Here is a 72,089-nt window from a genome sequence, read left to right on the forward strand (position 1 = left end):
ACTTTCATCAAGAGGCTTTTTAATTCCTCTTCCCTTTCTGCCATAAGGGTGGTGTCATCTGCATATCTGAGGTTATTGATATTTCTCCCAGCAATCTTGATTCCAGCTTGTGCTTCTTCCAGCCCAGCATTTCTCATGATGCACTCTGCATACGAGTTAAATAAGCAGGGTGACGGTATACAGCCTTGACGTACTCCTTTTCCTATTTGGAACCAGTCTGTGGTTCCATGTCCAGTTCTAACTGTTGCTTCTTGACCTGCATATAGGTTTCTCAAGAGGCAGGTCAGGTGGTCTGGTATTCCCATCTCTTGAAGAATTTTCCACAGTTTATTGTGATCCACACAGTCAAAGGCTTTGGCATAGTCAATAAAGCAGAAATAGATGTTTTTCTGGAACTCTCTTGCTTTTTCAATGATCCAGCGGATGTTGGCAATCTGGTTCCTCTCCCTTTTCTAAAACCAGCTTGAACATCAGGAAGTTCACAGTTCACATATTGCTGAAGCCTGGCTTGGAGAATTTTGAGCATTATTTACTAGCGTGTGAGATGAGTGCAATTGTGCGGTAGTTTGAGCATTCTTTGGCATTGCCTTTCTTTGGGAATGGAATGAAAACTAACCTTTTCCAGTCCTGTGGCCACTGCTGAGTTTTCCAAATTTGCTGGCATATTGAGTGCAGCACTTTCACAGTATCATCTTTCAGGATTTGAAATAGCTCAACTGGAATTCCATCACCTCCACTAGCTTTGTTCATAGTGATGCTTTCTAAGGCCCACTTGATTTCAACCTAGACAGCATATTAAAAAGCAGAGACATTACTTTGCCAACAAAGGTCCATCTAGTCAAGGCTATGGTTTTCCCAGTAGTCATGTATGGATGTGAGAGTTGGACTGTGAAGAAAGCTGAGTGCTGAAGAATTGATGCTTTTGAACTATGGTGTTGGAGAAGACTCTTGAGAGTCCCTTGGACTGCAAGGAGATCCAACCAGTCCATTCTAAAGGAGATCAGTCCAGAGTGTTCTTTGGAAGGACTGATGCTAAAGCTGAAACTCCAGTACTTTGGCCACCTCATGCAAAGAGTTGACTCATTGGAAGACTCTGATGCTGGGAGGGATTGGGAGCAGGAGGAGAAGGGGACGACAGAGGATGAGATGGCTGGATGGCATCACTGACTCGATGGACGTGAGTTTGAGTGAACTCTGGGAGTTGGTGATTGACAGGGCGGCCTGGTGTGCTGCAATTCATGGGGTGGCAAAGAGTCAGACAAGATTGAGCAACTGAACTGAACTGATGCTTAATAATGAATGTCAATATTTTATCTTATAAATAATCTATTTAATGAATATCTGTTAATTTAATTTGGCATAAGTCTAAGGTTGCAAGTTACAATAGAGATTTTGGAAACTACTTTTAAGTAAGCATTTTATAAAATGTAATTATAGTTGAAATAAAATTTGTCAGAATAATAACTCAATTGGTTAAAATAAAATTTATAGTTTATATAATCTTCTACATCTAGTAAGTAGGTCTTCTACATCTAATAAGCTTATTTGATTAGTCAACTCAAGTCGGATAAAAATGTATGACTATTACATTTAAATCTAACAATTAAGAAGACATACTTTTAAGAAATTAAACTTATTGTATAATATCAAACTAGTCTTATTTATCAAAGATTTACCTAAATCAAGTGAACTTGATAAATATTTCTAAATTTCTGGGAGTTTTAGAAGTATTTAATTTCTATAAGCACTCGTTTTTATCTAAGCCAATTCAAATAGACTTTCTTTAAAGGATCTTATAATATTAAGTTGGTAATACCATCTGGTAATACCATCTGTAGAGGCCAGGGGAGGTGGCCGGGAGGAGCAACCCCACATCCAAGGAGCAGTGGCTGAGTGGGCACAGGAGGGCCTAGAGGAGCTATTCCACGTTCAAGGTCAGGAGGGGCCGCAGTGAGGAGATACCCCTCATCCAAGGTAAGGAGCAGAGGCTGTGCTTTGCTGGAGCAGCCGTGAAGAGATAACCCATGTCCAAGGTAACAGAAACCCAAGTAAGATGGTAGGTGTTGCAAGAGGGCATCAGAGGGCAGATACACTGAAACCATAATCACAGAAAACTAGTCAATCTAATCACACTAGGACCACAGCCTTGTCTAACTCAATGAAACTAAGCCATGCCCGTGCGGCAACCCAAGACAGGCAGGTCATGGTGGAGAGGTCTGACAAAATGTGGTCCACTGGAGAAGGGAATGGCAAACCACTTCAGTATTCTTGCCTCAAGAACCCCATGAACAGTCTGAAAAGGCAAAATGATAGGATACTGAAAGAGGAACTCCCCAGGTCAGTAGGTGCCCAATATGCTACTGGAGATCAGTGGAGAAATAACTCCAGAAAGAATGAAGGGATGGAGCCAAAGCAAAAAGAATACCCAGCTGTGGATGTGACTGGTGATAGAAGCAAGGTCTGATGCTGTAAAAAGCAATATTGCATAGGAACCTGGAATGTCAGGTCCATGAATCAAGGCAAATTGGAAGTGGTCAAACTGGAGATGGCAAGAGTGACCGTCGACATTCTAGGAATCAGTGAACTAAAGTGGACTGGAATGGGTGAATTTAACCTAGATGACCATTATATCTACTACTGCAGGCAGGAATCCCTTAGAAGAAATGGAGTAGCCATCATGGTCAACGAAAGAGTCCAAAATGCAGTATTTGGATGCAATCTCAAAAACGACAGAATGATCTCTGTTCGTTTCCAAGGCAAACCATTCAATATCACAGTAATCCAAGTCTATGCCCCAAACAGTAGCGCGGAAGAAGCTGAAGTTAAACAGTTTTATGAAGACCTACAAGACCTTTTAGAACTAACACCCAAAAAAAGATGTCCTTTTCATTATAGGGGACTGGAATGCAAAAGTAGGAAGTCAAGAAACACCTGGAGTAACAGGCAAATTTGGCCTTGGAATACAGAATGAAGCAGGGCAAAGACTAATAGAGTTTTGCCAAGAAAATGCACTGGTCATAGCAAACACCCTCTTCCAACAACACAAGACTCTACACATGGACATCACCAGATGGTTAACACCGAAATCAGATTGATTATATTCTTTGCAGCCAAAGATGGAGAAGCTCTATACAGTCAACAAAAACAAGACCAGGAGCTGACTGTGGCTCAGATCATGAACTCCTTATTGCCAAATTCAGACTTAAATTGAAGAAAGTAGGGAAGACCACTAGACCATTCAGGTATGATGTAAATCAAGTCCCTTATGATTATACAGTGGAAGTGAGAAATAGATTTAAGGGACTAGATCTGATAGAGAGTGCTTGATGAACTATGGATGGGGGTTCATGACATTGTACAGGAGACAGGGATCAAGACCATCCCCATGGAAAAGAAATGCAAAAAAGCAAAATGGCTCTCTGAGGAGGCCTTACAAATAGCTGTGAAAAGAAGAGAAGTGAAAGGCAAAGGAGAAAAGGAAAGATATAAGCATCTGAATGCAGAGTTCCAAAAAATATCAAGAAGAGATAAGAAAGCCTTCCTCAGTGATCAATGCAATGAAATAGAGGAAAACAACAGAATGGGAAAGACTAGAGATCTCTTCAAGAAAATTAGAGATACCAAGGGAACATTTCATGCAAAGATAGGCTTGATAAAGGACAGAAATGGGATGGACCTAACAGAAGCAGAAGATATTAAGAAAAGGTGGCAGGAATACACAGAATAACTGTACAAAAAAGATCTTCATGACCAAGATAATCACGATGGTGTGATCACTGACCTAGAGCCAGACATCATGGAATGTGAAGTCAAGTGGGCCTTAGCAAGCTTCACTATGAACAAAGCTAGTGGAGGTGATGGAATTCCAGTTGAGCTATTTCAAATCCTGAAAGATGATGCTGTGAAAGTGCTGCACTCAATATGTCAGCAAATTTGGAAAACTCAGCAGTGGCCACAGGACTGGAAAAGGTCAGTTTTCATTCCAATCCCAAAGAAAGGCAATGCCAAAGAATGCTCAAACTACCGCACAGTTGCACTCATCTCACATGCTAGTAAATAATGCTCAAAATTCTCCAAGCCAGGCTTCAGCAATATGTGAACTGTGAACTTCCTGATGTTCAAGCTGGTTTTAGAAAAGGGAGAGGAACCAGAGATCAAATTGCGAACATCCACTGGATCATCGAAGAAGCAAGAGAGTTCCAGAAAAACATCTATTTCTGCTTTATTGACTATGCCAAGCCTTTGACTGTGTGGATCACAATAAACTGTGGAAAATTCTTCAAGAGATGGGAATACCAGACCACCTGACCTGCCTCTTGAGAAACCTATATGCAGGTCAGGAAGCAACAGTTAGAACTGGACATGGAACCACAGACTGGTTCCAAATAGGAAAAGGAGTACGTCAAGGCTGTATACCGTCACCCTGCTTATTTAACTTGTATGCAGAGTGCATCATGAGAAACGCTGGGCTGGAAGAAGCACAAACTGGAATCAAGATTGCTGGGAGAAATATCAATAACCTCAGATATGCAGATGACACCACCCTTATGGCAGAAAGGGAAGAGGAATTAAAAAGCCTCTTGATGAAAGTGAAAGTGGAGAGTGAAAAAGTTGGCTTAAAGCTCAACATTCAGAAAACGAAGATCATGGCATCTGGTCCCATCACTTCATGGGAAATAGATGGGGAAACAGGGGAAACAGTGTCAGACTTTATTTTGGGGGGCTCCAAAATCGCTGCAGATGGTGATTGCAGCCATGAAATTAAAAGACGCTTACTCCTTGGAAGAAAAGTTATGACCAACTTAGATAGCATATTGAAAAGCAGAGACATTACTTTGCCACCAAAATCCGTCTAGTCAACGCTATGGTTTTTCCTGTGGTCATGTATGGATGTGAGAGTTGGACTGTGAAGAAAGCTGAGCACCGAAGAATTGATGCTTTTGAACTGTGGTGTTGGAGCAGACTCCTCAGATTCCCTTGGACTGCAAGGAGATCCAACCAGTCCTTTCTGAAGGAGTTCAGCCCTGGAAGTTCTTTGAAAAGAATGATGCTAAAGCTGAAACTCCAGTACTTTGACCACCTCATGCAAAGAGATGACTCATTGGAAAAGACTCTGATGCTGGGAGGGATTGGGGGCAGGAGGAGAAGGGGACAACAGAGGATGAGATGGCTGGATGGCATCACTGACTCGATGGACATGAGTCTGAGTGAACTCCGGGAGTTGGTGATGGACAGGGAGGCCTGGCGTGCTGAAATTCATGGGGTCGCAAAGAGTCGGACACAACTGAGTGACTGAACTGAACTGAACTGAATACCATCTGCAGGGAGGAAAATACCACCACATATACACAACATTCATGCATAAATATACAGACAGATGCAAATAGGAATCCTATGGCTTCCATTCTAAAATTTTAGCTGTGAGTCAGGCATGACAATGATATAAAACTCAGGATTTTATGTAAGAGTTGGTGCTGCTCACTTTATATTTTTATCAGAACTGTATTCATGGCAGATGGAACACGTTAAAGTTACCTGCTCAATATGGGGACTAAAACGCTTTGCCATATTTCTAGAGGGAGACTTTTAAGATTTTATTTTGCCCTGATATATAATCTTGCAGAGGGTGTGGGCTAAATTTGGAGTGAGGGACTGAGGAGACAGTAAACAGCAATCTGGCTATGTTCAAATCCTGTATAAATGGATAAAATATTTGGTTTGTTCCAATTAGTTCTTTTTACTTTTTCAGCCTCAGGTAGCTTTTTGGGTCCGTGGTCTCTTGAGAACCTCTGGTAGGGGAGCAGGGCTTAAAGTTTGAGAGACCACAGGAAAGTGAGAGGCTGGAGTGGGAAGGAAAGGTCTAGTGGGTGAAGGGAGGAATACAGGAGGTAGGAGTTTGAATGGAAACGAATCAAAAGATTTAAAGGAGCCAAAAGGAAAACTTAAGGTGATAGAAGGATGGAGGAGTAAAGGGGAAAGGAAAGGATACATCTCAGATGAGATGGTTTGGGGGAGATATTAAGTTTCCCAAAGAAGCCACTGAATTTCAAATTGTTTTTAGTAAAGTCAGTCCACAGGAAAGGACATGAACAGAATGAATGTCACTATGGTGAAGCATATAGGCTGTGAGAGCTTGAAAAGATGGAATTTCAGCTGGCTGAAAATCTCCCAAGTTCTTAACTGGTGGTTCAGTTCAGTTCAGTTCAGTCACTCAGTCGTGTCCAACTCTTTGCGACCCCATGAATTGCAGCACGCCAGGCCTCCCTGTCCATCACCAACTCCCGGAGTTCACTCAAACTCATGTCCATCGAGTTGGTGATGCCATCCAGCCATCTCATCCTCTGTCATCCCCTTTTCCTGCCCCCAATCCCTCCTAGCATCAGAGTCTTTTTCAATGAGTCAACTCTTAGCATGAGGTGGCCAAAGTACTGGAGTTTCAGCTTTAGCATCAGTCCTTCCAAACAACACCCAGGACTGATCTCCTTTACAATGGACTGATTGGATTTCCTTGCAGTCCAAGGGACTCTCAAGAATCTTCTCCAACACCACAGTTCAAAAGCATCAATTCTTTGGCGCTCAGCTTTCTTCACAGTCCAACTCTCACATCCGTACATGACCACTGGAAAAACCATAGCCTTGACTAGATGGACCTTTGCTGGCAATGTAATGTCTCTGCTTTTTAATATGCTATGTAGGTTGCTCATAACTTTCCTTCCAAGGAGTAAGAGTCTTTTAATTTCATGATTGCAATCACCATCTGCCGTGATTTTGGAGCCCCCCAAAATAAAGTCTGACATTGTTTCCACTGTTTCCCCAGCTATTTCCCATGAAGTGATGGGACCAGATGCCATGATCTTAGCTTTCTGAATGTTGAGCCAACTTTTTCACTCTCCTCTTTAGTTTTCAAACAAAGAAACCTGCCTTTAACCCGGGTTTCCCGTCTTATAAGCAGAGAAGTCTGAGACTCTAACCTGATTTCCTTTGACTGGGATTCTGACTCAGCTTGTAAAGTATATTCAGAATCTTAAGTCAAAATTCATCATTATCAGCTTCGAGAGACATTTTTTTTTTTTTTTTTTGAGCACTGGATCAGGAGTTGGACTCACCAATGTTTTCCAAATCAGTAAGTCAGGAGTGAAGACAAAGACTTCAAAGCTGTGCACCTGGGGTCCTGAGTGAGGTCCTGAGTCAAATGATGTGTCTGATTCTTTCCAAGTTGTGACACTAGATAATTGTCAAAGATAAAACTGGGTCCTAGCTAAGATGATAAACAGGTTTTATTGTTTAATACATTATTGAAATAGGGAAGAGTCCAGAGTAAACTGAGTTCAACTATGACTTGAGCAGAGGTGACTGGGTGTTTGAAAGGGAGGATGAGGGAGTAGGGAGTGAGGTAAGCAGGGGATTAAGCAGAGTCAGTGTTCACTGAACCACTGTTTACTATACCCAAGACATGGAAGCAACCTAAATGTCCATTGACAGATGAATGGATAAAGATGTGGTACATATATACAATAGAATACTACTCAGCCATTAAAAAGAATGAAATGATGACATCTGCAGCAGCATGGATGGACCTAGAGATTATCAACTAAGTGAAGTAAGCCAGACAAAGGCAAATATCATGATATCACTTACATGTGGAATCTAAAAAAATGATACAAATGAGCCTATTTACAAATAGAAACAGGCTCATAGACTTAGAGAATGAGCTTTTGGTTACCAATGAGGAAAGATGAGGGTGGGGATAGATTGGGAGTTTGGGACTGAAATATATACGCTGCTATTTTTAAAATAGATAACCAACAAGGACCTACTGAATAGCACTGGGAACTGAGTTCAGTATTCTATAGTAACCTAAATATGAAAAGAATTTGAAAAAGAATAGATACGTGCATGTTGTTGTTGTTTGTTTAGTTATGTGTATGTTTAGTTACTGAGTTGTGTCTGATTCTTGGGACCTCATGGACTGTAGCCCACCAGGCTTCTTTGTCTATGGGATTTCCCAGGCAAGAATACTGGAGTGGGTTGCCATTTCCTTTTCTAGGGAATCTTCCTGACCCAGGGATTAAACCTGCTTCTCCTGCATTGGCAGACAGTTCTTTACCACTGAGCCACCAGGGAAGCCCAGATACATGTATATGTAAAACTGAATCACCGCTGTATACTTGAAATGAACACAACATTGTTAATCAACTATACTCCAATATAAAATAAAAATTTAAATAAAGAAAAATGGAAATTTACAAGAATTTCCACTTGTGGAAACTGGCTCCTACCCTTCTATACAGACTAGGAGACCAGGATACTATCTTCAAGTGTTGACTGGCAGTAAACTGTTTTTTTAGCCTTGAGTTTTTTCAGGCAGGAGCTGTAACAGGGGCTAGGTCATCCCAGGGACACAGCCTTGAGTTGTTAGAAATGATGCTCAAGTTTGTTCAAGGCTCTTAGGTTGGGTGTTAGATGGAATCATTTGGTGCTGGGAGACTACAAGGTTGAAGACTAGTTAAGAATAGGGCTCAGAAGAACCTGAGTTTGGTCAAGGAGTCTGTCAGAATTTCATATGAATAAGAGAAAAAGTTAATGCTCATGTAGTGTGGTAGTCAGATTTGGAATATTAGTGCTAATGAACATCTTGCCCCCCTAAATCCCAATTGCTTTTCTAAATAAATATGGAAAGCAAAACAGCCAAACACAGAAGTCATAGATATAACTGCAGGCCACAGGAGCTGTTAGTCAAGCCCAGGATGGTGTCAGAGTCAAACCACTGCAGACCTAGGCAAGTGGAAGCTTAGGGACCTTGTCTCCTGGGGCCATCCTTCTGAACTTTCTCACCTTAGGACAGTGATTAGCATCAGGTTGTAGGGCTTAAATCAAGCCAGACTGATGCACTGTGCCTAGCAATACAGACATGGTTCTTGAAGAACTTCAAGAAGAGGAGACAGGACTTGTTTTGAAAGATGGACTGAGTTCAGGGGACCAGAGGAATCAGAGGATCTAGGAACACTTTGGTGAGTGGCAGAGGTGAAGGTTGGTTCTCTATGGGTCCCAAAGGGAGTAGGAAATATAAAGCCAAGAACTGAGAAGGCTATGGGAGTGGGTTGGGTTAAGAGATTGTTATCTAGAAACAAAATGGTCAGCTCAGGGGACTGTTGAAGGAGAGGTCAAAAATGCATCCCTTAGGAGGAAAGGAGAGAGAGAGAGAGAGCCAGAGAGAAGCCTGTTACACACACGCACACCCCCACACTCTTCACACATAAAGGTATTTGTGTGTGTGTATGTGTGTGTGTGTGTGTGTGTGTGTGTGTGTGTGTAGTAAAAAAAGGGATGGGGTGGGAGAGAGATTGATTTTGTAAACTTCTATGTGGTTTATTCTCTCTTTATTTGGCCAATAAACTGAGTCGCTCACAGGTAAAACCTAACTTTATACCCCAGATGTGGTTGGAACTAAGAAGTTCCTTTGTATATTGAAGTAATTCAGGCTCATGTTTAAAGATTAAAATTGAACAAACAAACAAAAAAACAATACTTTAACCTCCCTCCCTTCTTCATCCTTTCCCTAGTCATCCCAGTCTTGTTGCCAGAAGGAGAACTCAGTGACTTTGGGGTTTGGTTTGCCTGTAATTACTTCCTTATGTGTAAATTTTATCACCAGTCCCTGTCTATTGACCCTCTGGTCAGAGGGCTCATGATTAAGTCATTTATACTACCCTCTACCTCCTCACCACTCTTCCCCCATGACTGTTACAGGTTCATTTTCTCCCATATATATGTACATCTACATTTTTGAACAATCATTTTTCAACTAAGGAAGTGAAAGAAGATCTTCAGGAATGAAGGAGATCAGAGAAATTATTCTATCAAAGGACATTTATGGAAATAAAATACTGGAGGGTATTTCAAGCAAAATGAACCCAAGGAAAGATAAAGTAGATGAGATATGTAACATAAGGAAGAGTGGTGTGCAGCAAAATTGCCAAAAGTAATGAGTGTTATTTTAACTGTGGCTAATGTAGTGATTTTTAATGTAATTTTTAAAAAATAGTTCTTAACATAGAAGACGGACAAAATGTATTTAAAAACGAAACTTCCAGATTATTTCAATTAACCTTGGGAGTTTGGAGGGGGATGAGTAGAAAGAAAGGGAAGAGAAGTAAAAACATGTTCAATATTTTGTCTCCTTGAGAAGTGACCAGCACTTCTAGACACACTGAGGAAAAAAAAAATACTCTCGTACATTTTTAAGAGTAATTACAAATAGAAATAGGTTACAGAACTTTAAAACCACTAGAGGGAGCACAAAGAAAGAAAATTGTACAACCCGACTGTTAGGAAACAAATATGCAAGAAGAAATTGTTTCATAGGAACATAAAATAACAAGACAAAAGTAAAAGTCAAAGCAAATCAGTAAGCACAATAAATGTGACAAATTAAGTTCTCCTATTAAAATAAAGAGATTTTTGTCATGTGGGAAATATTTTACCCATTGTTTGTGTTCTAACTTTATTTATAGTATCATTCATCTTCAGTTCAGTTCAGTTCAGTCGCTCAGTCGTGTCCAACTCTTTGCGACCCCATAAATCACAGCACGCCAGGCCTCCCTGTCCATCACTAGCTCCCGGAGTTCACTCAGACTCACGTCCAGCAAGTCAGTGATGAATCCAGCCATCTCATCCTCTGTCGTCCCCTTCTCCTCCTGCCCCCAATCCCTCCCAGCATCAGAGGCTTTTCCAATGAGTCAACTCTTTGCATGAGGTGGCCAAAGGACGGAGTTTCAGCTTTAGCATCATTCCTTCCAAAGAAATCCCAGGGCTGATCTCCTTTAGAATGGACTGGTTGGATCTCCTTGCAGTCCAAGGGACTCTCAAGAGTCTTCTCCAACATCACAGTTCAAAAGCATCAATTCTTCAGTGCTTAGCTTTCTTCACAGTCCAACTATCACATCCATACATGACCACAGGAAAAACCATAGCCTTGACTAGACGGACTTTTGTTGGCAAAGTAATGTCTCTGCTTTTCAATATGCTATCTAGGTTGGTCATAACTTTCTTTCCAAGGAATAAGCATCTTTTACTTTCATGGCTGCAGTCACGATCTGCAGTGATTTTGGAGCCCCAAAAAATAAAGTCTGACACTGTTTCCACTGTTTCCCCATCTATTTCCCATGAATTGATGGGACCCAGATAATCATTCATCTTAGAGAGATATAAAATTTTAATATAGATAAACCTACTAATGATTTATTTTATAGTTTCTGGGGGTCTGTTTCATGTTTTGAATATAAATATGATTTTAAAAGCATAAATATTTACATAGAAAGGAAAATGTATTTCTTGTGGATAATAAAGTTGTCTACCTATAAAACCCAAGAGAACCCACTGAAAAATTATTTGAACTAATCAGAGGGCTTTAAAGGGTGATCAGATGGAAGATATAATCAAGAAGACAGTGATTCTTCCTCATACACTAACAATAAGGAATGAGACTTAAAAAAAAATCTCTTTCACAATAGCCACACAATCCATGAAATAAAGTCTAGGAGAAAAAAAATCTTAACTATATACCTGAAGAAGAAAACTAAAAGACTATATTGAAGAACAAAAAGTGGACAATATTCTTGGATGGGAGATTAACATAAAGATGTCAGTTACTCCAATCCAAATCTCAAGATGTTTACTTTGAAAATTAGTGGAGATGATTCTAAAGTTCATATGGAGAAGCAAATATAAAAATACATCTCAGATACTATAGAAAAGGACGTATAATCAGAAGTGAGATGTCCTTCAGATATAAAAATGTTATTAAAACAGTGAGTTTCTGACATAAAAAGAGATTAAGTAGGTCAATAGAGGAGCTTCCTTGGTAACTCAGCTGGTAAAGAATCCACCTGTAATGCAGGCGACTCTAGTTTGATTCCTGGTTTGGGAAGATCCGCTGGAGAAAGGATAGGCTACCCACTCCAGTGTTCTTGGGCTTCCCTGGTGGCTCAGATGGTGAAGAATCTGCCCGCAATGCAGGCTAGTCCATGGTGTTGCAAAGAGTGGGCCATGACTGAGCAGACTAAGCAAAGTACAGCACAGGTCAATAGAATAGAACTGAGGCTCTAGCAACAGACCCAATATTGTATGGAAATACAGTAATTAATAAAGATGTCACTTCAATCATGGGAAAAACTGTGATTTTTTTCTAATAAGTGATATGCCATTTGCTTCCCACTGAAGATTTTATGTTCTTAACCACATACTCGTGATGATTATAAATGAAACAAAACCTATAGAATTATTAGAAAATACTAGAAATATTTGTATCATGTGTTTGTCATTTAAAATTACATTTTATAATCAAAGCATGAAGCAGACCCCAGAAGTAATAAGATATTAATATACTTATCTACATTAACTTTTACAGCCATGAAAAGGAACAAAATTGGGTCATTTGTTGGGATATGGATGAACTTGTTGCTGCTGCTGCTAAGTCGCTTCAGTCGTGTCCGACTCTGTGCGACCCCATAGACGGCAGCCCACCAGGCTCCCCCGTCCCTGGGATTCTCCAGGCAAGAACACTGGAGTGGGTTGCCATTTTCTTCTCCAATGCCTGAAAGTAAAGACTGTCATATGGAATGAAGTAAGTTAAAGAGAAAAACAAATATCTCATATTAACACATATATGTGGAATCTAGAAAAATGATACAGATGAATCTATCAGCAACACAGAAGTAGAGACATAGACATAAGGAACAAACGTATGGATACGAAGAGGGGAAAGGAGGAATGGGATGAATTGGGAGGGTGGAATTGACATGTATATAATGCTATGCATGGAATACATAACTACTGAGAGCCTGTTCCTGCTGGGAACTGTACTCGATGCTCTGTGGTGACCTAGATGGGAGGGAAACCCAGAAGGCAGGGGGCAGTGTTTAGCTACTCAGTTGTGTCTGACTCTTGCAACCCCATAGACTGTAACTGGCCAGGCTCCTCTGTCCATGGGATTCTCCAGGCAAGAATACTGGAGTGGGTTGCCATTCCCTTCTCCAAGGGAGGGGATGTGTGTATACATATGACTGATTCGCTTTTCTATACAACAGAGACTAGCACAATGTTGTGAAGCAATTATATCCCAGTAAATAAAAAATAAAAAAGACCAAGCCAGATGAAAAAAAAATTTTTTTACATCTCTAAGATGAAATACATAAAGTTAAAACACAAACAATGGATAAAATAATATCCAAAATATCTAAAGAACACCTCCAAACCAATAAGAAAAAGTAAACAATCCAATATAAATGAGATGCAATACAGCAGACAACTCACAGACCTGAAATACAGTGGAACATAAACATGAACTAGAGATTTAAAAAGGTACACTAAAATAAATGTAGCAAAATGCAAGAGATTTATGACTTCAGTATTTATTAAAAGAGTGCACAGAGAGATGGACCTCATTGTACCTTGCTGCTAAAAGTGCCAATTGGCATAACATTTTTGGAATGTAGTCATCAAAACCTTAACTACATGTTTCCTGTTATCCAGAAATCCCTTTCTGTTCTAAGGGGAATGTTACACATATGCACAAAACATTCAGGACAGCTTTTGTGTGTCTGTTTGTGTGTGAGAGAATGAATTTCTACCCTTCAGAAGCCAAGACAGGTCAGATCAAAAAGGTGCACAGATCAGCAAGAGTGGGATAGTGTGAAGCACCTCACTTGCAGGCTTGAGAGCCAAGTCTGAACAGAGATACTGTGTCCATGACTAGCCCTCAACCTCAGCCAGGGCAGATTCTCAGAACTACACCCAGGATATAGAGTGTGCACCTCCCCAGGCATGTTGTGTCATGGAAACTCTGCCTCCTTATTAGGCTGGTGGAATTGTACATTCTGTGCTTCAGTTCTGGATTGTGCAATGAGGGGCTTGGGCGAAGTGATCTCTAAGATAGTCTGCACCCTACGTACTGTGGAGGAACTTACTTCTCTTTCTAGTCTCTTGGTTCCCTCCTCCATTTTTCCCTCCTGATGTCTGCTCAGGAGTTGGTGTGTTGTCCCAGCTGTGGTTGTTGAGGACAGAGGCCCATATGCAGAGGAAAGGGCTGGCCACCCCAAACCACCATCATCTTCCCTCCCTCCCAGCCAGCTTCTTCCCTCCTCCAACACAATAATGGACAAATATTTTAGAAGTCAATAGAGAAGGTCAACTCTGAATGATATTTCCCCTTTCTCCCACCTCAGGCAGTTACTGAAACCAGCTTGATTCTTAGTTTCACACTTGCGAAGGGACCACCATCTTCCCTCTTGTACCCTGTTCAGGGAACAAACCTGCTCAATTATAGCTGAGGATTTGTGTCCTTACCAGGTTCCAGACATAATGATGTAAGTGTGCAGATGAGTGATGTGAATGTTCTTTTCCAAAGGTCTTTATAATGACACTGTCAATCATACTTAGATGTTTAGAAATTAAACCTGAAATGATAAAGAAGAAGATAGAAAGGCCTCCTAAAAGGATGTTGAATATTTGAGAGAATTTTCCTGGCAGTGTTTTCCAGATGATCCCATTTTATCCTGCCTCCACTGGGGATGGACTAGGGCTCATCATGTCAGTGATGAGCACACGGTGCTGATAAGACCAGGCCAATGGGTCCCTGCTCATTGCGTTCCAGGGTCAGGGCACTTTCAGGGAAAGCTATTTCTAGACTAATAACTTGTCAAAGTATGTATTTTTTAAATTAAAACATGAGTCATTCAAATATGAAATGAACACATTAAGGATTTTATTTGACTCATAATTAATCAATAAAATGGCAAAAGCTGGTCCAAAGACCATTTGAGTAGTTGGATATTTCGAGCCAGCTTAATATAGGAATGTTTTGATAAGATTTTTTTTTTTTTTTGGGCCATGCTGTGTGGCTTGTGGGATCTTAATTACCTGACCAGGGATAGAACCCATGCCCCCTGCATTGAAAGCATAGTGTCTTAACCACTGGACCACCAGGGAAGTCCCTAGAATGCTGGGATAAGATTACTGGCTTACATGCAACAGTGGTTAATGTCCCACAGGGCAATAAGCTGCATGTTTGAGACTATTTTTCTTTTATACTTGACAAATTATTTGCAGTTTTACTAGACAAAAATCTACAAGTTAAACATGCAAATTCACTGAGTCTGAGAGCTTCAAGCAATAATAAACAGTTCAGTTCAGTTCAGTCACTCAGTCGTGTCCGACTCTTTGTGACCCCATGAATCGCAGCACGCCAGGCCTCCCTGTCCGTCACCAACTCCCGGAGTTCACCCAGACTCAAGTCCATTGAGTCAGTGATGCCATCCAGCTGTCTCATCCTCTGTCGTCCCCTTCTCCTCTTGCCCCCAATCCCTCCCAGCATCAGAGTCTTTTCCAGTGAGTCAACTCTTCGCATGAGGTGGTCAAAGTACTGGAGTTTCAGCTTTAGCATCATTCCTTCCAAAGAAATCCCAGGTCTGATCTCCTTCAGAATGGACTGGTTGGATCTCCTTGCAGTCCAAGGGACTCTCAAGAGTCTTCTCCAATACCACAGTTTAAAAGCATCAATTCTTTGGCGCTCAGCCTTCTTCACAGTCCAACTCTCACATCCATACATGACCACAGGAAAAACCATAGCCTTGACTAGACGAACCTTTGTTGGCAAAGTAATGTCTCTGCTTTTGAATATGCTATCTAGGTTGGTCATAACTTTCCTTCTAAGGAGTAAGCGTCTTTTAATTTCAGGGCCGCAGTCACCATCTGCAGTGATTTTGGAGCCCAAAAAAATAAAGTCTGACACTGTTTCCACTGTTTCCCCATCTATTTCCCATGAAGTGATGGGACCGGATGCCATGATCTTCGTTTTCTGAATGTTGAGCTTTAAGCCAACTTTTTCACTCTTCTCTTTCACTTTCATCAACAGTAGTGAAATAAAGTATATATGCTCCAATCAATAATGAATCCTTGGTTGCACAAGTGTTTCCATATAACCCTGAAAGGATATGTTGCCACCTTTTATGCCTTATTTAGAAATTTTAAATATTTAAAAAAATGGTTTCCATCTAACATAACAAACAGATACTATTTGTATGTCCAAGGAGCCAGGAGAGAGTGTGGATGACACAGCAGAATCCACCCCATGCTGGGGAAGGAAGCACTGGTTTGACGCCCATGAGTGTGGAGCATCCTTAAATAACAGCCTAATCACTTTTTTCTATTAAAATCTCTTTATGTAACTCAATCTCTGTCAAATTCTATTTAAAAAAGGATTTGACAGGCTGCTTAAAAAAAAACATAATCGAGGCACACTGGTCAAAGCCTGCCCTCTTTTCCCTTTATGTGAACCCCTTATGTGTTCTCAACAGGGCCTGCATTAGCTGATGGCTTCTTTACAACCAATTCTTACTCTCCATGATTCTGCTCATTATAAGAGGATATTGGCTAATTCTTTACTAGACAGGGATTCCTTTAAGGCTGGAGTGTCCAATGAGGATGCCTTTGGGCCACACTCCTAAAGTCACTCCAGAAATGCCTGTTGACCTTGGAGAATTCAGGGTGGTTGAGTAGTGGAAGGGTGTATGAGGCCCTTGTAGCCCTTTATGCCCCCCAGGACCTAGCTTAAAATGAATGCCTGAGCTGGTAGTGTGTTTCTTCTTCTCTCTCAATGCAAGTGTGCACGTCACCATTTGTGTGACAAAAGCACAATGGTTGGCGCCCTGCCAGCTGACAAGCACAGGACTTTCAGTCTAAGTTTCTTGGAAAACAACAAAAGAAGGTATGTAATAGGAGAGTCAGGGAGCCATGCTATGAGCTGAGGGAAGGTTGCTGAGAAATTAGCAAATCTTTCTGCCTCTGAGCAGTGCAGAGCAAAACCCATCTCCTTTAATAACTGTCTTCTCTTTTGTGGACCAGGTCATGTGATTGGCTAATATCCTTTGTGAAGAAGAATCACTGCTGGTACCCAAGGGTCAAGAAGACTTGGCTGCTGAAGAGCAGGAGCCAGAATTGTAGAGGAAAAAAAATATATAGTTACATAAAGACATTTGCAAATGTGGCCCCATGAGACATTTATACAAGTTTAAACTATATGAGGCAACTTAAAAAATGAGAAGAAGTATGTATACAGAGGTAAGAGGAAATTCATTCATGAAGGCATTGGAAGAAGAAATTTTGAGCAGGAATTTGGGGAAAGAGATTAGCAGAGAGACGAGGTGGGTGGGATGCTGGGAGAAAATGCATGGGGATGGAGGTAACCACCATGGGTGCTTGGCTGGTAGAGATTAGGGGCCAAGAATAAACAGAAAGAAGACTGGAAAAGCTAGAATGAACAGTGAGAGGTAGTGAGAAAGAGGATACAAGTTCCTCCATGGACTCTGAAGATGAGGGAAAGCTTTATATATTTTCAAACTCAGTATAGAAGGGGACTTCCCCTCTCCCCTACATTTACATCTGTTCTCACAAGTTTATCTTAAGCTGTTCTTATTGCCATTTCTTCTGCTGTCTTTCCTTTTTTTTTTTTTTGCAGAAGAATTAACCGATCTACTTGTGAATTTGGCATGACTTTTCGTTCCATCTTCCCATGTCGTATGTGAGAATGGCCTTTATGCTGGGGGTGTTCTCAGGCTCCCCCAGCCATGAATCCTCTCAGACAACCTCATGGTGAGGTTGGTATACACCAAGGAGAATTGGCCAAAGTGACCCAATGGAATAGCTGTAAAGATGAGTTCCTCACTGACCAAAGGCAGCTGAGTTCAGTTCAGTCACTCAGTTGTGTCTGACTCTTTGCAACCCCATGGACTGCAGCATGCCAGGCTTCCCTGTCCATCACCTGGAGCTTGCTCAAACAAATGCAGCTGAGGCTCCTTCCCTTTTCACTTGCAGCTCCCCAGGAGTCCAGAGCTCATCCTCTTTTTAAACACAGGCATGCATGCATTTCTTGAGGCTTTGGAATGAGGTGCCCATGTGCAGCTGGTAGGAGAGGGCACAGGGTCCTGTCCTTGCTGGAGGATGCGCCGGGAAGTGCAGGAAGTGGCAGCTGGGGTCTCCCTCCCACATCCCAGCTGTGCTGTGTCCAGAGGTCACAGAAGTGAACTCTGTATGCTGCCTTTGGATTCCTGCTCTGACATTCTCACCTCTCCCCAGGTGGTGTGCAGGACCTCAGGGAAAGACCAATAAAAATCTCAGGATTAACCTTTCCAAATCGTCCCTCAAACAACCACCATTTTTCTTCCCATCCTGAATCTCTTCAGGTCCTTTGAATGTCCAATTGACTCTTGGCTGCCAACCAGGACAATGTTCCACTTCCTTCTGTAGAATAAAAGGTCCTTTGCAATTTGGTCCCATCTATTTTTCTTTCCAGGACTGCCTTCAACTGGTGATTTTCATACACTCTCATGGCAAGCCCATAACCTATTCCTGCCCCATACATGCTAACAGCCTCCCTCCACTCAGTGTTTTTACCCTTCACTTTGTCTCCATCATTTCCCTGATCCTGTTCTTTATTCAGTGTCAATTTTAGGTTAAATCTGTCCCTGGGCCCTCCTCTGTCTCCCCAACCCTCTGGGACTGGTACCCACCATTTGAGCTCACTACACAGCTCCCTTTGCTGTCCTGGGATGTCTCTATGGGGTGCATGCACCAGCCTGCCTCAATATTGAGCATCACCATCAGGTTGGGGCTCTGAAGTTCACTGTTTTCACTTCCATCCACTAACCCAGAACCCCAGCATCTGCACAGGCCCCTCCCTAAACATCAGGCATTTCTTTCTGGGAGTCCTCCATGTGCTTGAATTCCCCTGTACCACAGCTCTGACTTGTCCCCTAGGAATGATGTCAGGGTAGGGGTAATAGCTGGTTAGGCTGGCACCTTGGTCCATTGTGCTTCATTCCCACTAACACCAAAGTGGCACAGTGGCATATGGCAAAATGGGGTAGGGTGGGATAGTCATTGTTTCTTCTCTTTTTGAGCTTTGCTCCATTAGAGGAGTCCCAGCACAACACCCTGCTGCATTTGCAAGTTGTATGTGAACAGCTCTTGCAGGTTTTACTCATGGCCAAGTTCCAAGATTATTTTTCTTACTGTCCTTAACCCTGTGGAGGTAAGAGTTGAGCACCAGGGTTAAGAGTTGAGCACCAGACCTTTCCTAATCCTCAGTGGATATTCCTGTCCAGTCTCTATATGTTTTGCTATGATGGTGAAGAGAAAGGGGCAGGCATGGCCATCCTGCCTCCCTGGAACCCTAGAGATCCTGGGCAGCCAGCTGGAGCGTCTTCTCCCTGCTCTGAGCTTCTGTAGTTTGCAGTCCCTACAAAACTCCCAGATACCTTTACCCTACTTCTAAGACCTTAGTGGGGGCACTTTCCATGGAAATTCAATCCAGGCAGGATGTGACAGAGACTTCCTCGTTTTGTTCTGTCTATCTTGGTTTTTATAACAAAGGACTGAGCAAGCAGCATGTATCTTAATGTGGAAGGTGAGTGAATAATTCTGTCACAGAAGAGCTGGTCCCCTTCTATTGTGTCAGCTCGTGTCTACAGGACCTTAGCATCCGGAGCCAGAATACTTCGTGATTGTCTCCCTTGCAGGGAACTTGAGATCACCTGTCATTTTGGACCCTTTGCTGCTATCTGCCAGGTATGTGACTCAATCCTGTCTAAACCTCCACCTTTCAGAAATGGGACACAGAAAATGAGGGCTGAGGAGATAGCACAGCATGGGTTGGTACCTTCTTATCAGCTGAACCTGGCTGCAGGATAAGGATGTCAGTGTGACCGAGGGGAGATGTCCGTTCTGGCAGTTCTACCTGAATAGGAAGGATTCAGACACATCCCATTTCCCCCTCAAGCCATATGAAGCCTCATTGAAGATCTCTCCTTGGGGCAATTCATCTCCCTTAGAGACCAGGGGTGTAAATACTCTTGAGGACCTAGTGAAATAAAACCAAAGCAAGCCAGGGAGCATTAACTAACAGTTTGTGGAGGGCAAAGCATTGCCGTGGGTGCTGAAAGAGGAGAGGGTGCAAGAGTGTCCAAGTCCTACCCCTGGGGGCTTAAAGCTCAGGACACAGGGAATGAGACAGGGGCAAAGCACACACAGCCCAAGCCTACAAAACAGCAAAAGCAAAATAAAATAATATTCAAAGAGAAACTCAAGAGTTGAAGGACTGGAAATCAAGAAAACGTAAATGTTATTCAGGAGTTGGACATGCAGGAGGAGAAAACTGGAATGAAGTTGGAGTGTGGCCAGGGAAAAAATGAGAAGGAACACAGAAAGAAGAGGAAAGATAAGCTTGGGTGGAGGGTAGCAGCATTTCAGCCGCATTTCTTTGGCATTGGTGTGCACGACCCTTATATCTCCCTGTGTCTTCAAAGACTCCCTGGAGAGCAGGGAGCATGTTCCCCACCAGCAGAGCTTAACTCTAACCTGGGACTCCCTTTTGGGCCATCCTTCCCCTCCCTGGGTCTTCCATCTTCCTCAAATCTGCAACATGTCCAGTCTCTCACCTTTCCCCAGCAAAACCTCACCATCAGAAAAGGAAGCTAAAATTCATTTCCACTGTGATGTGAATAGCTGAGATCAGAAGGGGTTTCCTCTCAGAGGGGTAAGGATCAGAGTGTTTCAACTGCTGAGGGAGGTTGGAAAAGGCAAACTTCTGGCAGCAAATGGGGAGGAGTATGCTCTTTAGAACAGGAAGGGAGCATTCAGTTCAGTTCAGTTCAGTCGCTCAGTTGTATCCAACTCTTTGCGATCCCATGAATTGCAGCACACCAGACCTCCCTGTCCATCACCAACTCCTGGAGTTCACCCAGACTCATGTCCATCGAGTCAGTGATGCCATCCAGCCGTCTCATCCTCTGTCATCCCCTTCTCCTCCTGCCCCCAATCCCTCCCAGCATCAGAGTCTTTTCCAATGAGTCAACTCTTCGCATGAGGTGGCCAAAGTACTGGAGTTTCAGCTTTAGCATCATTCCTTCCAAAGAAATCCCAGGGCTGCTCTCCTTCAGAATGGACTGGTTGGATCTCCTTGCAGCCCAAGGGACTCTCAAGAGTCTTCTCCAACACCACAGTTCAAAAGCACCAATTCTTCGGTGCTCAGCTTTCTTCACAGTCCAACTCTCACATCCATACATGACCACTGGAAAAGCTATAGCCTTGACTAGACAAACCTTTGTTCGCAAAGTAATGTCTCTGCTTTTCAATATGCTATCTCAGCCCCTCTATTTTCCCTTCAAGAATTCACCAGATGGCTTCCCTCCAATTAAAGGCTTTAAAATCAGCTCCTTCATGTTGGAAGCAAAAGTACTATGGAGCATGATCTCCTGCTGGAGAAGATGCTGTTGACAAGGTCTGAGGGAAACACTCGTTTTAGGCTGTTTTATCACAAGTGGATTTGTTTGTACTCATTTATTGGTTGGTTAGTCTTGCGGCTGTCATCTGGGGACTCAAGCCACTTCTTCAATTGCCGTGAAATGCTGTCAGGGCGAGTGCTGCAGTCTGTGACGAGGTGGTCCCTAACAGGGGTCATGAATTGGGGGACAGGAGAACTGAGGTGCCCTTGACACGACACTGCTGGTGAGGAAGCTGCGTCCAGAGAAGTGCAGAGCTTGGGAGGAACTCCCCCAACTCCACCACCTTCCAGCCATGTGTGCAGGGCAAGTCACTTAGCCTCTTTCTGCTTCAGTTTCCTTGTCTGTACCTTGGTCCTATGATAATAGTAATAATACTTATAATACTTCTGATAAGCACTCAATTCATATTAGTTTTTATTATTGTGGACACATGCATGTATGTATGTGTGTTTATGACCTCTTCCACCTGCAGCCTCAGTGACTGAAATCGCAAGAGTGTATCACAACAGAGAACTGCAGTCCTGATAGTAATTCCAGGGTCTGGAACACACAGACTGACTGATAGATGGCAGCTTCCTCCTTCCCCAGGAATATGGGACCTTGAATACTGATCCTGCTGTGAGGTGCCCCTTCCCCCAGCTGCAGGCCCATCTAATGCCCTGTTGCTGCCTTGGGAACACTCAAGTTGTTCCTAGCACAAGTCTTGACTAATTCCTCACAGTCTGGCCAGTCCGTATGGATTCATAAACACCCTCTGAGCTCCTCTTGTTTTGGAAGGCATTAGCTGGTGCTAATGTATCCTTAGAGCTTCACACTCATAGGGCTCTGTGTCCTTTGTTCCCAGTTGGTGGGCCTGTCGCAGACACATTTCTGCTGTCAGCCAAAAGGGTGAAAGGCTAGACTGCCCAGCCTGAGCCTGGGCTCTGGCCCAGGGCCTCTGTTCTGCTGATTATTGTGTGACCATATTCCAATAGCTGCTGGCTATCAAAACAGCCAGGCCCCCTTGAAAGGGGACTCCAGTCTCCTTCCTTAGGGGCCCCTTCTGATGCATGAATGAAGCCTTCCCAACTTAGCCTCTGCTTTCCATGAGGCAAGGCCCCTGATCGACTGACTCACAGGCCATTGCCCCTCCCTCTGGCAGTGGTCCTGTCAGCCCAGGTCCTTCCAGCACAGAGGTCATTCATGTTGCCTGCCTTCTATCAACTTACCTACACACTTCCTCAGACCATCTCCTGCTACATGACCAACAGTTTTAAAGTCTTTCACATACTGTTAGCTTTTTTTTTCATTGTCAACTATTTTATTCTAAGGATTTTGACCATTTAGGTAAATTAATCAATTGAAAAAGAAGGAAAAAAAAATATGACTACCTGAATAGTTGCAGAAAAATAATTTACTAAACCCTAATATGTTTTTCTCTCAGCTTTATGAAGTATGATTGACAAATAAAAATGGTATATATGATTTATTTTCTTAAATGTATTTATTTACTTGGCTGTGTTGGGTCTTGCTTGCGGCATACAGGATCTTTAGTTGTGGCACGTGAACTCAGTCACAGCATGTGGGCTCTAGTTCCCTGACCAGGGATTGAAGCTGGGCCCCCTGCATTGGCAGCGGAAAATCCTATATACAGGATCACCAGGGAAGCCCCCCAAATTGTATATATTTGTACCATATGATATCTTGATAAACACATTCATTGTGAAATAATAATCACAACCAAACTAATAATCTACCATCTCACATAGTTACCTTTTTTGTTTGTTGTGAGAACACTAAAACTTTAATCTTAGCAAAATTTAAATATACAATGCAGTATTATTAATTATGATCACCGTGCTATATGTTAGATCTTCAGAACTTATTCATCTTATAACTGAAAGCTTGTACCATTTGACCAACATGTACCACATTCCCCCATCCTCTTCCCCTGCTAACCATCATTCAACTCTTGGAATTCAACTTCTTTTTTTTACTGTAAGCTTTCATATATAGGATGGATAAACAAAGTCTTACTGTATAGCATAGAGAACTATATTCAATATCCTATGATAAACCATAATGAAAATATTTTTTAAAAAGAAAGTGGATCAAACTTGGGTCTCCTGCATTTCAGGCAGATTCTTTACCGTCTGACCCACCAGGGAAGTCTCTATAACCCAAACTGTGTGTGTGTTAGTCAGTCAGTTGTGTCTGACTCTGTGATCTCAGGGACTGTAGCTCACCAGGCTTCTCTGTCCTTGGAATTCTCCAGGCAAGAACACTGGTGTGGGTTGCCATTCCTTTCTCCAGGGGCTCTTCCCGACCCAGGGATCAAACCCAGGTCTCCTACATTGCAGGCAGATTCTTTACCATTTGAACAGCCAGAGAAGCCCAACACAAACCATAATGGAAATAAATATTAAAAAAAAGACTGAATCACTTTACTGTACAGCAGTAATTAAGACATTGTAAATCAACTACACAATAAAAAAAGAACTAAAGTCCTTCATGTAAACCCTGCTGGCGATATTACTGATGGTGTGGCCGGAGCTCTGTAGCCACAGGACCCCAGGAACGGGTGCTACCTCGCAGGTCTGTGGGAAAAGGCAAACCAAATAGTAGAGTGGGATGGCAGACAGAGGGAGAGGGTAGACTGGGGAAGCTGGAGAGTAGAAGCTGCCATGGGCGTTTCTGCTCTGGGATGCTATGATGGAGTGAAAGGAGAGGGATGTAGCCTCTAGAAGAAGATGGGGAGCAGAAAGCAGTTGGAAGCAGAGGGTGGAGCTGATTTTTCTTTAAAGAGCATCCATCTCACCTTGAAGGCTTAACAACCCTCTGAGTTGGATTGGTTTCTTCCATTGTTCAAGTGAAAAAATTAACGTTCAACAAGTTACATAGTCTGCATAAAGTCCCACAACTAAATAGAGGAGAAGTGTGGGGAGGCTTGTATATTTCCCAAGATGAATTGGCTACTCAGGCTCACTGATTCTCATATTACATTACCACAGCTCCCCAAGGGGCATCAGGAGTGAAGAGGGAACAGCCCTTGCTTGCACTGGGGCTGGGTCTCTGGGGCCACGGATGGGTATGGGGAGGCATCGATGAGACAGCCCCATCACTGTGGTCTTAAAGATGCTATTGACCCAGTGACAGTCATCAACTGACCTTCTGGGAACTCCACCTGAAGTCTCAGGGCTGGAAAAAGGTGTCCTAGGTATGGCTGGAGTTAAAAGGCAGCCAGGCGTGCATGCCACTTAGGAAAGTGCACTGTGTTTGTTCCTCTGTTTTGTGGACCTGATGTTCCAGGTCAAAGGGAATCGGGAACAGGTTTGGGCAGAGAAAAGGAAAACGCATCTGGGAGTTCTTATAGATTTCCCTTTGTTTGGGCCAAATCACTGAAACCTAACTCAGCTCCCACACAATGCATGGCTCTATTCCTGGCTCTAAACAATGCGAAGCTCAGAAGCTGCTTCCTCTGGGACCCTTTGGCCCTGTCCTGTTGGAGGACTGTGAGTCCAAGCAAGGGTCAACCCCACCACAAGCAATGCTGCCTGTTAAAATTAGAAGCAACTCTCACATCTGGCTATGACTGAAAGAAGCCAGGCCCTGGAGCTTGCAAGTCCCCGAAAAAAAATAGACTTGAGGCAATAACAGATGTCAGGCCTGATACGTGGAGTTCTAACTCTACTGCATCATTCCAGTATGTCTTTATCCCTTTGCAGGTGGCCCCCACTTCTGTGGAAAAGTGATGGATTTCTCAGTCTTCCTGAACTCCTACCAGCGAGGACGTCTGCCCAGCAGTCTCTTCTTCCTCACTCACCTGCTCCTTCTCCTCCAGCCCAGGGTGCTGTGCTCAGGTAACATGTCTAATCTGTATCCCAGACAGCCAGGACCTCACCGAGCACGTCAGCTTCTGCCCACCCCTTCTGCAGGTTATTCCAGGACTGAGATCTTGCAGCCTTTTACTAGGCTGTCTCAGGGGCTACAAAATAAGCCCTCCATCCCAGTTATTAAAGAGTCACTGACCCTGAGCACCATCCAGCCCCACAGTGCTCCTCCACCATCCCTTCAGGGCCCCCCTATCCCCAACAACTCCACAGCTCACAAACATGGCAGAAGGCATAGTGGGAGGGTGCCAGGAAAGTCTTACTGGTCTATACTTAGGCTGAACCAGTTGGAAAATATTTTTAACTCCTCTCCTGCGATATAAGCCATAGCTTTTGAAGAACACAAAGGATCCTGGTCATACCATCTCTCATGAAAGAAGCAACTAACAGAGAATGTAAACTAATTATGCAAATAGAATTCCCCAACTCCCTGAGCTGGAAACCAGGGATGCTGAAGTGATTGACAAAGAACAGCCCAAATCCTCAGTCTGTTCGAGGAAGGTGAACAGACATGATATACATGACTGTCCAGCTGTGTGACCAGAGCTGCAAGAGAAATGTACCCAAAGATCTGGGATCACAGCTAAGAGACCAATTTGTTTTTTCCAGAAAGCCAAGAAGGGCCATGACAGGAGGTACTGTATGAGTAGAACCTTGCAAGAGACAGTCTGTAGGAAGATGACAGATGGAGAGTAAACTGAGGCAGGGTACGCCCAGGAAAAGGGCCAGGCATCAGGCATGGGAGCAGCGATAGCTGGAGAGAACCTGACGAGGGAAGCTGGTAGGAGCGGTGTCAAGGCTATACCCAGTAGGCAACAAGGGGTCTTGTATGGAGAGAAGAAAGGTGCTCCCATGCTATATAGGCCAAGTGAAGGATGGGAGGAATTCATAAAGGAAGAGTTGGGGGTGGGATTAAGCCAAGCTTTGAAAGAAGGAAAGGAGGAGCACAGAAGCCAGAAAAAAACGAATGAAGGCATGCTGGGTGGAAAGGCACTACAGCAGGAACAGAAACTCTCATGGAAATTACAGAAAACAGGGAGTAAAGCAGCCACGTGGAGACATCACTGCAGAGGACAATCAAATGAAAGATCCAGATGAATAAAAATCTTGACAGCAGGCTTTGATTTTAGATAGGAAAACCCATGAGGCAAGAAGCAGCCTCCCCAGATTATTTTAATATTCTTTGTTATTACAGAAGCTGTGCATGTACATTATAAAATATTAGAAAATCAGACAAAGCAAAAATAAGAAAACATCTATTTGCAACATGCAGAAATGATCACCATCAATAATTTGGTCTTTCTTCTCTCAGATCTTTTATTCTGCACATTTATGCAAATATGTCAATTTTTATTCATATAAGAGGATAGTGTACTTTTTTTTTTTTTGCCGAAGATTCCATTTAATTTAATGCCCTGACCATATTGACACAACCGTCCTCTGAATAATATTGGCAGCTGGTTGGTTCAAACCAGCTACCAGTACCCCACCACACATTTGTATCTGGTTGTAATGTGTCTCATGTAGTTTTTAACGTGGCACATCCAACGATTTCATGATAATTACTTGTTCAAGAAACAGGATTGGTTGTCCTGTAGAGTGTTTCACTTGTGTTGTTTGAATAGTTCACTGTGGATTTCTGAGCTGCAAAAAACAAACAAACAAACAAATAAACATTTTTGAGGCATTAAATTACATGGAATCTTTGGCAAAAAAAAAAAAAAAAAACACAACCCAACCCACAAAACATATGAACACTATCTTATTTGAGGAAAGTTTATCTGGGCCATTGTCTGGGATCTTGTCCTAGAGGAGATCAGGGTGGTAGGCCATGAGGAACCCATTCTGGCACATGTCGGGGATGAAGTGGAATTCTCCTGCCACCTGTCACCATACCGGGACGCTGAGCACATGGAGATCCTCTGGTTCCGGAGCCAGGCCTCGAACGTGGTGCACCTGTACCGGGAGCAGCAGGAGTTCTATGGCTGGCAGATGAAGCAGTTCCAGAACAGGACCCAACTCATCACGGACGATATCGCAGACGGCAGCGTGACTCTGCGGCTCCACCACGTGGTCCCTGCCGACGAGGGTCCGTATGGGTGCCGCTTCCTCTCCAGCGACTTCACTGGGGAAGCGACCTGGGAGCTGGAGGTAGCAGGTGAGTGATCTGGTCAATCCCCAACACGGAGGGGAGAAGGATCCACTTGGAAAGAGCCCACTCCAGTACTCTTCCCTGGAAAATCCCAAGAACGGAGGAGCCTGGTAGGCTGCAGTCCATGGGGTCGCTGGGAGTCGGACAGGACTGAGCGACTTCACTTTCACTTTCCACTTTCATGCACTGGAGAAGGAAATGGCAACCCACTTCAGTGTTCTTGCCTGGAGAATCCCAGGGACAGAGGAGTCTTGTGGGCTGCCGTCTATGGGGTCGCACAGAGTCGGACACGACTGCAGTGACTTAGCAGCAGCAAGAGAAGATAGACTGAAAAGCACAGAGAAAGGGAAAATTTCTCTAATTAAAAAAAAAGAATATTAAAAAAGATTCATTAGAAAATGAACTCCCAAAATGCACACAAAATGGCCCTTAAACAAAGGAAATGACAATTATTTTACTCACAGTGAGAAAAAGGCAAATTAAAACTACAGAGAGGTAATTTTTCCCTATCAGACTGACTACACTTGATGGAGAAAGCAGGCCCCTTCTTACTGTGCTGATGAAATTCAAAGTCCTGAGCTCCAGGGTAGGGGGATTTGTCAACAGCTAACAGGACTTCCTTTGTGTCTGCCTTTGAACAGCAATTCCACCTCTGGGAGTTGACCCTGGAGATATACCTCCCACAACTCCAATATGAAAGAAAGGCATTTGTATAAATTTACATTGTTCAGCAGTGTTGCTGCTGTTCAGTCCCTAAAGTCATGTCTAACTCTTTGCGACCACATGGCCTGCAGCGCATCAGGCTCCTCTGTCCTCCTCAAATTCAGGTCCATTGATTCACTGATGCCATCTAACCATGTCATCCTGTACCACCCCCTTCTCCTCCTGCCTTCAATCTTTCCTGGCATCAGGGTCTTTTCCAATGAGTCAGCTCCTTGCATCAGGTGGCCAAAGTATTGGAGCTTTAGCTTCAGCTTCAGTCGTTCCAATGAGTACTTAGGGTTGATGGAAACTCCCTAAATGTCCAAGCATAGGTGCTGAGTAAGGTCTATATCAAGTTATGTAGCTTAAAAAAAAAAGAGGAAGAAATTGAGGACAAGTGCTAAGCTGATGTGGAGTGAATTCTAGGGTGTTTTTAAGAGAAAAAAGCAAGATGCAAAAGAAGCTCTATAGCATATTAATTTTTGTGTAAGAAAGGAGAAGAAACATGGCACAAAAGAAACACAGGAAGCTAATGAAATTGATTACTTAAAGGAGAGGGAGCAGGGAGATGCAAAGGATGGAGAAAAGCCTGGGGCTTTTTTGATCTACCTTTTTTTTATAGTATTGATGTTTAAACCATATTAATGTTTTGCATATTCAAAATATAAAGCTAGTTTACTTGGGTAGAGAGATTTTAGAAAGTATGCATAACAAAGATACTTTAGTTCTGGTGGGATTCAAGAGATAGAGAAGACAATCTATTGAAATTTGGGATGGGATTACTCTTCAACCTAGGGGGACGGTCCCTTGCATTATATGGCTAAATACCAGCAGCCTTTCCCTGTTTAAAAATGCCCTTCAGAGGTAGTGCAGTCCCCACATGCCATCTACAGTTTAGCCTGTCATCATTTATGGTCCATGGTGGGTTGCAAGCCCACATGTGTTGAGTGGTCACAGTCACCATGCCTTCTGGTGACTGCAAATGGTGAATGGTGACATGAACCTCATGTACATCTGGGAAGGAGCCTGATCTTTCCTACTCTTCCTGCCTCTCCCAGGACTGGGCTCAGACCCTCATATCTCCATTGAGGGCTTCAAGGAGGGAGGCATTCAGCTTAGGTGCCACTCCAATGGTTGGTACCCCAAGCCACAGTCTCAGTGGAGAGACCATCACGGACGATGCCTGCCCCCGGAGACTGAAAACATCACTGAGGATGTCCAAGGCCTGTTCAGTCTGGAAACATCTGTGGTCGTCCAAGAGGGGGCCCACAGCAACGTGTCCTGCTCCATCCAGAACCACCTCCTAGGCCAAAAGAAAGAGTTTGTGATCCACATAGCAGGTCAGTGGGTGCCAGCTCACCCTCGTCTTCTTAGCCTTTAAGTTCTCCATGTCCATTATCCCTGTGTGTGTGTGTGTGCTCAGTCACTTCAATCGCGTTTGACTCTTTACAACCCCATGGACTGTAGCCTGCCAGGCTCTTCTGTCCCTGGGATTCTCCAGCAAGAATACTGGAGTGGGTTGCCATGTCCTCCTCCAGGCCATTATCCCCAAAACCATCTATTAGGACACAAGGACTCTGGAGCTTGGTTGTGTACAGGGCAGGCTGAACTTGACACCTGAAGCCATAATATTTAAAACCTACTAAGAGTACAGTAATTGGGGGAGGTTCCAGAAAGCCAATATTATTAGAGAGCATCATAAGAACCCACATGTTCCTAATTTTATCCCTCAAACAATATTTATTGAGCACTCACAATGTTCCCCAAACCTCTGCCCTCAGGTGCACATTCCATGGGGGAAACAGATACACAAAAGAGTAAATTATAGCACGTGTTCAAAGGTATTAGGTGATACAGAGAAACATGAAGCAGGGAAGAGTGCCAAGTATGGTGGGTTGTATATGTGTACATGGATCTTAAAGTGGTGAATCAGGAAAGAAGACTGTTAGGCAATGAGTTGAAAGTGAGGCCATTATCTAGCATCAAAGTTTTATTATGAGGCCTCCACTGATGGGTTTAATGTTCATAGGGATATATATGTGTGTGATACATAGTCACCCAAAATACACCTGGTAATTGGGTAACTGGTAACATCTGTGTTAGCTAATTGCTTTTATGCAAGGAGAAAGATATCTCTTATCTCAATGACAAGCATGTAGCTACAACTTGGAGCCAGGTGCCTAAGGGAACCTCCCAGGAGGCCTGGAGATAGGGTGCTTTCTTCTTGATGTTTCCATTTCAAAGAAATGGCTCTGAGCTCCTTAAGAAAATCACTCCTGGATTGTAAAGCTGGAAGGTCCTTATATAACTTTCAGAAACATTTATATACATCTTGAAGGAATGTGCGTGCTAAGTCACTTCAGTCGTGTCCGATTCCTTTTGAGCCCATGAACTGTAGTCTGCTGGGCTCCTCTGTCCATGGATTTTCCAAGCAAGAATACTGGAGTGGGTTGCCATTTCCTCCTCCAGGAGATCTTCCTGACCCAGGGACTGAGGCCAGGTCTCATGCATCTCCTGCACTGGCAGTCAGATTCTTTTTTTTTTTTTTTAACCAGTTTTTTTGTTTCTTTTTAAAAATTAATTTATTTTAATTGGAGGATAATCACTTTACAATTTGTGGTGTTTTTGCCACACATCAACATGAATCAGCCACAGGTATATGTGTCCACCCCATCCTGAACCCCCCTCCTATCTCTCTCCTACCCTATCCCTCTGGTTGTCCCAGAGCACCAGCGTTGGGTGCCCTGCTTCACGCATCGAACTTGTACTGGTCATCTATTTTACATATGATAATGTACATGTTTCAGTGCTATTCTCTCAAATCCCGCCCTCACCTTTTCCCACTGAGTCCAAAAGTTTGTTCTTTACATCTGTGTCTCCTGCATGTAGGATCACCAGTACCATCTTTGTAAATTCCATATGTATGCATTAATATACAGTATTTGTTTTTTGACTTAACTTCACTCTGTATAATAGGCTCCAGGTTCATCCACCTCATTAGAACCAACTCAAATGCATTCCTTTTTATAGCTGAGTAATGTGAGTTTGAGTGAACTCCGGGAGTTGGTGATGGACAGGGAGGCCTGGCGTGCTGCGATTCATGCGGTCGCAAAGAGTCAGACACGATTGAGCAACTGAACTGAACTGAACTAAACTGAATATTCCATTGTGTATATGTACCACAACTTCTATATGCATTCATCTACTGATGGACATCTAGGTTGCTTCCATGTCCTAGCTATTGTAAATAGTGCTGCAGTGAACGCGTGCAGGGTACGTGTCTCTTTCAATTCTGGTTTCCTCAGGGTGTATGCCCAGTAGTGGGATTGCTGGGTCATATGGCAGTTCTATTCCCATTTTTTTTTTAAGGAATCTTCACACTGTTCTCCATAGTGACGGTACCAGTTTGCATTCCCACTAACAGTGCAAGAGGGTTCCCTTTTCTCCACACCCTCTCCAGCATATATTGCTTGCAGACTTTTTGATGATGGCCATTCTGACTGGTGTGAGATGATACCTCATCGTGGTTTTGATTTGGATTTCTCTAACAATGAGTGATGTTGAGCATCTTTTCATGTGTTTATTAGCTATTGGTATGTCTTTGGAGAAATGTCTGTTTAGGTCTTTTGCCCACTTTTTGATTGAGTTGTTCATTTTTCTGGTATTGAGATGCATGAGCTGCTTGTATAGTTTGGAGATTAATTATTTGTCAGTTATTTCATTTGCTATTATTTTCTCCCATTCTGAGGGCTATCTTTTCACCTTGCTTATAGTTTCCTTCTTTGTGCAAAAGCTTTTAGGTTTAATTAGGTCTCATTTGTTTATTTTTGTTTTTATTTCCATTACTCTGGGAGATGGGTCATAGAGGATCTTGCTGTGATTTATGTCAGAGAGTGTTAGCAGTTGAGTTCTTTGCCACTAGTGCCACCTGGGAAGCACTTGAAGGGACAGAGAAAGAATTTATAAATTTTCTAAAGGAAACAGTCTAAGAGAAGGGGAAGGGGAATCTTGCTCGCTTTTTTGCACAAACCTTTAAATTTGTGTTTAACCTTGACAAAGGATGTTGGTCACATGGATTTCTGCAAGGAGACTATTTAGGTAGAGGGAACAGCAAGTGCAAAGGTCCTGAGGTGGAAATATGCATAGCTACTGGAGGAGCTGGAAAGATGCAGGAAAGGCTGGAACAGAGAGCCAGATGGAGATCACAGGTCATCTAAGCATAGGACTCTGAGCTCTCAAAAACCATCTGTGGTGAAGGACCGGTCCTTTGTGGCTCAATACTTTTACCAAATAATAAAAACACACTGCTAAAAAAAGAAAATTAAAAACCAACCAAAACAACACATTATGTTAAGTGAAATAAAGACAAACACAAAAGGACAAATATTGTATGATTCTATTTATATGAGGTACCCAGCATCATCAATTCATAGAGAGGAAAAGCAGAATAGAAATTACTAGAGGCTGGGGTGGGAAGATTGGGGAGTTAGTGTTTAATGAGTACAGACTCTCAGTTTGGGACAATTAAAAAAAGTTCTGCTGGTGTTGGTTACACAACCATGTTGGCGTACTTTTTTTTTTTTAATTTTTTTGGCCATGCCACAATGGCTTGCAGGATCTTGGTTCCTCAACCAGGGATTGAACTCAGTGGACTGCCAGGGAATTTCCAGTGTTAATGTACTTATGCCACTGAACTATAAACTTAAAATGGTTAAGATAGTAAATTTTGTGTTGTTTATTTTACTACAATAAAAAAGAAAAAATTAAAGACCATTGAGATAAAAGCACCAATTTCATTATCTTCAACAGACATAAAATTATTCTATCAAATTTCCACAAGAGTTTCTAGAGGATTGCTCTGTTTTGCATGCATTTCTTTACTGTCTGGCCCCTGTCTCTGTAAGCTCTGCACCACACTCTGCTTCTGGGCAGATCCTCCTTAGGATGTCTGGAGTGGGAATAGGGGAACTGTCAGTCAGCCCTACATGGCTTTGCTAACAATTCTTGCAAAGGTGTGATGAGAAGTAGAAGCCAGGTGTTTGCATGAAGGGCAATATGACACATGGATTCATCAGAGCAATCAGTTCAGTTCAGTTTAGTCACTCAGTCGTGTCCGACTTTTTTTGACCCCATAGACTGCAGTATGCCAGGCTTCCCTGTCCATCACCAACTCCCAGAGCTTACTCAGACTCATGTCCACCAAGTCAGGGATGCCTTCCAACCATATCATCCTCTGTTGTCCCCTTCTGCTCCCTTCAATCTTTCCCAGCATCAGGGTCTTTTCCAATGAGTCAGTTCTTTGCATCAGATGGCCAAAGTATTGGAGTTTCAACTTCAGCATCAGTCCTTCCAATGAATATTCAGGTCTGATTTCCCTTAGGATGGACTGGTTGGATCTCCTTGCAGTCCAAGGGACTCTCAAGAGTCTTCTTCAACACAACAGTTGAAGCATCAATTCTTCAGTGCTCAGCTTTCTTTATAGTCCAACTCTCACATTCATAATGACTACTGGAAAAGCCATAGCCTTGACTAGATGGACCTTTGTTAGCAAAGTAATGTCTCTGCTTTTTAATATGCTATCTAGGTTGGTCATAACTTTCCTTCCAAGGAGCAAGCGTCTTTTAATTTCATGGCTGCAGTCACCATCTGCAGTGACTTTGGAGTCCAAAATGATAAAGTCTTTCACTGTTTCCATTGTTTCCCCATCCATTTGCCATGAAATGATGGGACTGGATGCCATGATCTTCGTTTTCTGAATGTTGAGTTTTAAGCCACCTGTTTCACTCTCCTCTTTCACTTTCATCAAGAGGCTCTCAGTTCCTCTTCGCTTTCTGCCATAAGGGTGATGTCATCTGCATATCTGAGGTTATTGATATTTCTCCCAGCAATCTTGATTCCAGCCTATGCTTCTTCCAGCCCGGCATTTCTCATGATGTACTCTGCATATAAGTTAAATAAGCAGGGTGACAATATACAGCTTTGACATACTCCTTTCCCAATTTGGAACCAGTCTGTTGTTCCATGTCCAGTTCTAACTGTTGCTTCTTGACCTGCATACAGATTTCTCAAGAAGCAGATCAGGTGGTCTGGTATTCCTATCTCTTTCAGAATTTTCCATAGTTTGTCAGAGCAATAGGTAGCAATTATTCACTGGGTTTCAGATATCAACACCTTGATTTCTAATTTTCTTAGATGTAAAGCAAGAGTGAGAAGAAGTAGAGGGAGGTCAGGGCTGTGGTCACATAAGTTCTAAGATGAAGGACTGGGCAGAGCCCATCAGCTCCTTCCTTTTACATCCCTCAGTTTGCAGTATTTTCCCCTCTGTGCTGAGCAAGTTCAAGTTTCTGCTCTTCCTCAGATGCTACTTCTCCTGAGCACCATGCAATAGCTTTCATGCCCATTTTACAGACAGCTGTGGTGGGGCCTGGGCTTCCCAGGTGGCTCAGTGGGAAAAGAATCTGCCTGCAATGCAGGAGACACATGAAATGTGGGTTCAATTGCTAGATATGAAGATCCCCTGGAGGAGGGCATGGCAACCCACTCCAATATTCTTGCCTGGAGAATCCCATGGACAGAAGAGCCTGGTGGGCTACAGGTGATAGGGTTGCAAAGAGTTGAACACATGACTGAAGTGACTAAGCATGCACACACACATGGTAGGGCCCAGAAAGGGCCAACCAGTCGCTAGAAAGATTTTCTGGCATACAGTGTCTGGACCAGTCTTCTCACTTAGTGTTTAGTGATGAGTGGTTGTTTTCCAGATGTGTTTTTACACAGAACCTCTCCCTGGAAGAGAGCTTTCCTTGGGACTCTGGTGGGCCTGCCGCTCCTCCTGGCTCTCCTCATGATGCTGGTGCTGTACTTCTTTCGGAAGCAACGGAAGTCCCAAGGTACCAGGCAGTCAGGGGGCTGCCCTCCTGGAATTGGCTTTGCCCAGGAGAAAAGTGGTGGAGGTGGCCATGGTGGTGGGGTGGGGAAGGCCACTGCTGAGGGGCCATCTTGCCGGGCGCCAGGGCGGGAATGGGACCCGGAAGACAGGCAGAGGAGTGCACGCACTGATCTCTGCTCCCCTTTTTTCTTCCTTTCAGAAAAGCTAAAGAAGCAGGCAGAGAGAGACAAAGGTAAGCGCGAGGAAAGATGGGCTTTTCACCCACATCTCTGAGTAACAGAAGTCTGGGCACTGGGTCAAGAAGACAAGTAGGGCACATGGGGTTAGGGGAGTTTGGGAGGGGGCAGAGAGGGATTGCGGCAGAGGTTTACTTTCACTTCTCTCGCCTTGGAGCCTGTTCCTTCCCCATGTCCAGCTCAAACTGGCTCTCCAGAGCATGTGGGTTCCAAGTCTGTGCACTTTGGAGAAGCGAGCCCTCAGTGATGGATGGAAATTTTTCTCTATTCTTTGTTTTTTTTCTCCAGGGAAACTCACAGTGGAGCTGGGTAAGTTCTGGGTGCCATGCCCATTGTGCTGGCTGTGGGCTAGGGGAGTAACCCATGGCAGAAGCAAGGGTTCAGTGATTTTAGGCCCCCTTTGGAGAGCACTGAATCACAGTGATCTAATTCTATATCCAGCCTTCTGCACATCCTGCCTTTCCCCTCCCAAATGGATGTGTGCACACCTGCCAAGGAAGTATGACTTAAGATTTTCTGGGTAGATTTTGCCAGGCCCTCTCCTGCAAATTATGATTCAGTTACAGCTCCACGGTTAAAGGTCTCCTCCTTCTGGTTCATCTTCCTAGGATAGCCTTCTCTTTTTAAAGCAAATGTCACCGAGAAAGAAGGTATCTGTAATTTGCACCAAAGTGAAAGTAATTTATCAAATCCACTTTTCTCCCCAGGGAGATTCAGCACCTTGAAACCATGTTGGGGGAGGAGGAAAGAGTGAATTCAAAGGATGAGGGGATGGAGGAGAAGGCCACAATGGGTAGGGGAAGACCTTGAGAACCAGTTTGTCTGCTCCAGAAAAACACCAGACAAAATAGTGAAGTAGAAGCTTGTCTTGCAGTTTACCTAGTCATGCAGGGGAAAATGAACAAAAGGCAATTGACCAAACAACAACAAAACAGCATGATAAGTCATTAACACCATCGTCTGAACTAGTGTATATTATTGCCTTTCCTCGTCTTAACTTTTAAAAGATGGCATAGAGTAGAGAACTCAGAGGAATGCATTTCTGGTGGCAGAATATCAGAGTCTTGGTATCTGGCCAGGGGAAATAATTGAGTGTGATATCCACCCGGTTTTTAAAATAATATAACCAGTAAGTAACCTTGAGGTTCATGCAGGATGTGCCTAGTGCCTGGACTTACACAGGACTTCCTCCCTAGGAAAAGCTTGCAGTTTCAGGGCAAATGTTTTCCCTTCCCAGCCCTGTGCAGATTTCTGCCATAGAGCAAAGAATAGGATGAGGAGTAAGAAACTTGCCAATGGGTGATGCAGCACCTAAAACAGGATTGGAATGAGTAATAGTTTAAGACTATGAAACGTCTCAGTGACCTAACTGCCTTGCAAAGGTGGTTTCACTCATCCAAAGGCTGATATTTTCTCTGTGGGTTCTGCTTACAGGGAAGCTTCAAGTAGAGTTGGGTAAGTGACTCTCCCCCACCCAGAACTCTCTCTTCTTGTCTACCTTGTAGCACCTGGTTATCTGTAAATGTTCTTCTGATCTCCCAAGCAGGAATGATGGCCAGATTGGAACCCTGCTGGCTATGTGGGTGGCAGGAGAAAGGGGAGTGGAGCAGGGGTGGGTGCAAAATTTGATGTGTGAACAAGAAGGCTGAAGGGACTTTGTTCTAATTCTGCTTTTCCTTGGCTACTTCAGACTGGAGAAGGGCCGAAGGCCAGGCTGGTGAGTGAAGCCCATGTTTCTCCCACTGTCCACTTTATGCCTCAGCATCCTAGTCACCTGCTCTAACCAACTATGCTTCATTCTGATTTATTCCATTGCTACACACATGTATTAATCTATGTCACACAGTATAGGTTATATTTGACTTTGACTTTTATATTTATGTTTACATTGTCCTGAGGTGGAGAAGGCAATGGCACCCCACTCCAGTACTCTTGCCTGGAAAATCCCATGGACAGAGGAGCCTGGTGGGCTGCAGTCTATGGGGTTGCCAGGAGTCGGATATGACTGAGTGACTTCACTTTCACTTTCATGCATTGGAAAAGGAAATGGCAACCCACTCCAGTGTTCTTGCCTGAAGAATCCCAGGGATGGGGGAGCCTGGTGGGCTGCTGTCTATGGGGTCACACAGAGTCGGACACGACTGAAGTGACTTAGCAGCAGCAGCAGAGGTGTAAGCATAAAGTAAATCATTGGTGCCAATCCTGGTTGCACATCAGAATCACCTAGATTCCTGGTGCCTGCCCTCAAAGACTCTCACCTGTGGTTCTGGAATGGGCATGTTACCTTACATGTAAATATTTGTCCCTGTACCTTCTTCCATTTCCCCTGTAAAGCAACCAGTAATGTGTATCTTTATTTTGTATGTATTCTTGCAAGAGGTGAAATTTCTGTTTTGTGCACATACACTATAGTTACTGTAAAGATGTTTACAGTCTCATGCTGTTCCTTGCTTTTCTCACTCATCACTGTGCTTTAATATCCATCCCTGCTGCCACATGTAAATCTAGTCTGTATCCCCTTGCTGCAGAGCACTCCATTTGAGTCAGCCATCCTCCTGGAGAGACATCCAGCCTTCTAACTCCATATCACTACAGACCACTAGTGCTGAATAAATTGTTTTCTAGCCCTGTGTGGAGATTTCTCTAAGAGGAGAAGTGCTGGCCCACTAGGGATGTCTCACTAAGTGGGATAAAGGGATTCCTGAAAGTAGAACCATCATCCCATGCCAGCAGTGCATGGAAGCTCCATGAGCCCACATCCCATGAGAGCCAGCTTTCTGAGCTTGCCAGTCAATGGAGATGAGTAATTATTCTTTGGGTTTGCACTCATCTGAGCATCTCTTTACTAGCTGGCTTTTGGGCTTCCTCTTCTGAAAATTGCCAGTTCATGTCCTTTGCCTATTTTCCATATGTTGTTGCTATCTTTTTCTTGTTGATTCACAGGACAGGGCTGGTGTCAGTGCTGGGGAATGGAGCCTTTGGGCTTGCAGGCATCCTTCATGCAATATTATTATTATTATATAATATATATGATAGTAATCTCTCATTGTTATTACACATTGTGAATTCCTTCTTCTCTTCTGTCATCTGGTATTAGCTTTGTCCAGTGGTGCCCCTTATTGAAAAGAATTAGTTCTGATAAAATATAATTTATCACTCTTTTACTTTATGGTATGTGTCTTTTAACTTTTGTTGAAGATCTTCTTCACATTTAGGTTACAAATCTAGTCTCCTACATTTTCTTCTTGTCACTTTATATGTTATGTGTAAGTTTTTTTATCCATCTAAAATTCACCTTTTTATGTGGTGTTAGACAAGAATGCCGTGATTTTTCTCATATAAAGAGTTAGCTTTCCCAGTGCCACTTACTACACACTATCTGTGACTTACCCATCGATGTGGACATCAACTTTAGTGCATACTCAGTTGCCATGTCCTGATGGGTCTGCCTCTTGGTCACCTATTACCTTGGCTTTTAAAATACCTGATAGTACAAGTTCTCCTCCATTTCCCCTTCCTTTAAAGTTTGTGGACCTTTTTAAAATATAAATTTTAGGATAAATTTATGAAGTTCCCCAAAACATCCAAAAGTAGTTTTAGCTGGGATTGGTTTGAATTTACAGCTAAATTTAGGGAGGATTGACATTTGTATAGATTTGAGTTATTCTATGCAAGAGCTCTAGATTTGTGAAGTTCTACTGGTTATTCTGATGCAAAATCAGGGTTGAAAAGCCCTGCTATAAATTTATGGAGCTCTGAAGACGTCTTCTACTGCTTCTGCATTTTGTGACTTTGGTGCTCTCTTCTGTAATATAGGACGAGATAAAATAAAACAGAAATCCACACAGTAAGAAAGAGAGCAAGTCAGGGTGTCCAGAGGATGTCTTAGGACAGGAGCCAAGCTCAGCTGGGCCTCCTGGGGACTAAGCCAGTCAGAAATAGAGACTTTGTTTCCATCCTTCAAGGCATCCCAACTGCCTATATTGGTTCTCTTTGCTCACATACTCTATTATCCCACTATCCAGCACCACCTCAGCCTGTACAAGCTTTGGCATAAGCCAGCACTGGCACCAGCCTCCCTGCCCAATCCCAAATTCCTGGGAAGATGCCATGGTGGACCCAGGCTAGTCTGGGTCCAAACAAGTTATCATGGTGGAAATGAGATTATTCAGTTTACAGACATCCTTCATGCATCTTGAGGCTCCCTCAAGGTTCTGGAGTTACTGACTCAGATCTCTGAGTCTCTTTTTCTTCTCTGTTTGGTTTCAGAGTGGAGAGCAGCTCAACGACATGCAGGTAACTGAAGCCAAGGAACTGTACCTTGTGAATTAGGTTGGCTGGATCTTAATCAGAAGGGAGCTGTCCAGAACTGAGATTAGAGGAAGAATCTGTCCAGCCGCCATGGATGGAGCCTGCATACGAACTCACAAGCTCACTTGCACACACACACAACATGACACATATGCCTGCACACATACATGCTCATATGCACAAATGTGATTGCACTCACACATGCACACATTTTTGTGCACTCTGAAGCTCCCACGTGCATATAACTTTCTGGGTTTTACTAGATTTGCTTCCATCTGGCAGAACTTCCCACATTATCTAACAGGGGGATCCTTGGGGTCCCTGTCCATCAAATGAGTGTGATTTGGGGGGTGGGATGGAATGGGTTGCTGGAGTGCAGGGTACTGGACTAGATGATCTCAGGGGTCCCCTTCAGTTTTAAAATCCTAACATTGCTGTACAACAGAGGCCCAGAGCTCACTAGTGATCTCAAGGTCACACTGAGTGATGAGAGCAGCCAGGAAGAACCAGTCCTAAGCTCCTTCCTATTGACTGTGCGTGTGTGCTAAGTCACTTCAGTCGTGTAGGACTCTTTGCCACCCTATGGGCTGTAGCCGGCCAGACTCCTCTGTCCATGGGATTCTCCAGGCAAGAATACTGGAGTGGATTGCCATGCCCCCCTCCAGGGGATCTTCCCGACCCAGGGATCAACCCCTCTCGCTTATGTCTGGGGCATTGGCAGACGGGTTCTTTAGCACTATCGCTACCTGGGGAGCCCTCTTGCGGCCCAGGTCTTGGGAAAAGTGAGCCCGCCTCCATCCCCACAAACCTCCCTCATTTGCTATCTGTGCTCTGTATGGCATCATGGAATTCAAGAGCCTTCCGGTTAAGGAAGGTAATGAATTCCTCTAATCACTTTCAAAAGCTAGGGAGTGACTTCCATGCCCCTTCAGTCCCAGGGTGGTGGTAGGAGGGGCTTCAGGAGAGGGGTAACTATTCCACCGATTGCTCCATCGGGAGAACTAGAGGTTTGCCTATCAGGGGAGGGGACAGGGATGTGGGTGGGGGCAGAACCGTCCCTGGCGGGCACTGACCCTGTGCCTTTGCGCAGTGGATGTGACCCTGGATCCTGGCTCCGCCCACCCCAGCCTGGAGGTTTCCGAAGATGGCAAAAGCGTGTCCTCACTCAGGACTGCGCCGGGGTCAGAGAACCCTCAGCAGTTCTCTGAGCAGACGTGCGTCCTGAGCCGGGAGCGCTTCTCCACTGGCCGCCACTACTGGGAGGTGCACGTGGGCCGCCGCAGCCGCTGGTTCCTCGGTGTGTGTCTGGCAGCGGTGCCTAGGGCAGAGCATGCTCGCATGAGCCCAGCGACTGGCTACTGGGTGATGGGGCTGTGGAACAGCTGTGAGTACTTCGTCCTAGACCAGCACCGCGTCCCGCTCAGCGTGCGGGTGCCGCCCCGCTGCGTGGGCATCTTTCTGGATGTTGAGGCTGGAAAGCTGTCCTTCTTCAACGTATCCGACGGCTCCCACATTTTCACCTTCACCGACACCTTCCCGGGGATGCTCTGCGCATATTTCAGGCCTAGAGCCCACGATGGCAGCGAACACCCAGATCCGCTCACCATCTGCCCATTACCAGTTGGTGAGAAACGCGTCCTCCAAGAGGAGGACAGTGACGCCTGGTTACAACCCAATGAGTCCTCGAACCCTGCCCTGGGCCTGTGGTGAAGTGCTTTCGTGACCACTGGACTGGGTCCTGGGCGGCTTCCTGGGTACCCACCTGGCGCTATGCTCTCCTGCTTCCTGTAAAGCCAACAGATACACTAACCCCACTGTCTGCCCCAGAAAGCCGGCAAAGGCTAAAAGGCTCAGTGTAGCAGAAAGGGGGCAAAGAGAGACCTTTGCCTATGTAGATGTGAACGTGTACATGTATGAATATGATTTTTTCTTTCTTTCTTTCTTTCTTTTTTTAAAGAAAGACAATTCCAAAGCTTATCTGTGTGTGTTGCAGGATTGAGCAGATGAGTAAACATATGTTCATGTTGCTAGGAGTCACAAGTGTTCACTGTGAAGACATGAAAGAAACTGGAATGGGGGGAAAACGAGGAGAAAATTTATCAGATAAGATTAGGAGTATCAGTTAATTTCTGTATTTTAATATTTTTGCATGTATTTTCTAGCTCTACAAAGGTCTGAAAACAATGACACTTCATAAGCAATAAGTTCACCTAAGGCTCAGATGCTAGTTTTCACTGCCAATTAGCACCAAAATGAACTTGGAGAAGTGGTGAAAGTAGAGAACATCTTTTGCTTTTATGTACAAGAATGCTCAAAAACGGATGGGAACATAGCAAAAAGACACTGGAACTAGGTGAAAGGGGCTCCATTGAGTCCAATTATAGGACAATTTGAACATTAAAATGAATAATGACAAGAATTGCCAAACAAGAGGTCAATTCACTAAGTGTGCTGAGATATTTCTTTAGCCAGAGACAAGAGATACAAAAAGAAAAAGAAAAGCTCAAAAACAAACAAAATATAAAAACATAAAACAAGACATAAGGGAAAGGAGAGAATGAAAGAATAATTGTGAACTCGAGGTTTTTACTATGAAATAGATGCATATTGTTGATAAATAGACAGATGTGATATAGCTCCTAGCTCTGTCTACACTGAGGGCTTAGAAACAACAAAACCCCTGTATCAATGAGCACATCTAGCACTGAGATCTTAGTTTTTAGTTACTATTTACTACCGAAAGGAACCGAGGCTCCTTGGAGAAATGATGCACTTCAGGGCTGGGGCAGGGAAAATACATGGTGAGATTCTGATCTACACTAGGAAATATTTATTTGGTTTCTGACATAGATTTTAGAACAAAGCTCTTAAACCCTTGAAATTTTCTAAAATATAAGAGTCATAAGGATGTCTTTGGATATTCATAACAAGCCCTTTTAACCACACCTGAGTTTATATTACTGAGGTAATTTTTAGAAAGCCAGTAAGGATGGGGCTGGTTGCCACAGGAATCAACTGTGTGACCAGAGGGTAGGGTTAGCCCTACCCTACCCACCTACCTCAAAGAGGGAAAAGGGGCTGGAGATTGAGTTCAACCACCAAGGGCCAATGATTTAACCAGTCTTGCCTATGTGATGAAACCTTTCCATAAAACCCCAAAAGGACTCGGTTCAGAGAGCTTTCAGGTTGGTGAACACTGGAGATGCAGGGAGAGAGGTGCTCAGAGAGATCAAGGAAGAAGCTCTGTACCCCTCCCACATAACTTCTTCTATGAATCTATTCTACTTGGTTCCTGAGCTATGTCACTTTATAATAAATCTGTAATCTAGTTAGTAAACTCTTCCTGACTTCTGTGAGCTGCTCTGGTAAATTAATGGAACTCAAGGTAGGGGTCTTGGGAATCTCCAATTTATAGTGAGTGGGTCAGAAGCACAGGCAACCTGGAATTGTAATTGGTATTGAAAGAGAGAGGGAAGTGTTGCAGGACTAAGCCCTTAACTTGTGGGATCTGACCCTATCTCTCGGACTTCCCAAGTGGTGCTAGTGATAAAGAACCAGTCTGCCAATGCAGGAGATGTTAGAGATGTGGATTCAATCCCTGGGTCGGGAAGATTCCCTGGAGGAGGGCATGGCAATCCACTCCAATATTCTTGCCTGGAGAATCCCATGGACAGAGGAGCCTGGTAGGCTACAGTCTATAGGGTCACAAAGAGTTGGACATGACTGAAGCGACTTAGCATGCACACACTAGGTAGATAGTACCAGAATTGAGTTAATAGATTGGGAGTGTCGAAATAAACATGTAGCAGAATGTGGAGAAGGCGATGGCACCCCACTCCAGTACTCTTGCCTGGCAAATCCCATGGATGGAGGACCCTGATAGGCTGCAGTCCATGGGGTCGCTAGGAGTCGGACACGACTGAGCGACTTCACTTTCACTTTTCACTGTCATGCATTGGAGAAGAAAATGGCAACCCACTCCAGTGTTCTTGCCTGGAGAATCCCAGGGACTGGGGAGCCTGGTAGGCTGCCGTCTATGGGGTCGCTCAGAGTCAGACACGACTGAAGTGACGCAGCAGCAGCAGCAGCAGCAGCAGCAGAATGAGTCTATCTTTTACCAGGATGCAAGAAGCCCTCAAACAATAGAGGGGGAAATGTCAACTGGGCAGAAAAGCCAGTTTGAAGGGACTCCCATCAGCCAAATTTGAACATCAAAGTAATTAATAGGAGTTATAGATTGAGAAAAAAGGAATCCAAGAATATGTGTATCTTTACTGATATACATAAATAAATGAACAAATAAATGGGGGAGAAGGGAAAGTTTTACCAATCACCCCCACCTCCTTCCAGTCTATGCCCAGTGACCCTCTGTCAAGTTTCTAAAAGTAGGACCTGATACATTCAGTTCTCCCCACTGTTCACATTTTCCATGCAGCTATTCCTCAAACCTGGGAAAGGATGAAAACAACACCTATGTATGGGTCCCAATCCAGTGTATAAAGCACACCTGTGATGTGAGGCTTACCCTACCTGAGGTGGCCTTTGTGGTTAACTCACAGAGACTGGCAGAGCTGAGCGCACCTAGACTTTGATGGCAACACGCAAGTCATCCTTGTCTCCACAGGAATGTTTTGTGGAAAGACAAAGATTCCCATGGATCGGGCACATTTTTGGTGGGCTTATATATTGGTACAGCTACTTTGAGGTCAACTTTGGTAACATCAACCCATGTGGAGGACACCACGCCTCTGCCCCCCACACCACTCACATCTCCTCTGAGCCAGGCCACAGTGATGCAGGAGGCAGGACCAGGAGCTGTGTGTGGCTTTGGGCAAGCAGTGAATCTGCCTGGAACTCAGTTTTCCCAACTGTAAAATGGGGCCAGTCATCATGCTCTGCTGTCCCCAGACTGCTGAGAGGCTCTGAGGGGGCCAGTGTGAATCCCTGTAGAGGAGAGAGGTGCTGGGAGGTGGTGTCACAGTTTACCTCCCACACAAGACACTGCAGCCCTCGCTGAGCCCCCTTGCTTGAGCTGGCCCCACCTGAACTTCCATATTCATTAAACATGGTGTCATTACATGAAAAAATTTTTTCTAAACATGAACATCCTCTGACAAGCAATTCCACATCCAGGAATCTGTTCTACAGAAATATTTACACCTAATGATGCAAGAGGATGCTCACTGCAGCAGTGAAAACAGAGGTTTGGAACCATGTACTTGCTACTAGGAGAACAGATAAATATGGCTTATCCGTACTGTGGGGTACCACGGTGCTATAAATTTTTATGGTGCACATATATCTTTACAGGGAGCATATATTGCTTCTGTAATTTAAAAAAAGTTGATGAGTCTTTTCCTTCTGCCTCATCTCAATCAGAAAAAAGTCACAAGAAAATATTTTTTAAATGTATAATTGAATCCATCTGGTTGAAGAGTCAACCCCATGGGGTAGTAACATGACATGTTGTCATGTCTGTTATAGTTTTCAAATCACTGCCTTTGATTTCCTCTATGAAATCCTTCCTTATTGTTCCTCAGTAGCATTTGAACAGAGCCCATATTCATACAGCTTTAATTATACTGTTTAGTTCGCAAACTCTGACCTTGTATCCAATTCTGACCCCAGCAGGTGGGGGGCCTAATGTGGGGAGGGGGTCATTCTGCCTCTGAAAACTTCCTATTGCTCCACTCTCACAGGCTCTTGCCTCAGTACTGAGGCAAGAAGAGGGGACAAGAGAGATGGTGCAGCCACAACCTCCCTGAATCCTCCCTATTCCTCAGTTCCCCCAGCTTTGGCTGAGTCCTAATCTCTGCTCCATCCTGTTCATGCCAGGACAGCCCAATCATCCTTTGATTCTGGATCCCTTCACTTGGCAGACAGCATGCTTAGGAAGGATGCAGTAAAGTGATTTAATTTTGGGTAGCTTCCCAGATGTTCTTTTGACCCATAATGAATTCATATGTGTGTGCATACTGCGTGCAGACTGGGCATGCTGTCTTCAGGGACCACATCTCCCTGTTTCCTCTTCCTCTGGGTGGATCAAACAAGATGCTATCCTCTCAAACAAGATGCTAAGCTCTTCTTGCAGTCATCACCGAAAATTGCATGATTCTTTGAGGGTTGGATTAGGGGAGTGGCAAGTATTCCACCAGAGAGGGTTATTGCCTCTCACTATATGCATTCAAACACCCAAAACCTTGGTGACTCCCTCCCCAGTTTCCTTCCCATCCTCTATCCCCCAAAGGAAATGATCCCTTTTAAGCTATAAATAAATAAATAAATACCTTATTTCATACATTTCTTTTTATTTACAGTTTATTGTCAACATGCATTTGTTACATAAAGTGAGAACTTATGAATAATCAAAGTATAATTATGCAGATTCAAAATAGATATTCAACACAAAAAATACAACCATAAAAAGGTTAACTCATGCACACATAACAGCATAGATGCAGCAGGTATTTCAAAGGACAGCAAGTGCTTGCTTTTTCATTTGAAGATGGTGGCCATATCATACACTCGAATGCCTCAGTTTATCAGTGCCTGAGAGCCAAAATTCACTTGTAAAAATGCTTTTCATATTGACACTGTTGTAAAAGATATGTTTTCCAGAATTAAGCCTCCTCTCAGGCTTCTTGCCAGTTTCTAACACCTAAAAACTGATACAGAAAGTATTATAAATGTAACTACACTGATTCTTAAAGGTTAAAAAAAGTATCTCTCAAAATAATTTAAAAGAATTGCAAACAGTAATGCCAGTGCTCTCCCAGATTTACTCCTGCATGAGCATCTCTCTCTGGTTCTACTTCTGCAGCCTTCGCCACACTGCCATCACTCTGCTTGCTTCCTTCCCTGGTTCTTCTACTGGTAGCTTCACTCTAGCTCCAGGCAGCTTTGTATCTTCTAACCACGCCTGCTCCCAAAGTCTTGGTCTGAAGCTCAGTCCCACATGGGCCAAGACTCAGGACACTCCCAACACTGATGAGGCTTGGGGGGCTCCTCCTCCAGCCAACAGACCCCTCTATACTGGTTGCCACAGTTCACATCAGGGTGAGCAACTCTTACCATTGCCTTCTTTCCCAGAAACAGTTTGGAGAAGATTTTGTAGACAAAGTTCCAAAACAACATTATTGCTGGCATTCCTGTGTATGTCACTGCTGCTGTGTCCCTGGATGTTCTCTAGATGTTCCCTGGAGGGGGCCTTTAGAGAAGAGCAGTCAGCAAGAGACCTGGGAGAACCCTAGGACTGAGAAACAGAGATGCAGCTGGTGAGCTGGGCAGCACGGGGTACTGGCTGGAGTCTTTGTGGGTCCTGAATCTGGATATAGGACATAAACCCCACACAAGATGGGGCCCACCTGTAATCTGTCTTCTACTAATCTGGAAGTCCACAACCTTATTGGAAGGCCAGGTACAGACCACCATTCTAGCTGTCACCTGTTGCTCTCAGGAGGTCAAAAGTAAGTGTAAGTAAGTGTTAGTCGCTCAGTCGTGCCCGACTCTTTGAGACCCCATGGAATGTAACCCACCAGGATACTCTGTCCATGGAATTCTCCAGGCAAGAATGCCTAGAGTGGGTTGCCATGTCCTTCTCCAGGGGATCTTCCCAACCCAGGGATCGAACCCTGGTCTCCTGCACTGCAGGTAGATTCTTTACTGACTGAGCTACACGGGCAAAGGAGCATGAAAAAAAAAAAAAAATCAGTGAAAGGAAATGAGTCATTTAAATGGAATTAGGTCCCTCTGTTGGCAGCCAGGGTAGGGAACCTCAGACACAGTAACCTAGACTTCAGATTTCTGCTCTGCAATATAAAAAGCTTAGAAGCATGATTCTCATTCTTACAATAAGAAAATAACTGAAAACACTGAAAAAATATCTCAGATCTGTCAGAGTATTGAAGTCACAAGGCAAAATGTTACCCTGAAAACTAGAGAGATAGGCAGATACGGAAAATCACAGCTTCTAGGTAAAACTGCACAACTCAGAGGAGATTCACACCTAACCAAAACTGTTTTTTAGATAAGACCGCTCATCTGGTATCAGTTTACTCAAGCTCAGGTTCTTTACATCTCAATGCAGAAGTAATTCAGTGAGATAAAATGATAGGTAAGAAGTAGATTTATTTAGAGACACATACATTACATAGACAGAATGCAGTCCATCTCAAAAGGTGAGAGTGGCCCAGATAAAAGAGGTGGTTAGTTTTTATGAATTGGGTAATTTCATAGGCTAATAAATGGGAGGATTATTCCAACTGTCTTGGAGAAGGGGTGGAGATTTCAAGAAATTGGGCCTTTCTGACCTTTTATGGTCTGCCTCAGAATTGTCATGGTTCCTATAAGTGTATCTTTTAGCATATGCTAATTAATGTACTACAATAAGTGTATAATGAGGTTTGAGGTCTACTGGAAGTCTAAGCTTCTACCATCTTAGGCCTAGTTAGTTCTAACCAGTTAATGTTGTATCCTCAACAGTTCTGTCATTCTTTAAGGATTGTGCCCTGATCCCTTCCCTCTTGTTTCACAGGGAGTCCAAGTGGAGAAGCCTGCTGGTGGAGAGAATAGAAACACAAACTGTAATTAACTGACTGCTAGAGACAGAGGAGAAGGGCATGGTAACCCACTCCAGTAGATAGAGACAGAAGTGGAATAGTTTGAGAGTTTAAAACTCAAGGGGACAGCAGTTTTAGTTACCCCATCCACTTTCTTGGGGCTTCCCTGGTGGCTCAGAGGTTAAAGCGTCTGCCTCCAATGCGGGACACCTGGGTTCAATCCCTGGGTTGGGAAGATCTCCTGGAGAAGGAAATGGTAACCCACTCCAGTATTCTTGCCTGGAGAATCCCATGGACGGAGAAGCCTGGTAGGCTACAGTCCATGGGGTCGCAAAGAGTTGGACATGACTGAGCAACTTCACCTTCACCTTCATCCACTTTCTTGAGTTTTACCTTCAGGATCCCCATTAAGTTCTCACTGTGAGGACTGGAGGAAAATTCTCTCACTCTTCCAGCAGGAACAGTGTAAAAGCAACCATTTTGAAATCTTCCAGGGCACTCAGTTCTTCTTCCAATTCTATGTAACAAAGGCCAGGTTTTAAGGAAAACTACTTTTTCTGACCTGGGGAAGGGCAATTAGCCACTCCAGCCCCCTCTAGCCTTTCTATCATATAGAAGTAAGGAAGGGGGAAGCTGAGAAGTACTTGTGAAGATTATATTCCTGGGGCCCAGGCCCATAGGAATACTGAGACATAATCATAGGACTACAGATTGTTCTGTCTTCCCAACACCTTCTTCCAACACAACCACAGATCCCTGCATAATGACAAAGATTATAGTTGAAAAGAAAATGAAAGGCTCATACTCTTAATAAAGGACTTCGCTAGAAGAAAACAAAAACAAGGACACTAGAGGAAACTGATATTTTGGACAGCTACAGCTAAACCAAACAGCAAACACTGTAACTCCCAGCCTGGTCAACATACACCATCACACTAAAGCCAGTTTACCTAGTTCCTGTTACCTAATATATCATGTTGAGTTTTCAAGAAAATTTACAAAGCTAAAAGCAAGAAAAAAAATAGTCTGAAGAGAAAAAGAAAACAACAGAACCAAATTCAGATATGGCAATTATTTTGCAATGATTGGACTAGGAATGTAAAATAACTATGATTGCTATGCTAAGGATTCTAAGGAAAAGGTGGACCACGTTGCAAATACAATAGATAATGCATATAGGGAGACTGAAACTCTGAGAAGGAATCAAAAAGAATTGCTAGCAATCTGAAACACTATTACAGAATTCAGAATGCCGCCTATTAAATGCGAGAAAATATTTGCAAATCATGTATCTGATAAGGAGTTTTAATCCAAAAGATAGAAAGAATCCATACAACTCAGTAGTAAAAAACTAAACAATACAATTTTAAAGTATGAAAAGGATCTGAATATACATTTTCCAAAAAATACATGCAAATAGGTAACAGATATATGAAAAGATGTTTGACATTACTAATAAGGAAATGCCAATCAAAACCACAATGAGATATCACCTCATACCTATCAGAATGGCTATAATCAAAAATATAAAAAATAACACATATTGGTAAAGATGTGAAGAAAAGGGAGTCCCTGTGCCTTGTTAGTGGAAATGTAAATTGGTGCAACCACTATGGAAAACAATCTGGTGGGTCCTCAAAAAATTAAAAATAGAGCTACCATATGATTCAGCAATTCCACTTCTGGTGTATTTATCCAAAGAAAATGAGAAGACTAACTCAAAAACATCTTTACAACTCCATCCCTATTCACTGCACTATTATTTACAATAGGCAAGATATGAAAACAACCTGTCCATTGATGAATGAATGAATAAAAAAAGTGCTATATCTACACAATAGAATATTATCCAGTCATAAAAAAAATAAGGTAATCCTGCCATTTGTGACACCATGTATGGACTTTGAGTGCATTAAGCTAAGTAAAATAAATCAGAGAGAGGAATACTGTATGATCTCACTTATATGTGAAATACATTTTTTAAAAAGGTAAAAGAAAGGAAAAGGTAGCCTAGATTTCGGGAAAGTAGGTTTCCAGAAAGGAGAGCTAGGACCTGTGGCCCCACACTCATGAAGTTATTAGCTCCAGAACCATGAAGGGAGAGAGTCACAGTAGAATTCCTAGAGAAATATGTCAGTGATCCTAATTGACAAGAGAAGGAATGAAAAACACTAGAGACCCATGTGGCAGGCCAAAGACCTCTGCAAAATCATGTAGGATAAACAAGCATGGAGTGCCACTGGCCATGCACAAGACCTCAGAGAGAGGCACAGATGGACCAGGACTCAGGCCACTGTCATCCTACTTTCAGAAAACTGGAAGCTTCACCTGCAGCAGGTGCTTGGTGAATCTATCCATTGATAGATCTGACTGTTGAGCTCAAAGCTCAGAGGATGTCAGGCCCTATGCTGAGGGGTTGAGGATCCAATGTGGGTCTTGTGGCCTAGCAGGAAGTGAAGGCATTGATCACTTATATGCAGCAGAACCATGTGCACTAGGAACTGGGAAACTGAGAAGCCAAGTGAGTGCGTGATGGATTTATACCTGAGCAGGGGTAGGGGTGGGGACAAGGATGATCTCTGAAAGGAAGGGAGGCCTGAAAGATGTCTCATCAAGGCCTAGGAGAAAAGGCTAGAGTGGGTTGTCATTTCCTTCTCCAGGGGATCTTCCTGACCCCAGGGATCAAACCCGCGTCTCCTGAGTCTCCTGCATTAACAGATAGATTCTTTTACCACTGCACCACCTGGGAAGCCCAGGAGAAAAGGCTAGAGAGAAGGAAATGTCCAGTCCGTGCCACTGAACCAAGGGAGCCCCCAAGAACCTGTAGATTACAGCAGAGTTGGAGTAAGATAAGTGACTGGAAGAGATGTAGGGGCAGGATGGAGAGGCCTTCAGTTCAGTTCAGTTCACTCAGTCATGTCCGACTCTTTGCAACCCCATGAACCGCAGCACACCATGCCTCCCTGTCCATCACCAATTCCCGAAATCCACCCAAACCCATGTCCATTGTTTCGGTGACACCATCCAACCATCTCAGCCTCTGTAGTCCCCTTCTCCTGCCCTCAATCTTTCCCAGCATCGGGGGTCTTTTCAAATGAGTCAGCTCTCTGCATCAGGTGGCCAAAGTATTAGATTTCAGCTTCAACATCAGTCCCTCCAATGATCACCCAAGGATTGATTTCCTTTAGGATGTACTGGTTGTATCTCCTTGCAGTCCAAGGGACTCTCAAGTGTCTTTCCCAACACCACAGTTCAAAAGCATCAATTCTTTGGCACTCAGCTTTCTTTATAGTGCAACTCTCACATCCAGACATGACTACTGGAAAAACCATAGCCTTGACTAGACAAACCTTTGTTGGCAAAGTAATGTCTCTGCTTTTTAATATGCTGTCTAGGTTGGTCATAACTTTCCTTCCAAGGAGTAAGTGTCTTTTAATTTCATGGCTGCAACCACCATCTGCAGTGACTTTGGAGCCCAGAAAAATAAAGTCAGCCACTGTTTTCTCATATATTTGCCATGAAGTGATGGGACCAGATACCGTGATCTTAGTTTTCTGAATGTTGAGCTTTAAGCCAATTTTTTCACTCTCCCCTCTTTCACTTTCATCAAGAAGCTCTTTAGTTCTTCTTCACTTTCTGCCATAAGGGTTGTATCATCTGCATATCTGAGGTGATTGATATTTCTTCTTGATTCCAGCTTGTGCTTCATCCAGCCCAGCATTTCTCATGATGAACTCTGTATATAAGTTAAACAAGCAGGGTGACAATATACAGCCTTGACGAACTCCTTTTCCTATTTGGAACCAGTCTGTGGTTCCATGTCCAGTTCTAACTGTTGCTTCCTGGCCTGCATACAGGTTTCTCAAGAGGCATGTCAAGTGGTCTGGTATTCCCATCTCTTTCAGAATTTCCCACAGTTTATTGTGATCTACACAGTCAAAAGCTTTGGCATAGTCAATAAAGCAGAAACAGATGTTTTTCTGGAACTTTCTTGCTTTTTCCATGATCCAGTGGATGTTGGCAATTTGATCTCTGGTTCCTCTGCCTTTTCTGAATCCAGGTTGAACATCTGGAAGTTCACAGTTCACATATAGCTGAAGCCTGGCTTGGAGAATTTTGAGCATTACTTTACTAGCATGTGAGATGAGTGCAATTGTGCGGTAGTTTGAGTATTCTTTGGCATTGCCTTTCTTTGGGATTGGCATGAAAACTGACCTTTTCCAGTCCTGTGGCCACTGCTGAGTTTTCCAAATTTGCTGGCATATTGAGTGAAGCACTTTCACAACATTATCTTTTAGGATTTGAAATAGCTCCACTGGAATTCCATCACCTCCACTAGCTTTGTTCACAGTGATGCTTCTTAAGGCCCACTTGACTTCACATTCCAGGATGTCTGGCTCTAGGTGAGAATGAGTGATCACACTTTCATGATTATCTGGGTCATGAAGATCTTTTTTGTACAGTTCTTCTGTGTATTCTTGCCACCACTTCTTAATATCTTCTGCTTCTGTTAGGTCCATCCCATTTCTGTCCTTTATTGAGCCCATCTTTGTATGAAATGTTCCCTTGGTATCTCTAATTTCCTTGAAGAGATCTCTAGTCTTTCCCATTCTATTGTTTTCCTCTATTCCTTTGCACTGATCGCTGAGGAAGGCTTTCTTATCTCTCCTTGCTATTCTTTGGAACTCTGCATTCAAATGGCTATATCTTTCATTTTCTCCTTTGCCTTTCGACTCTCTTCTTTTCACAGCTATGGACGGAGGTTGTGACATTGTACAGGAGAGGCCTTGGGGACACAAGAAGATAGCTAGGTGTTCCCCAAGAGGTAATAGAAGACCATGGCAGATAGGTCATACCCACAATGAAAATCAGATTGTCACTTTTAAGTATTCTTTCCAGGTTCAGAAGCTAGAAAATGAAAAGTGAGAGTAGGTCACAGAGATAAAAAACAAACTTATGATTACCAAAGGGGAAAGGTGGGAGGGATAAATTAAAAGTTTGGGATTAACATATACACACTACTATATATAACACAGGTAACTAATAAGGACCTATTGTATAGCACAAGGAACTATATCCAAAAGGAATCTGAAAAAGAATATCAATACATAAGTATAACTGAATCACTGTGCTGTATAACTGAAAATAACACAACATTGTAAATTAACTATACCTCAGTAAAAAATTTTTAAAGTCAGGGTAGGCTCTTGCACTGTTGGAGGGAATATAAATGATAGAGCCACCATGGAAGACAGTATGGAGTTTCCTTTAAAGACTAGGAATAAAACTACCATGTGTGTGCACTAAGTTGCTTCAGTCCTATCTGGTTCTTTGTGACCCTTTGGACTGTAGCCCACCAGGCTCCTCTGTCCATGGGATTCTGGGAAGAATTCTGGAGTGGGTTGCCATGCCCTCCTCTAGGGATCTTCCCAACCCAGGAATCAAACCCATTTCTCTTATATCTCCTTCACTGGCAGGTGGGTTCTTCACCACCAGCATCAGTTCTAATGAGGGGGATGAACCTAGAGCCTATTAAACAGAGGGAATTAAGTCAGAAAGAGAAATATAAATATTGTATATTAACACATATATATGGAATCTAGAAAGATGGTACTTATGAATTAATTTTCAGGGCAGCAATGGAGAAACTGTGGAAAATTCTTAGAGAGATGGGAATACCAGACCACCTGACCTACCTCCTGAGAAATCTGTATGCAGGTGAAGAAGCAACAGTTAGAACTGGACATGGAACAACAGACTTGTTCCAAATAGGAAAAGGAGTTCATCAAGGCTGTATATTGTCACCCTGCTTATTTAACTTCTATGCAGAGTACATCATGAGAAACGCTGGGCTGGATGAAGCACAAGCTGGAATCAAGATTGCCGGGAGAAATATCAATAACCTCAGATATGCAGATGATACAACCCTTATGGCAGAAAGTGAAGAAGAACTAAAGAGCTTCTTGATAAAAGTGAAAGAGGAGAGTGAAAAAGTTGGCTTAAAGCTCAACATTCAGAAAACGAAGATCATGGCATCCGGTCCCAGCACTTCATGGCAAATATATGGGGAAACAATGGAAACAGTGACAAACTTTATCTTTTGGGGCTCCAAAATCACTGCAGATGGTGATTGCAGCCATGAAATTAAAAGACACTTGCTCCTTGGAAGAAAAGTTATGACCAACCTAGACAGCATATTAAAAAGCAGAGACATCAATTTGCCAACAAAGATCTGTCTAGTCAAAGCTATGGTTTTCCAGTAGTCATGTATGGATGTGAGAGTTGGACTACAAAGAAAGCTGAGCACTGAAGAATTGATGCTTTTGAACTGCGATGTTGGAGAAGACCACACCACTTGAGAGTCTCTTGGACTGCAAGGAGATCCAGCCAGTCCATCCCAAAGGAAATCAGTCCTGAATATTCATTGGAAGGACTGATGCTGAAGCTGAAGCTCCAATACTTTGATTACTTGATGCAAAGAGTTGACTCATTGGAAAAGACCCTGATGCTGGGAAAGATCGAAGGCTGGAGGAGAAGGGGTAGACAGAGGATGAGCTGGTTGGATGGCATCACTGACTAAATGGACATGAATTTGAGTAAACTCCGGGAATTGGTGATCGACAGGGAGACGTGGTGGGCTGCAGTCCATGGGGTCACAAAGAGTCAGACACGACTGAGCGACTGAGCGACTGAACTGAACTGCATGGAGAAACAGACCTAGAGAATAGAATTATGGACATGGGGTGGGGAGAAGGGAGAGGGTGAGGTGTGTGGAGAGAGTAACATGGAAACTTATGTTACCATGTGTAAACTAGATAGCCAATGGGAATTTGCTGTATGACTCAGGGAACTCAAACAGGGGCTCTTTGACAATCTAGAGTGGTGGGATGGGGAAGGAGATTTGGGAGAGAGGGGACATGGGTGTACCTGTGGCTGATTCTTGTTGATATATGACAGAAAACAATAAAATTATGTAAAGCAAAAATCCTTCAGTTAAAAAATAAACAAATTTTTAAAATATATATTAATAAGTTAAAAACAAGTGATGCATTTGAGTCAGTTCTAATGAGGTGGATAAACCTAGAGCCTATATTATAGAGTGAAGTCAGTCAGAAAGAAAAAAACAAATATCGTATATTGACACACATATATGGGATCTAGAAAGATGGTACTGATGAGCCTATCTGCAAGGAAGCAGTGGAGATGCAGACATAGAGAGCAGACTTATGGACATAGGCAGTGGGGAAGAAGGCTCTAGGGTGGGATGAATGGAGAGAGTAGCATGGAAACACATACACTACCATATGTAAAATAGAGAGCCAAAGGGAATTTGTTATATGACTCAGGGAATCCTGATGGCTCGGATGGTAAAGAATCTGCCTGCAACATAGGTGGCCCAGGTTCCATTCCTGGGTTTGGAAGATCCCCTGGAGAAGGACATGACAACCTATTCCAGCATTCTTGCCTGGAGAATTCCTTGGACAGAGAGTATCCTGATGGGTTATATTCCATGGAGTCACAAAGAGTTGGACATGACTGAGCGACTAACACGTTTCACTTTTCAGAAAACTCAAACTGGAGCTCTGTAACAACCTATAAGGGTGGGATGGGGTGGGAAGTGAGAGGGAGATTCAAGAAGGAAAGGGCATAAGTATACCTATGGCTGATTCATGTTGATGTATGGCAGAAACAAACACGGTGTGTGCTTAGTCACTCAGTCGTGTCTGACTCTTTGCAACCCCATGGACTGTAGCCTGCCAGGCTCCTCTGTCCATGGGGATTCTCCAGGCAAGAATACTGGAGTGGGTTGCCATGCCCTCTTCCAGGGGATCTTCCCAACCCAGGGCTTGAACCCAGGTCTCCTGCATTGCAGGTGTATTCTTTACAATCTGAGACACCAGGGAGGCCCCCCAAAATGTTGTAAAGCAATTATCATTCAATTAAAAATAAATAAACTAAAAAAATGAAGATAGGGAGACAGATCAGGAGATGAGTTCTCAGGTATAGGCAAAAGGGAGTGGTGGCTTGGAAGAATGGTGAGACTAACCAGGACATCTAAGAAGCACTTCAAACATAACCTGAGGACAAATGAGCTTTTGATGTCCCACCCTCTCCCAACCAGCTTGCTCCTTGCCCTGGTATCCCATGTATGTTCATTCACTCAGTTGTGTCTGACTCTTTTCAACTCCGTGGACTGTAACCCACCAGGCTCCTCTGTCCATGGAATTTTCCAGGCAAGAATGCTGGAGTGAGTTACCATTTCTAACTCCAGGGGATCTTCCCTATCCAAGGATCGAATCTGCATCTCTTGCATCTCCTGCATTGGCAGGTGGATTCTTTATCACTGCACTACCTGGGAAGCCCTCCCTTCCCTTGCTAACTCACTTCACTTCTTCCTGTTGCTCAAGATCTTGGTGCCATCTTTAACTCTTATTTGTCATATTTCAGCCTAGCCTGTCCACAAATTCTATCAGCTTTACTGGCCCAATAACCCCAGAATTGCACCACTTCTTATCATGTGGTCTGAGACATCTTCATTGGAACCTGGAATGTGGCAGTGGCTCCCCTTAGCCTCCCAGTTTGCCTTAGGACTTATCTGTTTTGACAAGCTATCCCCTCTCAGGCTGCTGAAATACAGTGCTGAGCCCACTGTCTGACCCTCCCCTGCAGCCTCTAGAATAAAGTAGGATCACCATCACTTCCTTCCAAAACCATCCAGAATGTGCTCTGGCTAGAGCAGCCAGACTTAAATTGAGGAGCTTTCTGTTTTGTTTGGGGAACAGTGAGGCCTGTCACCTAGCTCAAGTAGAGACTGTATATCAAAGCTTACCCTGGCTGCTGTTTTGCCACCTTCCCACCACCCTGGAGATGTTCAGGTGCTTTTTGGCTGTGTGGACCCTTGGACTGAAACCTATCACATCCTATCTCCAACTTGAACCATCTTCACAAGGAATTCTGCTTCTGCTCTTGAGAGGGTACCTGCCCCATGCTAGTTGTGGCCACTCACATTTTACTTGAGGCTCAGCAGCTCCTCCAGACTGTGGAAGTGGATGGGGCTTCTGGAGATTTTGATCCAGAGGGACCCTGAGCCACTGTGGATCAACCAGTTACAAATATAGCAGCCTGTGCTTCTCCAGCAGCCCTCTCTCCCTGCACCTTCTACAAGACTCCGTGAGAGACTATGTAGGGAGACAGCAATTAGCCAGGTGGTGGTGGTAAAACTCTTTTGCCCCACTCCACTCGTGTCCTACAGCTGGGATCATTTGTAGTGCTGAGCATGCACATCGTGGTGTGATATATATAAGCAGCACCTGAAACACTCTTGGAGCGGTGAGTCAAGGCAGTGGCATTGTTTGTGTCAGCCGTTAGAGAGTCAAGCATGTCTGCCTTGCTGCTGTGAGTAATGTTTGCAGTTCCTACTGCTCGTCTCACCTTCTTTCAGCTTCCCAGCTGGAGCCTTGCCTACCCTGGGTTCAGCAAACAGTGAGATACTGCAAGACAGACCATATCAGGTGTTTGCTGTTGGTGTGGGTGTAAAGAGGAGCCCAGATCAGAGCTCACTAAGGGCCAGGCACTGCAGACCAAAGATTAATATTGCTCTCAAGAGGGCCAGGCTACAAAGACATAGCTGGAAAGTCACAAATCAGTAGGCAGGGCCCCAAGACAGATGAAATGAGGAACAGTCAGGATGGGCAGATCCTCAGAAGCCCCATTAGCATGCAGTGCTGGAAGTAGTCTTTACCATTTAGGATGCTTCAAAACTTCCCTGGGGCTTTCATAAATATGGATCCATGAGTCCCAGCCCCAAATACTCTTATTCAGGAGTCAGGAGAACTCACAGGTTTAATGGGTTCAGTGTGATTCACACAGCTGCTGCTCTTTGAGCTACAAGAAAGACTCACACAGGATATGAATCTTGGAGATATTAATTTTTTTTAAACTGCATGGAGAGTTTCAGAACAAGGAATAGAAAAATCTCACCCAGATCAGGTGAGGTCAAAACATGCTGGTGGTTAAGACCCCACATTTCCATTGCAGGGGCCACAGGTTCAATGCCTGCTCTGGGAACTAAGATCCCACATGCCCCATGGTGCAGCCAAAATAAAACAATAACTTGCTGGATGTCAAACTCCAAGGATGGTACCTTACTCCTCTCATCCCCACCTCTACTACTCTATTGATGATTTTTCTTCTAGATGGGGACAAAGTGGAAACAGTGACAGATTTTATTTTCTTGGGCTCCAAAATCACCGCAGACCATGACTGTGGCTGTGAAATTAAAAGACGCTTGCTTCTTGGAAGAAAAGCTATGACAAAACTAGACAGCATGTTAAAACTCAGAGATATTACTTTGCCAACAAAGGTCTGTATAGTCAAAGCTATGGTTTTTCCAGCAGTCATGTACAGACATGAGAGCTGGACCATAAATAAGGCTGAGCACTGAAGAACTGATGCTTTTGAATTGTGGTGTTGGAGAAGACTCTTAAGAATTCCTTGGGACAGCAAGTTGATCAAATCAGTTAATCCTAACGGAAATCAACCCTGAATATTTATTGGAGGAACTGATGCAGAAGCTGAAGCTCCAGTACCTTGGCCACCTGATGTGAAGAGCCATTTCATTGGAAAAGACCCTGATGCTGGAAAGATTAAGGGCAGGAGGAGAAGGGGGCAGCAGAAGATGAGATAGTTGGATGGATTCACTGACTCATGTTCAATGAGCGTGAGTCTGAGCAAGCCCCGGGAGATAGTGAAGGACGGGGAAGCCTGGTATGCTGTTGTCCATGGGGTTGCAAAGAGTTGGACATGACTTAGCAACTGAACAACAACAACAAAGAAACAGTTGAGAAGGATGCCCACTGCTTCTGCTAGTTAGCAGGCAGAACATGGAGCCACAAAGTAGAAAGGAAGATTAAAGGGTGGAAGAAACTGAGGTCACTGGCAGTCCAAATTGCTAATGGACTGGAAATGCAAGATAAAAGACAAGTGCTAGTTACATGGATGCCAGGAGAGAGCAGAACACAGGTACTTACTTAGGGAAGAAAGTAGGATGGCAGGCACTGAGTGCAGGGCTGGAGGAGATGGGAGGAGCTGGAGGCAAAGACTGGTCCGGAGAGCTAGGGAGAGGACAGAAGGTGGATGAACTTAGTCTTGTACCTTCCTTAGCATTTACTAGAAGTAAGGGGACTTCCCTGGTAATGCATTGGTTAAGACTCTGTGCACCCAATGCAGAGGATGTGGGTTTGATTCCGGTCAGGGAACTAAGATCCCACATGCTGTACAGCAACTAACCTTGCAAGTTCTGAAGCCTGTGTGCCACAACTAGAGAGTCCGTGCACCACAATAAAAGATCCCGCTTGGCGCAGTGAAGATCTCATGTGCTGCAACTAAGACCTGATGCAGCAGAGTAAATAAAAAAAAAAAAGAATGAAAGTTAAGCTTACTCTGCCAGCTAAAGCACAGTGACCAGCTGAGGTGCTTTGCTGAAGCAAAGAGAATACGGGATGGGAAGTAGAAAGTAGTGATAAATGCCAGCTACAACCACACAACTGGTCACAGAAATGAGGACTAAAATTGTTACAAGTATTTCCTTATTTTGTTATACATGTTTGTGTTATATAGACATAAATTAGCAAATATCTTTTTTATTTCCTTTCTTCTTTTCTTCTCTTATCTTAACCCTCTTAAGATAAGCCGTATTGACTTTTTGTCAGTACTTCAGTATTTCTAGGGCTTCCCAGGTGGCACTAGTAATAAAGAACCTGCCTGCCAGTGCAGCAAAGATTTAAGAGATATGGGTTCAATCCCTGGGTCGGGAAGATCCCCTGGAGGAGGGCATGGCAACTCACTGCAGTATTCTTGCCTGCAGAATCCCATGGACCGAGGATCCTGGAGGGCAATGGTTCATAATGTGGCAAAGAGTTGGACATGATTGAAGCAACTTCAGTTCAGTTCAGTCGCTCAGTCGTGTCCAACTCTTTGTGACCCCATGAATCGCAGCACGCCAGGCCTCCCTGTCCATCACCATCTCCCGGAGTTCACTCGAACTTGCATCCATTGGGTCAGTGATGCCATCCAGCCATCTCATCCTCTGTCATCCCCTTTTCCTCCTGCCCCCAATCCCTCCCAGCATCAGAGTCTTTTCCAATGAGTCAACTCTTCGCATCCTGCTGGGCCCTTCAAGGAATTCCAATAACATTTCTGTCATTTGGAGCCTCCCTAAAATCCAAAATGCATTTGCTTCTTTAAGAATTTAGCAAAGATTAATTAAACCATATAAAACTTTAAGGGGCATATCATCTGACCAACTTTCATTCCCATGAAATTCTGTATTTAAGGTTTGTTTCCTAAGACAACCCCTTGTTCCTGCTAATAAATTTTAGTAACCAACTGGTTTTGCTTTGATTGTTTATAGTCTAAACTTATTTGACCTGTGTAAAAGGAAGGATACACAGTTATAGCTATAACTCACACACAGATTTCAATCTATAAAAAGTTTAAAAATGTAACCAGATTTTTAAAAATTTTAGTACAAGATATTCAATGGCTATTATATCTCCCAAATAAAGATCTGGCTCAGTCAAGAAATGACATTCTTGAGGGAAAAAAAATAGTTTACTTAGTTTATGTGTACTCTTTTTTTTTTCTTTAGGGAGAGTACTCATGTTTTCCTAGGCTTTTTTATTTGTTTGCTTGTTTTGAATGTTATTCAGTCTCTCTCTAAGCTCTTGTTTTCTCAGTCAACAATCTGATTAGAGCCAGACAATGTCTGTCCCAGAAAGATAAGAAATCTGCCTAGCAGAAAATTAAGGAATCTTAGTTCCAAGTGAGGCTGTTTTACTCACTGACGTAGTGAATTAGAGGAAACAAACTGGAAGTGAGAGGACAAATGGAGATTTCTAAATGTGTTTTCCCATCATTATGGCTATTAATAGAACCCTTGCTTTTTCCAAAAAATTACTGGATAATATTTGTGCTGTGATATATATCCATAATGACTAAAGGCATTGTAGAGGTAGAAAAACAGAAGCTTATAATAATTGGAAAAGAAAAAAAACATTTATCAAAGAAGTCATTGAAAGATATCTTTCTTCAATGTTCTAAACAAAGAAAAACATTTTGCAGATAAAAGAAAGTGAAGTCCCTCAGTTGTGTCTGACTCTTTGCGACCCCATGGACCGTAATTTACCAGGCTCCTCTCTCCATGGGATTTTCCAGGCAAGAGTACTGGAGCTGGTTGCCATTTCCTTCTCCAGGGGATCTTCCCAACCCAGCGAACGAACTGGGTCTCCCGCATTTCAGGCAGACATTTCACCGTCTGAGCCACCAGCGAAGCCAAAATAAGTATGCTAGAATAAGTATTCTAGAAGCTAGAATAAGTATGCTAAACATACTCTACTGCTTCTCCTAGCTAAAAATACTAGTGAGACCAGAAGTTACACTATTTTGGTGGAATAAATAGCATAATTGTTCTATAATCTCTTCCCTAATTTCTTTGGGAATGAAAGCCTATGGAGAGAACAGAGCTGGTACTACCTGGTCATTGGTAAATTTTTCTAAAGAAAGGGTAAGCCTTTTGTAAGCTCCTTTGTCTTCCCTGGTGGCTCAGATGGTGAAGAGTCTGTCTGCAATGCAGGAGACCCGGGTTTGATTCCTGGGTTGGTAAGATCCCCTGGAGAAGGAAATGGCGGCCCACTCCAGTATTCTTGCCTGGAAAATCCCATGGACGGCGGAGCCTGGTAGGCTACTGTCCATGGGGTCTCAAAAGTAAACTTTTGAAGCTACTTAGCACAAGCAAAAAAATGTAAGCAGTGGTGAATGGGGTTTTTCCCTTGGGATTTAGTACTTTTCCTTTCTCCAGACATCCCACACACTGAGGCAGCAGAAAGCTAGTGAGAGACAACCGAGATAGCATGGCCATGGGAGGCACTCAGCTTCTAAGTGAAGAGTGAAAGGGGCTTACTGAGTAGAAGGCACTGGGGCAGGCTTTGCATGGAGCCTGAACCAAGCACTCCTGAAGCAGTGCTTCTCTAAACATGGGTGGCTCACCTGCACTACCACCTCCCTGCAGGTGTTTGGACAAATGACTTCCTGATCCTACACTTGATGTACTCAGAATCTCTGAAGGTAGACCTCCAAATCTGCTCCATCAGCAAGCAACCTGGGTGACTTTTAAACAGTCAACTTGAAAAGATCCATTGATCGAGATTTCCCTGGCAGTCCAGTGGTTAAGAATCTGTGCTTCCACTGCAGGTTCTATCCCTGGTTGGGGAACTAAAATCTCACATGCTGTGCGGTGTGGCCAAACCACCCCCCACCAAAACAAAAAACCAATTAAACAAAAAAAAATTAAAAAATTAAACCCCCCAAAATGAAAAGATTTCTCCAGTCTGTTTACAGTGTGTTCTAGGAAGAGAGCTTCCCGGGTGGCTCAGATGGTAAAGCATCTGCCTGCAATGCCAGAGACCAGAGTTCAATTCCTAGGTTGGGAAGATCCCCTGGAGAAGGAAATGATAACCCACTCCAGTACCCTTGCCTGGAAAATCCCATGGACGGAGGAGCCTGATAGGCTACAGTCCATGGGGTCACAAAGAGTCGGACACGACTGAGCGACTTCACTTCACTTCACTTCTGCGAAGAGAGGTCTACACTGTACTCTGCTGCTATCTTAGTTGATTTAGTGAGTCATTTCAGTTTGCTCACCCTGCTGTGGAATTTGAAGCGGATGGGGAAGAGGTCATTGCAAGCAATGGTTCCAAACTTTAGCTGTGGGTCAGAATCACATGGATATCTTTTATTTATTTTGTATTGAACTGAAGATTTACAATCGGAGAAGGAGATGGCACCCCACTCCAGTACTCTTGCCTGGAAAATCCCATGGACGGAAGAGCCTGGTGGGCTGCAGTCCATGGGCTCGTGAAGAGTCGGACAGGACTGAGTGACTTCACTTTCACTTTTCACTTTCATGCATTGGAGAAGGAAATGGCAACCCACTCCAGTGTTCTTGCCTGGAGAATCCCAGGGACGGGGGAGCCTGGTAGGCTGCCATCTATGGGGTCGCGCAGAGTCAGACACGACTGAAGCGACGCAGCAGCAGCAACAGAAGATTTACAATACTGGATCAGTTTGAGGTGTGCATCTTTGGACTCTTTTGCGTTATAGGTTATTATAAGATACTGACATGATATATAGTTCTGTGTGCTATACAGTAAACCCTTGTTATTTATTTTATATATAGTAGTGTGTATCTATTAATCCCACAATCCTAATTTATCCCTCCCCTTTCCCTTTCCCTTTTGGAAACTATAAGTTTGCTTTCTATTTCTGTGAGTCTGTTCTGTTTTGTAAAATAAGTTGACTTGTATTATATTTTTTAAGCTTCCACATATTAAGTGATGTGATATATATTTGTCTTTTTCTGCCTGACTTACTTCACTAAGTATGATAATTTCTAGGTCCATCCATATTGCTGCAAATGGCAATATTTTCATTCTGTTTTATGACTGAGCAATATCCCATTGTATGTATATATACCACATCTTCTTTATCCATCACATGAATGACATAAATATCTTTTACAAGTTGCTTTGGCCATAACCCAGAGCAATTAAAATCAAAAGTTCCCATTTGAGATCCAGATATCCCTGATGGCTCAGTTGGTGAGGAATCCACCTGCAATGCAAAAGATCCCAGTTCAATTCCTGAGTCAGGAAGATCCCCTGGAGAAGGGAAAGGCTACCTTCTCCAGTATTCTGGCCAGAGAATTCCATGGACTGTATAGTCCATGGGGTCTCAAAGAGTCAGACACAACTGAAAGACTTCACTAAAAGCATTAATAAGGAAATGGCAACCCACTCTAGTGTTCTTGCCTGGAGAATCCCAGGGACGGGAGAGCCTGGTGGGCTGGTGGGCTGCCGTCTACGGGGTTGCACAGAGTCAGACACAACTGAAGCGACTTAGCAGCAGCAGCAGCAGCAGTGACTGTAATGGGCAACCAAATAGGAGCACCATTGCACAGAAAGAAGGGACCTTAACCCTTTTTGTACCACATATGCCCTCTCAAAATGTTTGAGATACGTTGAAAATACATAGTATTGGGACTTCCCTGGTAGTTCAATGGTTAAGACTCTGTGCTCCCAATGCAATGGGCATAAGACTGATCCCTGATTAAGGAACTAAGATCATGCATGCCACATGATGCACCCTCCATATACAAAGGAAAGTATTATACTAATGCATGGTTATCAAAAATTAAAACAGATTTTATTTAGGTGGGCCATTTTTGAATGTCAAAATGGTCTTAAAACCGTTAGTAATTCTATGTGGTTCAGCCAAATAGTAACACGTACTTGTTGTTTAGTCGCTAAGCCATGTCTGATTCTTTTGTGACCCCATGGACTGTAGCCCTCCAAGCTCCTCTGTCAGTGGGATTTCCCAGGCAGGCAAGAATACTGGAGTGGGTTTCCATTTCTTTGCCAGGAGATTTTCCCAACCAAGGGATTAAGCCCACATCTCTTGCATTGGCAGGCAGATTCTTTACCATTGAGTCACCAGGGAAGCCCAATATGTACTTATTAGATAGTAAATTAAAAAGATATAACAGTAAGCATAATAAATGACATGATTTCAAAGAAGTAACAAACACTATTTCAAGGTGTCTGCAACAATTGCAAGTAATCTGTAAATGGCTGTGATTTCTGTTGGTGATTTGAATACTACTATGATTCATAATTTCCAGAGAGCAGAGGCATCTGCTGGGAGCATATTATGAACACAAACCCCGAATGGGCTGTATCTCTGGGGTCCATCAGAGCAGCAGCCAGCTCCATTCCCTCTTCATCTCCAGGTAAAAGAATTAGTTCTTCAACCAGAAATAATTTGATAAGTGGAAAGATACCTCAAATTAAAAAGAATAATCAATAAAGATTCTAGTTTTTCATCTTTTGGGGCCATTTCTATTTCTCCCATGAATTTCTGTCCACATTCTTGTCAAAATGTTATGTCTCTCTTTAGTAGCTCTTTATATATTAGAGATGTTAATTGATCTCTCTTTTGGTCAAAAATTAACAAAATTTACCAATTTGTCATTTATCTGTTTGCTTTATACATGGGTGTCTTTGATAAACAGATATTATATTCAAAGATTAATCTTTGCAATTTCTTTAAAAGATCTTTACCTTGTCAGTTCAAGGTGAACATATACCTTGGTTTACATGCTTACTTTCAACTCCTTACTCTTTATTTTGAAATATAAGTAAAGAGGTTTGTTTATTTTCTAAATAGTAAACAAATTATTTTAACATTCACTATGGTGAGAAGAAATGCAAAAAAAGCAAAATGGCTGTCTGGGGAGGCCTTACAAATAGCTGTGAAAAGAAGAGAAAGCGAAAGGCAAAGGAGAAAAGGAAAGATATAAGCATCTGAATGCAGAGTTCCAAAGAATAGCAAGAAGAGATAAGAAAGCCTCCCTCAGCGATCAATGCAAAGAAATAGAGGAAAACAACAGAATGGGAAAGACTAGAGATCTCTTCAAGAACATTAGAGATACCAAGGGAACATTTCATGCAAAGATGGGCACAATAAAGGACAGAAATGGTATGGACCTAACAGAAGCAGAAGATATTAAGAAGAGGTGGCAAGAATACACAGAAGAACTGTACAAAAAAGATCTTCACGACCCAGATAATCACAATGGTGTGATCACTCACCTAGAGCCAGACATCCTGGAATGTGAAGTCAAGTGGGCCTTAGCAAGCATCACTACAAACAAAGCTAGTGGAGGTGATGGAATTCCAGTTGAGCTATTTCAAATCCTGAAAGATGATGCTGTGAAAGTGCTGCACTCAACATGACAGCAAATTTGGAAAACTCAGCAGTGGCGACAGGACTGGAAAAGGTCAGTTTTCATTCCAATCCCAAAGAAAGGCAATGCCAAAGAATGCTCAAACTACCGCACAATTGCACTCATCTTACAGATCAGCCCTGGGATTTCTTTGGAAGGAATGATGCTAAAGCTGAAACTCCAGTACTTTGGCCACCTCATGTGAAGAGTTGATTCATTGGAAAAGACCCTGATTCTGGGAGGGATTGGGGGCAGGAGGACAAGGGAATGACAGAGGATGAGATGGCTGGATGGCATCACTGACTCGATGGACATGAGTCTGGGTGAACTCCGGGAGTTGGTGATGGACAGGGAGGCCTGGCGTGCTGCGATTCATGGGGTCGCAGAGAGTCGGACACGACTGAGCGACTGATCTGATCTGATCTACATGCTAGTAAAGTAGTGCTCAAAATTCTCCAAGCCAGTCTTCAGCAATATGTGAAGCGTGAACTTCCAGATGCTCAAGCTGGTTTTAGAAAAAGCAGAGGAACCGGAGATCAAATTGCCAACATCTGCTGGATCATCGAAAAAGCAAGAGACTTCCAGAAAAACATCTATTTCTGCTTTGTTGACTATGCCAAAGCTTTTGACTGTGTGGATCACAATAAACTGTGGAAAATTCTGAAAGAGATGGGAATACCAGACCACCTGACCTGCCTCTTGAGAAATTTGTATGCAGGTCAGGAACAGACTGGTTCCAAATAGCAAAAGAAGTACGTCAAGGCTGTATATTGTCACTCTGCTTATTTAACTTCTATGCAGAGTACATCATGCGAAACGCTGGGCTGGAAGAAGCACAAGCTGGAATCCAGATTGTGGGGAGAAATATCTATAACCTCAGATATGCAGATGATACCACCCTTATGACAGAAAGTAAAGAGGAACTAAAAAGCCTCTTGATGAAGGTGAAAGAGGAGAGTGAAAAAGTTGGCTTAAAACTCAACATTCAGAAAACAAAGATCATGGCATCTGGTTCCATCACTTCATGGGAAATAGATGGGGAAACAGTGGAAACAGTGTCAGACTTTATTTTTTGGGGCTCCAAAATCACTGCCTATGGTGACTGCAGCCATGAAATTAAAAGACGCTTACTCCTTAGAAGGAAAGTTATGACCAACCTAGATAGCATATTGAAAAGCAGAGACATTACTTTGCCAACAAACGTCCTTCTAGTCAAGGCTATGGTTTTTCCAGTGGTCATGTATGGATGTGAGAGTTGGACTGTGAAGAAAGCTGAGTACTGAAGAATTGATGCTTTTGAACTGTGGTGTTGGAGAAGACTCTTGAGAGCCCCTTGGACTGCAAGGAGATCCATCCAGTCCATTCTGAAGGAGATCAGCCCTGGGATTTCTTTGGAAGGAATGATGCTAAAGCTGAAACTCCAGTACTTTGGCCACCTCATGCAAAGAGATGACTCATTGGAAAAGACTCTGATGCTGGGAGGGATTGGGGGCAGGAGGAGAAGGGGACAACAGAGGATTAGATGGCTGGATGGCATCACTGACTCGATGGACGTGAGTTTGGGTGAACTCCGGAAGTTGGTGGTGGACAGGGAGGTCTGGCGTGCTGCGATTCATGGGGTCACAAAGAGTTGGACACGACTGAGTGACTGAACTGAACTGAACTGATGGTGAGAAATACCAGGAAAGATAAAAGCAGCCTCTGACAACTTGAAACTGACCTGACACCATCAGCCAACTTAGGACTAGACCTTGATGTTCTTCTGTTGAACATAAACACAGAACATATAAACACAGAACATCAACATCAGACAAAGCCATCTGATACTGAAATAAAGGAAGAAAAAGCAAGATACTTATACAGACCTTCTAGGACACCCATCCGTCCAACCTCCCACCCCAACCCAAACACACACACACACACTTCAGCACTTGTGCTGACAAAACCTGTTACAGCCCAAGCCTAGAGGAAGCAGGGTCCACTTGTTGTTCTGTCTGTTCCAGGACCCTGCTTACCTTACCCTCAGGCCCTCCTGAAGTTCAGTGTTTGGTGCTGATGTCTTACCTTGACCAGAGAGAATGGGGCTATACTTCAAGCTTCCAATCCAGCATGTAAGGGTCTTAGAAGTCATCACTCCATCCCAACAAATGAAAAAGCAGAACAAACTGAAAAATCAACAATTCTTCTTAGATCTATCAGAGAAGTGAGGTTGTTACTGAAAGCTCAGCCTCTCTGTACTCTGGTGCTGAATCAAATCCCAGGGAAAGAGTTGTGGGTAAAGCAGAAAAGGATAGCTTTATTGCTTTGCCAGGCTTAGAGAGACACACTGAGCTTCTGCATTGAAAAACTACATGTCTCAACTCCAGAGAACTTGATGAAGATAGGTCAGAAGTGGGGTCTCTGACAAGATTAGGGCGTGAGCAGGGCTTTCACTACTTAGTCTCATCTCAGGTCTCCTAATCTTGATGAGCTTCTCTAGTCCCTTTAATCTTGCTTCAGGTGATTTCTTGACTTAGTCACTCAGTTTGACTCTTTGCGACCCCATGAACTGCAGCACGCCAGGCTTCCCTGTCCATCACCAACACCCAGATCCTACCCAAACTCATGTCCATTGAGTTGGTGAGGCCATCCAACTGCCTCATCCTCTGTCATCCCCTTCTCCTCCTGCCTTCAATCTTACCCAGCATCAGAGTCTTTTCAAATGAGTGAGCTCTTTGCATCAGGTGGCCAAAGTACTGGAGTTTCAGCTTTAGCATCATTCCTTCCAAAGAAACCCAGGTCTGATCTCCTTCAGAATGGACTGGTTGGATCTCCTTGCAGTCCAAGTGACTCTCAAGAGTCTTCTCCAACACCACAATTCAAAAGCATCAATTCTTTGGTGCTCAGCTTTCTTTAGAGTTCAACTCTCACATCCATACATGACTACTGGAAAAACTGTAGCCTTGATTAGATGGATATTTGTTGGCAAAGTAATGTCTTTGTTTTTCAATATGCTGTCTAGGTTGGTCATAACTTTCCTTTCAAAGAGTAAGCGTCTTTTAATTTCATGGCTGCAGTGACCATCTGCAGTGATTTTGGAGCCCAGAAAAATAAAGTCAGCCACTGTTTTCACTGTTTCCCCATCTATTTCTCATAAAGTGATGGGACCAGATGCCATGATCTTCGTTTTCTGAAGGTTGAATTTTAAGCCAACTTTTTCACTCTCCTCTTTCACTTTCATCAAGAAGCTCTTTAGTTCTTCTTCCTTTCTGCCATAAGGGTGGTATCATCTGCATATCTGAGGTTATCGATATTTCTCCCAGCAATCTTGATTCCAGCTTGTGCTTCCTCCAGCCGAGCATTTCTCATGATGTACTCTGCATATAAGTTAAATAAACAGGGTGACAATATACAGCCTTTATGTACTCCTTTTCCTATTTGGAACCAGTCTGTTGTTCCATGTCCTGTTCTAACTGTTGCTTCCATACCTGCATACAGGTTTCTCAGGAGGCAGGTCAGGTGGTCTGGTATTCCCATCTCTTTCAGAATTTTCCATGGTTTATTGTGATCCACACAGTCAAAGGCTTTGGCATAGTCAATTAAGCAGAAATAGATGTTTTTCTGGAACTCTCTTGCTTTTTTGATGATCCAATGGAAGTTAGCAATTTGATCTCTGGTTCCTCTGCCTTTTCTAAAACCAGCATGAACATCTGAAAGATAATGGTTCATGTATTGCTAAAGCCTGGCTTGGAGAATTTTGAGCATTACTTTACTGGTGTGTGAGATGAGTGCAATTGTGCGGTAGTTTGAGCATTCTTTGGCATTGCCTTTCTTTGGGATTGGAATGAAAACTGACCTTTTCAGTCCTGTGGCCACTACTGAGTTCTCCAAATTTGCTGACATATTGAGTGCAGCACTTTCACAGCATCATCTTTCAGGATTTGAAATAGCTCAACTGGAATTCCATCACCTCCACTAGCTTTGTTTGTAGTGATGCTTGCTAAGGCCCACTTGACTTCACATTCCAGGATGTCTGGCTCTAGGTGAGTGATCACACCATTGTGATTATCTGGGTCGTGAAGATCTTTTTTGTACAGTTCTTCTGTGTATTCTTGCCACCTCTTCTTAATATCTTCTGTTTCTGTCAAGTCCATACCATTTTTGTCCTTTATTGTGCCCATCTTTGCATGAAATGTTCCTTTGGTATCTCTAATTTTCTTGAAGAGATCTCTAGTCTTTCCCATTCTATTGTTTTCCTCTATTTCTTTGCACTGATCACAGAGGAAGGCTTTCTTATCTCTCCTTCCTATTCTTTGGAACTCTGCATTCAAATGGGTATATCTTTCCTTTTCTCCTTTGCTTTTCACTTCTCTTCTTTTCACGGGTATTTGTAAGCCCTCCTCAGACAGCCATTTTTCTTTTTTGCGTTTCTTTTTCTTGGGGATGGTTTTGATCCCTGTCTCCTGTACAATGTCACGAACCTCTGTCCATAGTTCATCAGGCCCTCTGTCTAACAGATCTAGAAATCAGATTGATTATATTCTTTGCAGCCAAAGATGGAGAAGGTCTATACAGTCAGCAAAAACTAGACCAGGAGCTGACTGTTGCTCAGATCATGAACTCCTTATTGCCAAATTCAGATTTAAATTGAAGGAAGTGGGGAAAATCACTAAACCATTCAGTATGACCTAAAACAAATCCCTTATGACTGTACAGTGGAAGTGAGAAATAGATTTAAGGGACTAGATTTCTTTACAGCTCTTCCCTTATTAGCAACAATTTGAATCCCTTTGGAACTCAGGGAAGGTTATAATGGCTGGAGTCTTGCCTACAAGAAATGGAGGACAGAAAGGCTTCCATTTCTGGGAGCCCCATAGGCCCCTGCTCGGCTTCAAAGTCCCAGGGCAAACCACTCCCCTCCTCCCCCCACAACTGGAGAGACAGGCAGATTCAGAGAATTACAACTTAAGTTGAAAACCTCCTCACAGATAGAAACCTTCTTAGGCACTGGTGGTAGGGCAGGAAATCCTGAGCTGTAATTGACAAATTGCTGGGGGCTCAGTGTCATCAATCAAGTCTGGAAGTTAAAAACTCCAGGGGCTCTAGTTATTGGTGGTCCCCACACTTGTGTGAGTTTTATCCTTAGGAGTTCTACCAGATTCTCACATTGCAAATCCAAGAAAAAGTAGTTAGACTGAAATATACTGTAGCAGTCTGTTGTTCACAAGGCTCCTCTGTGATAGCTTATGGTTAACGATGTCGGATTCAAGATTTCCAAAGAAGATTTAGCTTCTGGACCAGGAATCAGGTTTGGTATAGCAGAGTTTTATTAAAATAAGAAGGGACAGAGAAAGCTTCTGATATAGACATCAAAAGGGGGACAGAGAGTGTACCACTTGCTAATCTTAGCAAGGGAGCTATATACTTTTTAAATTGGCTATTACAATAAATCAAAAGAATGTCTCAAGGTTGTAAAGATCTTACTAGACCCACTCTGCAATTTACATTTTAAGATGACACGATTAGAACTAACAGTAGATCTTACCAGACTCACTCCCATAATATACATTTTAAGATGACAGGATTATTCTGAAGGTTCTAAGAAGGAGAAACATGTCCTCAAGCAGGATACATTGTTGTTATATACAGAGTTTAAGAAAAAACATATCCTTGAGCAAGATGAGATGTTTTGTTGTGCAATCATCAGCTTTGGGCTTAAAGAAAAAAGTTTGTCCTTTTCTCCCACTTGAGAACTCCAGACCCTTATCTCCTCTTCGAGAGCCCCAGACCCCTCTCTCCTCCTCAGGGACCCCAGACTTCTTATCAGCCTACCTAGGAATTGACTCTCTCACCTGAATAAAAACTTTACCACAGCCTCACCAACCTAGGAGAAGGGAACTATCCAATCCTATCCCTCTGGCCATCCAGCTTCATCTAAGTGTGGGAAAAGCACTGAGAAGCACTGGTAAAATACACAGCCCAAGGGCACAGGCTCTCTAAAATACTAGGACTTAATCATAGGATTATAAAATACTTCTCCTCCCCAACTCTTTAACAGCAGTTCCTTTTACCCAGTATATCATGTGTGACTTTCAACAAAAATTTTCAAGGTGTACCAAAATGTAAAATAGACAGTTTGAAGAGAGACAGCAAGGACCAGAACCAGACTCAGATATGGCAGGGACATTGGAATTTTCAGAGCAATTTGAAGCAGCT

General features: G+C 43.3%; 1 protein-coding gene and 1 long non-coding RNA gene across 4 annotated transcripts; one reads left to right on the plus strand and one right to left on the minus strand.

Annotated features, from left to right (window-relative positions):
* The first annotated feature begins 19,432 nt into the window (after window positions 1-19,432).
* BTNL9 (butyrophilin like 9) lies at window positions 19,433-43,328 on the plus strand. 3 transcript variants are annotated; one of them, XM_055551980.1, is made up of 11 exons: window positions 19,433-19,623; window positions 25,043-25,177; window positions 27,018-27,365; window positions 29,120-29,401; window positions 34,823-34,951; window positions 35,150-35,182; window positions 35,475-35,495; window positions 36,621-36,641; window positions 36,877-36,903; window positions 39,456-39,482; window positions 40,588-43,323. In XM_055551980.1, exons 2-11 carry the CDS (start codon window positions 25,069-25,071, stop codon window positions 41,205-41,207), a joined length of 1,617 nt encoding a protein of 538 aa, XP_055407955.1. In that variant the 5' UTR covers window positions 19,433-19,623; window positions 25,043-25,068; the 3' UTR covers window positions 41,208-43,323. The 3 variants fall into 3 exon arrangements, with proteins under 3 accessions (XP_055407955.1, XP_055407963.1, XP_055407971.1); XM_055551988.1 differs by lacking the exon at window positions 36,621-36,641 and having other exon boundaries at window positions 40,588-43,328; XM_055551996.1 differs by lacking the exons at window positions 35,475-35,495; window positions 36,621-36,641 and having other exon boundaries at window positions 40,588-43,328.
* Window positions 43,329-45,797: 2,469 nt separating this feature from the next.
* On the minus strand, window positions 45,798-57,322 carry LOC129631304 (uncharacterized). The gene is made up of 2 exons (XR_008703981.1): window positions 57,063-57,322; window positions 45,798-46,749 (listed from the first exon to the last, which is right to left on the minus strand). It is a non-coding gene; the product is annotated as an uncharacterized LOC129631304 (long non-coding RNA).
* Between the last annotated feature and the right edge of the window lie 14,767 nt (window positions 57,323-72,089).

Source organism: Bubalus kerabau, chromosome 1, assembly GCF_029407905.1.
Source record: "Bubalus kerabau isolate K-KA32 ecotype Philippines breed swamp buffalo chromosome 1, PCC_UOA_SB_1v2, whole genome shotgun sequence".
In the NCBI taxonomy this organism is placed as follows: domain Eukaryota; kingdom Metazoa; phylum Chordata; class Mammalia; order Artiodactyla; family Bovidae; genus Bubalus; species Bubalus kerabau.

Excerpts from the sequence above, each read along its gene's own strand:
- BTNL9 (XM_055551980.1), top strand. The coding sequence starts at position 25,069 with ATGGATTTCTCAGTCTTCCTGAACTCCTACCAGCGAGGACGTCTGCCC. Across the intron at positions 34,952-35,149 it reads GAAGCAACGGAAGTCCCAAG|AAAAGCTAAAGAAGCAGGCA; the intron begins GTACCAGGCAGT and ends TCTTCCTTTCAG. Across the intron at positions 35,496-36,620 it reads GAAACTCACAGTGGAGCTGG|GGAAGCTTCAAGTAGAGTTG; the intron begins GTAAGTTCTGGG and ends TTCTGCTTACAG.